The sequence below is a fragment of the Antennarius striatus genome, chromosome 18 (assembly GCF_040054535.1).
Source record: "Antennarius striatus isolate MH-2024 chromosome 18, ASM4005453v1, whole genome shotgun sequence".
NCBI lineage: Eukaryota > Metazoa > Chordata > Actinopteri > Lophiiformes > Antennariidae > Antennarius > Antennarius striatus.
Window position 1 is genome coordinate 11,855,976 of NC_090793.1, and position 72,089 is coordinate 11,928,064.

General features: G+C 39.5%; 2 protein-coding genes across 3 annotated transcripts; one reads left to right on the forward strand and one right to left on the reverse strand.

Moving 5' to 3' along the window:
• Positions 1-1,548: 1,548 nt before the first annotated feature.
• On the reverse strand, positions 1,549-13,062 carry wnt3a (wingless-type MMTV integration site family, member 3A). Its single transcript, XM_068340479.1, is given in 5 exon segments — positions 1,549-2,028; positions 2,124-2,389; positions 7,906-8,147; positions 12,623-12,699; positions 12,701-13,062. Coding segments are annotated over 5 exon segments (1,110 nt in total). The 5' UTR covers positions 12,746-13,062.
• Positions 13,063-24,006: 10,944 nt separating this feature from the next.
• wnt9a (wingless-type MMTV integration site family, member 9A) lies at positions 24,007-58,127 on the forward strand. 2 transcript variants are annotated; one of them, XR_011038825.1, is made up of 6 exons: positions 24,007-24,133; positions 35,638-35,897; positions 36,111-36,373; positions 38,817-39,257; positions 45,692-45,788; positions 57,983-58,099. XR_011038825.1 is itself a non-coding variant. In XM_068340552.1 (5 exons), the coding sequence occupies exons 1-5, from the start codon at positions 24,042-24,044 to the stop codon at positions 58,025-58,027; spliced, it is 1,101 nt and encodes a 366-aa protein (XP_068196653.1). In that variant the 5' UTR covers positions 24,007-24,041; the 3' UTR covers positions 58,028-58,127. The 2 variants fall into 2 exon arrangements, 1 of the variants encoding a protein (XP_068196653.1); XM_068340552.1 differs by lacking the exon at positions 45,692-45,788 and having other exon boundaries at positions 57,983-58,127.
• Positions 58,128-72,089: the final 13,962 nt, after the last annotated feature.

The window sequence follows — 72,089 nt, forward strand, 5'->3', positions numbered from 1 at the left end:
CACACACACACACACACACACACACACACACACACTTCACACACACTCACACATAAATTTAATTTTTTTAGCAGCATTAAAATAAGAGAAGAATTGATAATTTAAGTGATGCTGCTTGTTTAGTTTGGGGAACAAGAAGCCACAGCTGAGTTTTATCACATGTACAGGTTTTTGGTCATCTTTTTACAGCAACTGTACATTAGGCTGTATATACAGTACAGAGCTTATGTGATGGAGCTTAGTTTACGGTTTGGTTGTTATATTTGTTTTATCTAAGTGTACAAAACTTACCTTTGTCTAAAAAAAGAGTATTTTACGTGTGTCAATGAATGTGTGTAGGTATGTATGTACAGTATGTATGTATGTTAATGTATGTATGTATGTATGCATGCATGTATGTATGTATGTACATATGTACAGTATGTAAGTATATACATATATGTAGATATGTATGTACGTATGTGTTCACACACACACAGCCACACAAAGACACACACGCACGCAAGCACACACACATTTTGAATATCCCTTCTATACAAATAGGTTTCCCCACACCCAGTCAGAAGACATTTCTAATACTGATTAAAACAAGGAGAAGATGCTTCATGTTTCTAAATGGGACACAAGTACTGACCTTTGTTTGCAGCTCTCTAACCACTGCAAACTTAAAAAAAGGTCATGTTTAATTGTCTTTGGCCATAACACATGATGTTGTTAAAAGCATTATACTTAAAAGTTTCCAGCGTGTTCAGGTTTTTCAAGGAAATGTGCTGACCCTGTGTACTATTGTTGTACTGATATTAATTTAGTGTGGCTCATCTCTGCTCCCCCCAACAAGTTAGTAATTTAAAGCAGATATTAGCTCATTAGCTTAGAAATTTGATAGGATGTAAACTCATCGCAGCATAACTACTACATTCACTCAGGTGCAAGTGCATTCTTACCCAGACATCAGTAATATTTAACACTATAATAACAATTTCATTCATACAATGATAATTTTAGTTATCAGGTATTCATATACACACTCATTATATTGAGGGGGAAGAATGCATGCTCCTGAGTGTCTGTTACATTGCTCATCAGCCTTTTTGTGGTAAAAACAAAAGAAGAACACATGTGACTATTTCATTGTTTTGCCCATAGACTCAAAGGAATTAGCAGTGCTGTGCTATTCTCAAAAAATGTAACTACACAAAACACACAAACACAAAATATGTCACCAATATGGTGTTTATCATTTAGCTGATGTTTTTCATTTCCTATAACAGTACATGGAAAGTCTCACCATAGCTAGAGATATCAACATTGTTTTCATCATTGCCATGATAAGTTCATAGCAATGATGCTTTGTGATGCCAACATGTATGCAACATTTCAGGTGATTTAGCAACATAGTCCTCAACAGAAGGCTGTCCGCCTTTGAAGTCCATGGACAGGGTCAGATTGCACTTCAGTTTCTCAAGTCTTTTTTGACAATTCGCTAATATTGTTCCTCTACCTGTTAAGTCTTAAAATTTTGGTGACAAAGATAAGAGCCAGACAACATTATTTGCAGGTGTGCACATCGTAGACTCTCACACACTCTTGACAACTGACATAGCAGCACCAGTGGAAGATACAGTGGCACTTCTCCTTTCTCTTCTCAGTCCTAGTGTTGTGACCCCTGCCGCAGCAGAGCAGGTCACACCCATCTATTCCATGGGATGTCAGGTTGCAGGTGCGATCACGGGTACCAAATGAACCCGTCTCAGGATTGGGATCGCAGAAATTGGGTGAGCTCTCGTAATAAACGAGGTCACGCTCTGTTGGAAGCTTGAAGTAGTTGTATTTGGGTCTTAGGGTCTCCACCCATCCACGGGACTCCTTGTGCTTTTCCACCACCATCTCAGATGCGCTGTCGTACTTATCCTTCATATAGTCACCAATAACTCTAAAGTCAGGCTGCGACCACCAGCATGTCTTGACCTCGCAGCTGCCTGACAGGCCATGGCATTTACATTTCAGGAACATGTTGTCATTGAGGGACTAAGGATTAAAAAAATAATGAGTTAAAATAATACAATATAAACAAGGGATAAGAACTGTTGCAACACAATCATTAGAGCTTTGAAGAAACGCACCATTCTCCCTGCCTCGTTGTTATGGCGGTTCATGGCAGATCGGGCATCAGGGCGATTTTCCCTTGCATCTGCAAACTCCCGGGACACCATGCTTCCAAACTCAACATCCTCGCTGCAGCCACCCCACTTCCATCCCTCACCAGGGGGTCCTTTGTGACGTGTATCACACCCACAGATGGTTGCTGAACCTTCAGCACAGGCACGAGTCACTGCAAATGCTACTCCTGCTGAGGCGATAGCATGAACAAATGCTGACTCTCGAGTCGCTGGAAGAGAGAGTTAAGTTTAGATATTTGTAAGCATTGCAGCATCGGAAAAATACTTGTATATATACTGTGTGTGTGTGTTTGTATAGAGAGAGAGAGAGAGAGAGAGAGAGAGAGAGAGAGAGAGAGAGAGAGAGAGAGAGAGAGAGAGAGAGAGAGAGAGAGAGACAGAGAGAGAGAGAGAGAGAGAGAGAGAGAGAGAGAGAGAGAGAGAGAGAGAGAGAGAGACAGAGAGAGAGAGAGAGAGAGCAGGTCATCACCTATTGAAAAAAAATACTATTTCTCGTCTCATTTCACTACAACAGCAAACATTTTTTATTCCAACTATAGTACTTACTCAAGTATTTATCAGTACTGTTCACCACCAGTGTGAGAGATCTATTATTTAAACCATCACTCTGTTTAAGACAATCAAGGTCTATATGCCTTTGTTTATCACAGCTACCTGTTGAGTCAGACGGATGAAGACCTTCCATAAAGATGAGAGGAAGAAACTGGCCTGACAGGTCTATAATTAAGAGAGACAATTAAGCTCCCTGAGGGCAATGAAACTGCCACACACTGTGGGGACAGATGATAACATCAACATAGAGATGAGACTATAGTGTCTAACTAAACTATACTGGAACACTTAAACATTATAGAGGGAGACATTGCTTCAGCATTCCTGCACTGAATTCATTATGACAGGGATGTTGCCTTGAATATATGTACTTGTATGGTCTTGCACAGTCATGACAAAAGAAACAGAGAGAACAAGATAAATAAAGCGCCAACAGCGGGTGTAAATGAGACACATACAAAAGAGAGTAATGCTCAAAGGGTTGCAGATCATTTGTGACATTTTGGATTGTGTGTATTTGAGTGTTTGTAATTAATAAAAAGGCAACACATGCTTCTGTCTAAAGAACAAGAACAACAGAGAAAAAGAAATGAAAGACTATAAAGCTAAAGGTGTAGTAGGAGCTCCTCCCTTACAGCAGGTTTCAACCAGTTTGAGGACTAAAGGGCATTAGGAAAAAACTAGCACAAAAAAAGGTCTACTGGCATCCTCCACCACCTGCTGTACTATTGTGCATGAATGTTCACAATAGATCAGAAACTCTTCTCTCCTACCTCCATTCCCATTTAGTGCATCAACTACAAATCATACCATTATGACAGTGTGATAGTTTTGTTTAAAATTAAAAAAAAAGAGGGTTATAACATATAGATAATAGTATGAAGAAGGTGTCTACAAACAATAATTCCTACTTTTAATTTTGGAGCTATTAGTGAAACAACACGTACATCCAAGGTATTAGTCATATATTAAAGAAATGCAAATTGTGGAACATTTATTAGGAATTCTGTGACAACGTTTCTGTTGGATAAACAATCCCCCCTGCATACGCAACTCTTATGAACTATTTCAAGCAAGATTTAGCTATATGTTTATTCATGTGTATGTTCGTAATAAATGAGAGTATTATGAGCATGTAATTTAACACATCACAGAATGTTTATTTTGATTTTTGAAAAGTGATGATATAACAGTGCCTTGGGGAAGTCCCTTATGAATGTCACCTTATGACAAACTAATGCTGTAAAATTAAGGTGGAGGAACAGGTTACACGGAAAGGAGTAAAACAGAATTATATTGGAGGAAAAAGGACAAGATTCAAGGCAAATTAAAAAAGTCCCAGAAACTGTGTGTGAACATATGGGCTTAGAACTTAGATAAAGATTTTAGATAGGTATCTCAGGCTGCAGACATCTTGTAAAAGGATAATAATCATAAGGCTTATATGACTGTACATGACAAAGTCATATACAATGAGTATGATATGCAAGAATAAAGTAAATGCTAATCAAAATAGCAGAGATAGTGCCAGGTAATACATGGCTGAATACACCTGTATAAGCATTTACTTCACCCAGAAACACCTGATTTTACATTAATTAGTCTGCTTTCCCTGATTTTATGATCCTTTATGGTATTTCGTTGTCAATTCACTTTGACAATGCTTCTCCAACCAAACTTGGCCAGATCCCGGCAAGTCAAGTGGTCCCGACAACCTGCTGGGGGTTGAATCCCCTATTGTGCAGCCACTGCCACGCTGTGTTAGTCCCACAATAGCCCCATATATTTTATATGAAATTTGCCCAGGCCAGTGATTAGTGGGGAGCAAGTTAAGTCATAGCAACAGAGAACTATGCATTGGCTGGACCCCGTTTGTCTGCAGACGGGGAAATCCCTATTCAAATGGTTTAATAAAACAATCTAAAGGGCGTGTGAATGGGGAAAAGCACTTTTTCTCCTGCTTAATCTCATGGTTGCGAAGATATTGTGCTCTGAGCAGTGCCCAGCAGGGTGTGGGGCTAAGGTCCCCCCATCAACTCCATTTACCACACCCCTTCTTTCTTTCTTGCCCAGAGTTAATGATATACTGGTGCGCCAGTTTCCCTCCCCCAGCATGAAGAGACATACATCTCATGAAAAGAAGAGACCTCTTAGCTCATCCTAAATAGTTACACTTTCTCATCCTCAGGTCATAGGTCAAAACCCACATCCCTTGACCATTTTCCTGTTACTTTAGATGGGACATAATGATTCTGGTTTAATCATTTGGTTAATTTCCTGGTATAAAGGAGGGGTTACCGAGAGGCAATGAAGGTAGATTAATCAGTGCTGCCATGCTGCAAATCTTTGCTGTCCCACAAATGTGATTCACATATTACGCAACAGGAATTTCCAATTGGCCTTATTTGAATGGTTTAATGGTTTCAAGTAGAACAGTGATAATGCATGTCTATACCTGTGTTGGTGGGAACGCCTGTGAAAGTGTGACTGTCCACTCTGCACAGCAATGTTACTCTTACTAATTCTAACAACATGACTCATAAAACAGAACCAGATTATATATGAGTAGGTAACACCGCTCTGGCACTGTCTCTGCGGATTTAAGAACACCTGTGAAGCGTCCCCCCACCTTTCATCACAGGCAAATTCCAGCAGTGCATGTTTTGACACTTTAGTTAATGTAAATTAATGAGTGCTGACGTAGACATAGCCTAGAGGTAGGGCTTGTGATTTGGGGTGTGGAGTGAGACAGAAGCAGGGAGGGGTTAAGACCTTGCTGCATGTAGGGGAGAAAAAATATACACAAAGAGGAATAAAGTGTCCATTTAAGCAACTTTTAAAAACTCATTTTTTTCTGCATGAATGGCTAGAATCACAGATGACATGAATTTAGAATGAAAATGTTTTTTAATACAGTCAGTCAATGTGTGATCACTGAGCATAAGAGATGAATAAGTAAAGAAGTTGTGCAGGTGACTGAAGAATTTTTCACAAAAGGAGACTATATACTGTATATATATATATATATATATATATATATATATATATATATATATATACATATACATATATATATATATATATATATATATATATATACATATATATATATATTTATTTATTTTTAATTTTATCCTCCATTTTTGGAGCTGTACCTACAGATCAAACCTTTACTGACTTCTTTGAAGGTGATGAAAACATTGGAAGTGATGGGCTACCTGATAAGATCTAAGCTTCTGAAAACTACCTTTCTGTTCAGCTTTAGGCACCCAAAAGGCAGGAGGAAACAGACACACAACAGTCTGAATGAAAGACAAACAGACACCAGTCTCAACAATGGTCCTGTTGCACAGACAAACACCAGCATCAATCAAATCCAATGAAATGGAAGCCCTCCCCTACTCACTACTATCAAAGGCTTGTGAGCCCGAGTCACTCTCCTTGGTCTCTGACAAAGGCAGTTAATCCAGCCACTTTGACCTCTCACATTAGTAAGGGCCTCTGTGACCTTAATCCAATCAAAATGATTCACTAAAGCCCGGTAGCTGCCATCTCTGGCCACTCAGTACCCCTGCAATTTACACCTCAGAAGGCAGGGAATGGTAGTGATGTGGTTGCACTTTGCACTACAATGGAGATTGGACTGAGAACCCCTATCGTTAGCCACCTACTTGAGCTCACGCCCCTAGCATCAACTGGCGCAGAGGTTTATTAAAAGCAATTGAGCTGACTAAACTCCAACCCTCTGAATTTACATCTATCTTTTATAAACTGGGCAACAGGTTTACGTCCTTAACCCTCAACCACTATAATTTCCACTCATTTTCAGTCCTTAAACCTGTCGCTCAGTTTGGAATTAGCAAGAAACGCTGAACCCACAAAAATAAAGTGTCCTGGAATGATGTGCTGAAAGCAATAAGGAAATACTTAGACTCAAGAAATCCACTTATTTTACTTCTTTACCATATTAAGTGAGAAGATTGATAAAGCTGTCACCTAAAATGCGAAAGTTTTATCAATGTTCACATCATAAACTCAACAACTAAATTTACAAATGTCAAAGTACTACTGTAAAATAGATGATCATGTTACATCTACTAAGTGCAGTAACCTCTGAATTTTTAAAGATTTCCTTTCTTGATTTTGTCTTCTTTTCTTTTAGTCCAAGCCAAGAGAAAGATATTTGGAAAACTTATATAACTCAAACTACAATCTTGTGTAAGGTATTAGGTAAAATACTGTGGATTGTACAACAGAACAATCCCAGGGAATTCCCTTCTAAAGAAAACTCCAACAAGACTGAACTCACTGTTCTTAACCGTGTACTTTATTTCATGAAGAGGCTGCTCAGAGTTTGTTCATTCTCAAGTCTATTTAAACAAGGATTTGAATGAACATAATGAATGATGCACAAGAGGAGTGCAGCTTTTCTAATGCAAATATATAATAGAGGGAATATAGAATTGTTAACGGAAGAGTTAATCAGCATAAGTTTCAAATTGGTTCCTTTTTTCAGTCTTTTTGTGGTTGGTTTGAAAAACTAAGACTTTCCAAGAACTCACAAGGCTGAATTGTTCACAAACACAGAAATGCAGTTTGGGCTTGTTAGGATCATGGTAATGGCTGTGGATGGGGTGGCAGTAGCCGTCCCTCTCACCCTTGTAGGGTGGTATCTGTTTGCCATCCTCAAGCTCAGGTTCTCTACGAGAGGCCTGGGAGTCTGAGGGCTCTGTGCAGTATCTTAGCTCTTTCCAGGAGTGTGATCGTCTGGACTGAGGCTTCAGATGTTGTTCCAGGAATCTGCTGGAGCCACTCTTCCAGTTTGGGGGTCACTGCCCCAAGTGCTCCTACTACCGCTGGGACCATGTTAGCCTTGACCCTACACGTATATTCCAGCTATTCTTTCAATTCTACTTCTCAACAATTCTACTTCTCATCTTCTTCTACAACCATTTGTGGATCACAAGTGGGTAAAGTAAACTGCAGGGATGACACTGAATTAAAAGACAGGAAAACACTTGTGGAAATGTGAAACCAATAAATTATTGACTTGTACTTGAGTTACATTTACAGGTTCTGCATGAAAGAAAAGTAGCACAAGTCAACCATGTGCATTACTGCAGACCAACTGCAGGTCAAGTTCACATGAATATGTGTGCGTCTGTAACGTTACCTTTATCTAACACTGGCCCAAAAATTGCCAAATTGTCGTTGACTGTGGTGCAGTTCCAGCGTCGGCCTCTGAATTGGTGCTGGCACTCCTGGATGCCAATCTTCACCCCCTCCGCCACACTGGGCATGATTTCTACATAGTTCCTGCAGAAACGTAGCTGTTTCGGCACCAGGCCTGGGATACTGCCACAAAGGATGGGCTGAGTACCCAGTGATGAATACTGGTGGCCAACTGCTAGTGACCTTTGAGAAGAGGAGAGGTCAGCATTGTTAGTGTGCTTTAATTATTTAAAAAAAATATATATATATATATAAATAAATTATTTTTCTGTGTTTGATTAGGACCAGTAAATTGAAGGAATAATTTCCCTCCCTTTGCACTGTCATTTTACATCTGAGTAGGTTTGATTGTCTGTTGTTATTTGCTGTCTACTATCCTACCATTAGGTGTCCATCCTTTATCCCTTCAAGCACCCTCTCTCCAGACACCTGGCCTTTGTGTATATTTAAATTGCAGCTTTGCCAACACAGAATCAGACTGTGTTTCTTTCTAAGATGAAAGTCCACAATGCATCTAGAGATCTTAATAGAACGTAGATGACAACTCTGAAAACCACACCTTGTTATTAAGCATCCACATGCTTAACAGGCCTTTAGCTTAGGTTAATAAGAGTGCAAAGCCTACAATGAAACTTCAGAGAGTTTATTAAGTGTAACAGAGATCCAAATTCCCCGTTTTCCTTTGAGGAAGGTATTCTGGGACACAACAAGTGCAAACTTGGTATACAGATTTAATCACTCTGTCTCACTCTCTTTATTGCGTTATCTCTCTCTTTACCTCTATTTACCATGTTCATTATTATCACTGTTTTGACACTAGTAGTCATTTAAATTGCACATGTATTTTATCATTGTGTGGTAAGCATGAGTTGTTACTCCTAATGGAGGTGTGTTTTTGAACATGACACAGAAGTTACCTTTGTAGCATCATTTCTGGAGCTGACTCTAGAGTACAGTAGTGGTACAAAGAGGGAGAAAAGTCTAATTTGGATGATGGCCGGGAAAAGTTGTAGGGTCAAGCACATGACTTACCCAGGAGTTGTGTGATTCAATTTCTTAATTTAATCAGGCAAGAATCACAATATATAAGATACACTAACCATTTGTCATCAAGCTTTATTTTGAAAGTTGAACATGGTGAAGTACAATTCTTACTGCTTGCTTGACAGTAATGGATGACATGCTGATCTGAGCTGTTCAAGTTTGAAGTGTCGTGAAGATTAATATTTTGACTACTTGAAAATTTAATACAGTAGCAGAGTTCCTGTTATCCTTGGAAAATGCCCTGAAAACTAACTACATAGTATCTTGTTGGCAGTGGAGACAAGGACTCATTTTAACCTCAACTGTCCATTAAAAACCAAGTACTCTTGGTAGTAATCTCCTGATCCTCCCCTGAATGATACGGGCTTGATCACAGTCACTGTAGCTTTTGAAGAAATTTGAGAGAGAGCAGGTATGCAGTCATTTGTCTCTCGGTGAGATGACTATCTTTTGACCTGTTAACCATTGTTCAAGGACAAATTGCTGATCACGACAAGATTACCAAAACTCCTGACACTGGCCTCAGGCTGCTTTCTTTAAAAGCACACAGCAACAGAAAATATCCGCTCAGCAGAACAACCACTGATTGACCATTTGTGATAACAGCAAAACATGATGACCTTGAATATCTTGGTTTTTTGCACACAACCTAGACATTGTCTGCCAGGTATATGGAACCTACCAGATGATATTACTTATTTAAATGCCATGTGACATACTGATTTTAAATCAATGTCCTACCTTATAGGACATTGTAAATAAGACATACAGTAAGTTTCCAATGATAAGTTGAAAATTACTTCTGAGTAAATAGTAGATATCTGAATTTCTTTGTGCAATGTGTATCACAAAACAAAGGCCGTCCCATTAAAAACTGACCTCTCTTTGGCCCTTGTCAGTCCTCACACCCTGAAGCATGTCATTCCTTGCAGAAACCTGTGCTCACGTCCCAGAATGATGCATATTTTAGCTTTGTCTCTCTCATGCATGACAATCACAAGTCAAACATCCAGAAGTTCTTATGCAACAATTCATCATTCAGGTTGTACAGGATCACAACTTTCAGAACTAGTGGTCACCTGTCATTTTTGAAATTGCACTTCCTTTTCCCCAAAAGAGGAAGTGAAGTTTCCCTTGCAATTTTTTGTGAACTTCATTGTTATAATTGTTACAGAATGAAGGATCAAATGAGACGAAGCAAGGATAATTATTGAAAAACTCTTTGAGATCAAGGCTGCAAGCTTGAGGGTCTTTTTTTAACATGCAATTCATCCAGTGCATCTTCCTGAACCATGTCATGCAAATCAATGTGAGTCAATGTAGTAGTCGTTCCACTCATACGCGCCTCTGTGTCTGTCTCTGCGGGGATGAGTAATCCCTGCCAATCCATTCCTGTGTTAGCAAATGGCCTAAGAGAGGAGGCAGGGTACGTTAAACCAGAGATGAATTATGATTTTTTTTTTAAAATGAGCTATCGCATTAAATCTGTGCTTTCTGAATACCTGCTCTTACAATTATTTAGGCATAAATTTCAGACACCTTGTCACCTTGTTTATTAATTTTTTCTTTTTTTTTTAGAAATCCCTTAACCAAGGAAACTAATAATTGCAGTATAACACACACACACACACACACACACACACACACACACACACACACACACACACACACACACACACACACACACACACACACACACACACACACACACACACACACACACACACACACACGCAGAGATGATTGATGATGCTAAGATTTATATTGTGAAATAAACACTGAAGTGACAACTGGTTACAAATAAATGCTTAAGCAAAACACATATCACATTAATTTTTGTCTCAATTCCCCCTCATGTCTAAGTGTAGCCAACACAGGTTTAATGCATATTTCAGCAAGCCCAAGCAGGGTACTTTAGAATTACCACTTTACTTGTGGGCCCTGGGGCCTTGGAGTCGACTTTGACATCAAGAGAGTATGTTTGGGAAAAGGAATGTGCGGCAAGCTTTCACCTCCAGGTATTTATCTTCTAAGGTGGGGTGGACTAGGGAAGGGGGTGGCGGGGTGACGGGTGCAGCCAGGCTATGTCATGGCAGGTCGAGAACAGGCAGAGATGAACCTGTCTCGGTGCATATCCCTATCCAGAGCGAGACTACTGTGACATAGAGGTTTGAGCCAGGCAGGTCGCTTAAATCAGAGCTTGCTAGCAAAATATGGCATGTTGCTTCTCAAAAGAGAGGTTGCTCTAAGAAGGGAGACACTTTGTAGAAAGAGTCAGTCAAAAGTGAGCATAAGTGACTGCACCATTTAACACTGAAAAAGTTTTCAACTCTAGGTAGCAGTGCTGCATCTACAGTCATGGTAGACATGAAAAGCAATATTGCTCCGCGAGGCTTGAGCCATCCTCCCACACCAAGAAACAAGAAATTAGTTGCGTTTTGGTAATGACAGAATGGAAACCTCCCTGCATTTGGAGCTGGGAATAAACTGATTTGGATCAATTTTTTCTACCTCTTGATGCAAAGGGCCCACAGTTATAACAGGATTTCCTTCCAGCTGTGCATGTAATTAGTTTCTCATCAGTATTATCACCAGGGTACCCATTAAGGGCAGTAGATTAGGGGTCCAACTAATATCTAAGAAATAATAATTAAGGATTTGTTATAGAACCACACATCATTTCTTTCGTTAATTCTAAAAAGACATTTTTGATTGTGAGAGTGTGGTGTCAAGGATAAGAATTGAACATTCTCCTGGATGAGGAGACTTAATATGTCTTTTAAAAAAAATGCATATTAATATTGGTGCAGTAGAAAAATAAATATTACTCATAAATAGTAATGTAAAATGATTATTGTCAATTCTTAAAAAATTATAGGGAATGTAAAAGAAACCAGCAGTGGATTGAGCTATTCATATTCACAATACTGTATCTGTTACTACAAATCATGCAACTGCACATCAGTATGAGGTGAATTTGGTTATTTGTTTTTCATTTGTGTTAAAAGTGTCCCAAGGTTAACAGTAATAATATTTTTTTTTTAAAAATCAACACAACTTTCATTTTAAATTTTGCACTGGTTACAGTCCTAAATAACAGAAACACATTATTAGATGTCACTTTGACTGTCCGGTACACACACACACACACACACTCACACACACACGCACGCACGCATGCACTACATTGAACACAATCTCTGCACCTGCTGCATCTCAACAGAAAATTTCTCTTGGTGAAACGTTCATGCCGCAAATACCAAGATCCTTATAATTAACTGCATGACAAAAAAAAAAAATAAAAAAAATAAAGGTTTTAGCTGTAACTTTAAATTCAACCTTTAAAAATACTTGCTTTTGTTTTAGAATAAAAATATGATTTACTGACGTGCTTCTGCCTCTTAAAATGACCAAACCTGTTACCAAACCTGTTACCAGACCACCCTGCGCATCTGAACTCGTATGAAAACTCACAAAAAAACCAACTTTTTTTCCATCAGTGCATCCAAATGTCGCGCTGCTTCCTCTCCACCCGACACTTGTAAATATATATTTTTTTAAAAAACTATGTTTCTATTCGATGATGATGATGATGTGACGAAAATATAACTTACCACCATATGGGATAACCAGCCATGACGTACGTAAGCCCAGAGAGCAGCAGGAAACATCCAAGGTATATCATCCTTAAAAGTTTCGTAAAACTTCTCCGGTAGAAAGCCTGCATGCGCGCTCATACGCGCACAGAAATGTTACCACGAGAAAAAAAACAAAAAAAAACAAAAAAACAAAAAAACAAAAAAAAAAACAACAACCAAAAACCCGAATATACGTTGAATGAGTTTTATTTCTATCCTCCAGAGAACAGATTGAAACCCTATCCCTTTCGAGACTACCCGTGGCAGAAACTCGAGAGAAAAATATTAAAGTAAAAAAGCTGCTTGTTGTTTTAGGACCCAATCACTAGGTATTGCCGAAGGGGGAATTCAGATGATGTGCTGTCTTCTGCTGCCTAGTCAGGCAGTTTGAACTCAGACATCAGAATGAGCTAATTTTAAAGATGTGTTTTTAGTGCTCGTTGAGAATTGGATCGCATTAGCATGCAGTGTGTGTGTGATATATAATGTTGTTTAAAGGAGAGAGGGAGGGTCTGAGGGTTTTAAATAGACATCGGAACCCCTGTGGATTGCGTAGCTATAACAACCTGTCCGGATTTCACTCCCTGGCTTGAAGCTTCTAAAATGCAGAAATAAATATGTGTGAATTGCTTGAGACCATTACTAAGCCATCCACTCCTCTTTGTGGCCTTTTTTTTTTTTTTTTTTTCTTTCCACAAATGCCAAGCTAGAGGTCTTTTCCTTTCGGACGAATCCACAACGAGAATAAATTGCTGTTTCCAGAGAATTCACTCATATTTTCACTATTTTATTGCACATCTTTATAATTTAGCATGTTGAATTAAAAACTCAAGCAGTCCTGTCGTAAACGCTTCAAAATTGCTTATTTCTATTTGGCATTCATAAGACGTATCCCTGAGAAGCAAGTTTTGTTTTTTTTTTTTTTTTAATATTCTAGTTATGATTAAAAAAAATGATTTTCTCTTCAAATGGCAGCTGTGACTTGGATGTACCAAAAAAAAGGTGGTCTGTTTCAAGAGCCCACCTTTTTGATGAGCTGTCAGACTGTTTATTCCAGTGAAAGTATTCGATTAAAATGACTGCATCACTGAGTTTAAATGGCAAACTATCAAGTGGTTGTTGATAGGTAAATTTCTCTGCCTATGATAATAATAATAATAATAATAATAATAATAATAATAATAATAATAATAATAATAATAATAATAATATTATATATTATTATTACTATTGTTATTATTCGTAGTATAATGAAATAATTGATAAAATAGTAAAATGTTATATGAAACATTTGCTTACGTTTGTAATTAGAGATCTCTGAATAGACGATAAAACACGGTATATTTGTTTGGCAAATACCAGCAAAAAAACAAAAACAAACTTCTTAACTTATTAACATTAATGAAGCTGCCATACTCCTGTTGTCAATCTCTGCGCTAAACATTTTAATAATGACGCACTTAGCTCAGTGTTGGGCTATTTTAGGAACTGCATTATTTCGTGTTGCCAAATAAGAGAATTGAACTAATGCAACGTAACCTTTGATGCTTGTGCTTCTACAGCAATCCTGCTGTGTTTGAAGTGCTGCATCACCAGTCACTGATGTTTTTCAGTGACTGTCGTTAACGATAATGTCCCATAAACTGGAAATCATGTTGGTGATTTCCAGTTTATGTCATCCTAAACTTGAATGACTTGACCAACGCGACAGCCTCACGGCACACGAGACGCGACATGATATCGCCATCTAGTGCGAAGTTTTGTGTACTGCGGCCACGGCAAACTTGCCTCAGTCAGAAATGGTAGATCAGACTGAAGAGCGCCATCTACAGGCGAACCATCGCTGTTTTTTTAAATTTATTTATTTATTTTACTTCTAATAGTGGCAAGCAACCAGAAGAAGAAGTATACTTAATTAATCCCCGCAAGGGGGAAATTATATAGTCACTTAGGTATATATATTTTTGTGTTAGTTTAACAGTCAGTGTATACAGGCCCCTGAAACACAGCACACAAGGGGGCCTGTAAGCATGCAGTTAGTACACAACATCAAACTACACACATCGGGAGACAGAGTGACGGGCAGCGGCTTTCTGAGCGGTGGGCTAGGGCCTCCCACCGTCGGTTCACGCTCCGGTTTTTCTCTGAGCAGAAACCCTCTTTGGTTCTTTGCATCTTCAATGACGAGGTAAATTGTGGTATGAATAAAGTTTACTGAAAAAAGTCCAACAGTTGCAATGTTGGTGAGGACACAGCGCTGCACTCTTCAACTGGTGCAGCAACGGAACCCTGCAGAAGGGCCCTGAATGTTCCATGGCCGTGATATTTACACTGTATAGTGTTTGGGTTAGATTGTCCTTGATGAGCTGACCATCAGCCTGACTCAGCCTAATATGTATCAGTTATCTGTGTGGTGTGTGTGCTGTGTCCTTTTGTGTTTAGAACGTTATGTGGTAGACAAGGAACTATATGTTGTGCTATCTTGTGTAAGCAGATGCTGCTGTGGTCATTTCCATGGTTTAAATGGAAAATCCCAACATTAAGGAATGTATTACAATATTGTAGCCTACTGATTTTTACAGTATGCAATATATATTTGATAGATAGGTATGTCGGTCGGTTGGTCTTAAACACAGCCCTGTTCAACAACACCAGAATGATCCAGTGCATATCAATATAATAGGTGGGACAAAATAGGTGAAGAACACAGTGTAAGGTCAGAACATGCTAGCTAGAATTGCTTTTGATTAGTATTACTTCATTTCAAAAGAAATACTATCAAAATATATTTAATAATTTATAGACAAGGCGGCACGGTGACGCAGTGGTTAGCGCTGCTGCCTCACAACACGGCGGACCCGGGTTCGAGTCCCGCTCTGTGCGGAGTTCGCACGCTCTCCCCGTGTCTTCGTGGGTTCTCTCTGGGTTCTCCGGCTTCCTCCCACCTCCAAAAGCATGCGCTTCAGGTTGATTGGCCAGTCCAAATTGCCCGTATGAATGAGTGTGTGTGTGCATGGTTGTATGTTTGTGTATGGCTCCGTGGTGCACTGGCGTCGTGCCCGGAGTGTCCCCCGCCTCGTGCCCTAGGCCGCCGAGAGACTCCCCGTGACCCGCTGCGGCGGATATAGTGGTGTTAATCTGAAGATGACTGACTGACTGACTACTTAAAAAGGGTTTGTTCCCACTATGTGATGGATCTCACTGTGGGGTCTGAAACCAGCACTCTGAGTTTGGTGGGCTTGTGACAGGTTGTACAATTGAGCGTCCCCTATCAATAGGTCAGTAGCTGAAAACCCAGTCTGCAAGATATTTGACCCCAACTCCCTTCCATGGCAACTTTAGGAGTTGCTTACTGCTCCTCAGGGATGGGCCACTTGTAGAGAACAAATTCCCTTGAGGAAAGTGATAAATCATAAGAAAATCCTGTACCGAACACATTAGCTATTGCTTTTAGTACAAGTGCTTTGACTATTTTATGATTTGAATTTACTGTGTATAAATGTGACAGCACCACTAGATGTCAGCATTGTTGTGAAATTACAATATCTATTGTCTCTGGAAATCAAATTGTGCACGACTGTATGAAGATAAAAAATGGCAAAGCAAAAGAGTCGTTCAGAATTAAATAGGTCATAAGACAGTAAAATTTAAAAACTGAGATAAAATATAATAAAATTCAAACACATGGAGTTCTACAAATGTAAATTAAAAAACAAATTAAATAAGAAAACAACTAGAATTTCAAATGCCTAGTTCACTTCAAATCATTCCGGGTTTATTTTTCTATTTGTTCCAATGAAAGCTGTGTCTGTGATCATTATTCCAACATTATTCCAAATGCAACAAGAGTAAAATAATTTTAATATTCAGCAGGTTAGGAGTAGAAGACTTTGTGGATCCCAAAATCACAATAGAGACAATCGGTGGTGTATTATCTGGAATGAAATCAGTTGATCTTTCGCTAAAGAAAACTTTATAGAAGAAAGTAGTAAGTGTGGGAAATTTATATTTTTCAGAATTTACTATCCACTTCTATCTGATTTTCTTTTAAAATACTCGTTTCTGCATATAATGATCAAAACAAACACAAATGTTCAGTAAATCAGAGAAAGGGAGATAAAATGATCAGTATCTGCTGCGTTCACAGAGTTACACCTGGGAACAACTTGCCACTTTCCATTGTTCATTTCCGTAGGATGGGCATTACCAGCATTGATGTCCCTATCTTGACTTCTCACGTGTTGGTAATATAGGGTGTAAAAAAAGGATTCTGATAAGGAAACTTCAAGAGACAACTTCCAAATCTGTAAGCTGTGCTTGTAGTGTCTGAGGTCATTTGATCAGCTTTTCAGCCCTAGTTAAAGTCTGGATGTATTCTACTGATAGAGATAAGGAGGTGCAGTAATCAGAGAAGCAAACAGACAAAGACTTATCAATAGAAATCATGTGATGATTAAAATTAAACATGGTTCTAATATTTACGCAATTAATAAGACTGTGTAAGCACAAGAAATCTAAACATGGGAAATGTTTTTTGTGTTAATTTTAACTTTTGATAATTTTCTACCTGTCAGTGTGTGACTGGAATATTATGAGAAAATTCATATATTTATTTGTTTTCTTATTCTACTGTGTTGCGAGATGTAATTTTTGGAAAATTCTAGGCATGTCCATTTGAGTAGTAGTAATATGGCAATAAAAATATGCATGGTGTTAAGACATTGTCAATACTTAGCAAAGGGTGTAAGATAGTAGAACTACATCATAAAGAAGAGAAAGGGCCAGTTTTAAGTGTGTTGCCAAAAACTCTTTGAGGCCAACCGAGAGTCCTTCTCCATAGCCTCTTCTCCCAGACCTGGATTTTGGTCTCCATGACCGTTCGGTCTGCGGTATGCCTGGCCTGCCTGTACCTGTCAACTGATTACAAAGTTCAATGATTCAACAAGGCTTGATAAGACTCCTTCACCTTGACAGCATCCCTTACTTCCGGCGTCCATCACCAGGTTCAGGGGTTAACACTGCGACAGGCACCAGAGACCTTGAGACCACAACTCCAAGCAGCTGCTTTGACAATGGAGATGGAGATCATGGTCCACTCTGACACAATGCCTCCAGTCTCCTGCGGGATCTAGTAGACGTTCTCCTGGAAGTGGCAGTTGAAGGTCTCTCTTTCAGAGGGTTCTTCCAGACGTTCCAAACAGACTCAAACAGAAACACGTTTGGGCCTGCTGAGTCTGTCGGGGCTCTTGTCCTGCCAGCAGATCCAGCTCACCACCAGTTAGTGATCAGTTGACAGCTCTGCCCCTCTGCTCACCAGAGTGTCTAAGACACAGGGTCGGAGAGCTGAGGATACAACAAAAAAAGTCATGTTCACTCATGGGCATCCCTGTGCTCAAACAAGGTGTTTGTTATGAAGTTCAAGAACAGAGCACCACTCAGGGAGGCCGTTCATCCCACGCACAAATTTCAAGGTATCACTGTCATTGCCCACATGAGCGTTGATGTACCCAAGAGGAACAATGGAGTTCCCAGTCAGAGCACTACTCAGTACCCCTCCCAGGGACCAGGGACTCCCAGAAGGTCAGGTATTCTAAACTGCCATTTGGACAGTAGGCCAAAATTGCAATGAGGGACCTGTCTACGAACTGAAGGCCCAGGGAGGTGACCCTCTCATTCATCGGCGTAAACTCCAACATGTCATGGATGAGCTGTGGGGCTATAAGTCAGCCCAAACCAGCTCATCACCTCTTACCCTAGGCAACACCAGAAAAGTGGAGAGTCTAGCCCCTCTCAAGGGCTTGGGTTCCAGAGCCCAAGCTGTGGGTGGAGGTGAGCCAGACTATATCTAGTCCATACCTCTCAACTTATCACACAAGCTACGGCTCCTTTTCCCCCAGTGAGGTCACATTTCATGTCCCCAGAGCCAGTCTCTTTTTCCAGGGTTTGGGTCGCTGAGCCCACACTGCTGACTGCCACCCAATCCACATTGCACCCATCCCATACGGTTCTGTCGGAAGGTGGCTGTTATTCAGCAGCCTGTTATGTCTCATCTTGAGTTTAAAGTGGTGGCAGATTGTTGTGTTAGTGTGAGGTCACACATTAAGCTAATGGACCAAAAGTCCAGAGGCCAGAAAACAAGAAGACAGAATGCAGCTCTTCTATTTTCTTCTTCTCTGCTCTTATTTCCCCATAATGACACTTTTCTGTGGGTCAGTCTGAATCACAGTCAGTTGAGGGGAGGCCGCGCTGACTGCAGCTGCTCAGCTGGACTCTGTCTTGTTAAATTAACGCTAAGCAAAGCAGATCCTTCCATCAACACTACCTGCTGGTCAAGACCACGACCCATTCACTACACATATACAACATCGTCTGTCTTTGCACAGCAACCTGTACTTTCCTGGCTTGAAATCCACACATGTCACTACTTTTACTGTTGAGACTGTGTCATTGTAGATGCTTTCTCCAGTGAGATGAAGTGAACCTGGGTGAATGGCTCTGTTTGTTCAAGGGTAAATAACAAAATTATAATTCTATAAACAGCATTTGAGCAGTGTTTCAAGGGTTGCTCGGATACCAGGAGGGTTGTATAATACAGCTTTAGTAACAAATGACGTGGTAGATATTAATGTCAGATATAATTGTCATTGTTTGTAAGACAGGAAATATAATTAATGTTTAATTTGAAAAATGGTTTACCAATGGTGACAAACTAGAAAAGGTTTTTTTTTGTGATGATTTCATTAATGTCAAATCATGCTGGAGTCTTTTGTGGGTTTTGTTTGCACCTAACTGCATCTTTTTACATCATAGATATTCCTCCCTTAGTTAAACAACACCAGCAGTTTAGTTGTGCCTACTTAAACACTTTCAAGAAAGGACAAGCTGCCACATGCTCGCATACAATTTGGCTCAAGGGTGTCATAACACTTCACTAGAAAATGTGCATGATCCTTAGGTTACACGCCACAAATGAAGCACTGGGATTAAATTTGGGTGTTTTGTGAGAGTATGATGGTCCAACTTTGAACTGCACAAAGTAAAGGTAGTGAGCATTACTGAGCATTAATGACTCATTTCTGGTATATTTTTTAAATTTGATCATTTTTAATTTTAAAGTGGCAAATGTATGGTTGCTGCTTGCTCCCCTTTAACCTCTTTTAAAATGCATTAATTTGCAACATTTGATCTGCCTACCAACTGTGAAGCAATTAAAACAACAAAAGTGACAGACATCATTCTACCAAGGTTTTAAAAATAACAGCTACACCTCCAGCCTCTGAGAGTGGACTTCTCTTGAATCATGAGAACTGCTGCACATGTTGCACCCGGCGCCTGAGACAGCAGAGTGGCGCAGACGCACCGTCAGCCTCCAAACCTAAGCCACAAATTATGTCTGGAACATGGAAAAGATCATGTGGCCCTGCAACGGAGTAGGGGTGGTGAGAAAGAGGAGTTTGGTGGTAACTGGGTTGGGATTGGACGGATACGATTTACATTCCTCTCCAGGGATGTGATATCAAGACAAGGTCAGACCAAGGCTAATACATATGACTCTGAGGACAGGAAGGATGAATGTAATATTTGGTCTTAAATTATTACTTTCTAGGTAGAGTGCAATAGGATAATTTATATTAACTTTGAAGGAGAAAAAATTCATGTATTTTAGTGTGTTATTGTCATTTTTTTCTAAATAATTTATCATTGTTTTTTTTAAATGGACATGCAGTCAATATCTCACGCTCAATATTAGCTACTATATATTCTATAACTTGAAGTGTTTTCAATGCAGTTTAGGAGATTAATGCTTTCAAGGAAATACTCCAAACTCCATCAACATACCATAGCACATTCCATTTCATTTCAATACCCAGTCCATAGACTAACCTCAAAGCCCAAAGGAACCTCATTATAATTGCAAAGAAATGTAATACACCAGCCTAACACTCTAATCTGAACTCTGTGTTTTAGCTGCACTTGGAGCTGGAACATTGTTGATTTTCTACACTGTTATGTGCCTAGATATGTGAATTTGCTATTTTCAGAATGATGTACAATACAAACATATATAATGCATTTTTTTCATTTGAAGGTACGTGTCTGAATAATAATTAGAGAGACGGACTATAGTAAAGATGAGTTAAGTAGTAACACTGACAGCAGTGAAATTAGTGTCCATTACCGAACAAATTTCTGCAATCACCTACAACACTTATGGCAGCCCTGAGTTAAACTCTCACAGGAGCCTTGAAAAAAGTGCTTTTGTCCTCACTGCTATGTTCCCTTGACACCAGAATGAAACAAGCACTATTTTCTTGGTTGCCAGGTCTGAGAAGAGGGGCCGAGTGTGCTTTAAGAAGAGTGTGGGAATCAATTATCCCACTCAAGAGACATGTAGAACCAGTGGGCATTGCTCAGGATTAGTGTCCATTCTTGTCAAGTAGCGACAAACCCTCAGGCTGATCTCCTTAAAACCAGGTGTTATCAAGAAGCAGGGTCCTTAGTAGAGGCCTTTAGGCTTTTTAATAACTGCCCTTTAAGAATGACTGACAAGCAGATAATGCTAAAAAAAAAAAGTGCATTCCTGTGCTTTCATGCGCTTACCTTTGTGAATCCCTTAAACTGCATTGAATTTGAGTTTAAACACAGCAATACTCTAACCAATCCTGTTACACATGCATGTAGCTAACGTGTAGAAAAGAAGAGAATGTTTCAATAGTTTGTAAATGCTGGAATTAGGTATTCTAGCTCTGTCTGAGGTAACAAGCTACCAGCTACTTAAATGCCTTAGCCCACTAGCTAACATGTTATATCTAGTTTGTTTAAACCCTCTCGTTTGTTTTACTGTTGTAAAATAGCCTCACTGTGATGAAAAGCCAGATTACCTGTTTCCAGCTGTTTTCATTCTTCCAGCTAAACTAAGCAATCTATCTATCCAAGGTAGCCTTGACAGCAGATATATGACAGATATGTGGTTTCAATCTTCTTTTCATACCGTCTGCCAGAAAACAAATAACCATATTCCCCAGTATGTCAAACTTTGCTTTTAAACAGTGCTCCACAAAGCAGCAAATCATCCTGTCATGTTCACTTTTGTTCAAATAGCACAGAACAACTCTGATCTGATCTGATTGAGATCCAATATCATGCAAAACATGCTACCATAATTACAATACGAAGTTTTCTTTGTTGTTTACACACAGTACTTAGAAACTTGACTTTTTGAGGCCCATCTGTGACTGATCTGTGGTTAGCAAGCTGGTTGCTGTTTGACAATGGGAATGAATAGACTTGATCCCAAATCCTAGCAGCAGTGCTCCCCAGGATTTGGGATTAAAGAGAAAAAAAAAACAAATAAAAAAAAACTGGATCATTCCCAAGTTCAGATACCTCTCCTTCTGTACATGCCAGAAATCAAGGTGTGTGTGGAATACAAAAGCTGTCAGGTGACAGCTGAGCCACTGAAGGGTGTTTACACAGGGGTTGAAAAGGGTTGTCACTTGCTGAAGACATTCTCAGTTGGCAAGGAGTTTTCAAATATTATTTACAGATGAAGAGGTCAATGTAATCAACAGATCTCGAACAGTCCCCAGTATTACTGCTATACTTTAGAATGAACGTAGAAATTTTCTCCCATGTCACTAAAAAAGATTACTATCCTCTTAAAAATCAGATTATGCATACAACAAATTATATCACTTCGTGTTTTATCTATTATCTACTGAATGAAATAATATTGCTGCATTGTATGTTAATATATGCATTATAACACACATGTAACTTTCCACTATAGTTTGTATGTTCAAGAGCGGACAAGAACAAAACATTACACAACCAAGTGCACAAAAGAGTAAATATTTTTCAAGAGGCCTGCCAGAGGATCCGGATCACTTGTCAGATTGACTGTTTGTTTACTGATTGATTTACAGCACTTGATAGATTATTTTGTAAAGTGATAAAAGTTTTCGTCAGCTCCTGTGAAACCGACTACAGTGCGCTGCTGAACTCACCTCGGTGCTGTGATTTAGCAGAACTGACAGCTTTGTCTAGCAAATGGCATGAACAGACTGATATTTAACTTAAGCAGACAATTTTTAACCAAAATCCTACAAAATGGAACCTTTTCCCCACTGTGTGGTGTCTGTTTGACTGATAAAATCAACACAGATGTGATATTTGATACAGATATTTATAAAGCAAAGTTCAAGATAACATTTATGAGAATGTGAATAAACCCTTCCATAAAATGCCGCAGTAGTGGTGTATGTAAAAATGTGCAATGATTATGAAAAGTTAAAGCACTTGTTATGCAGCAAACTGGTCCCTGTGAATGAGCACGTTTTACTGTTGCAGCTGGTTCAGCTCTAATTTTAACTGTTAATGCAGATGGACTGTTTAATGGATAACATAATGTTCCATATTTTAGAAAGCACACATTTCCTGTGTGGGTGCAAAGTAACTCAAGTTGTCAGTAAGATAAAAGCACATCAGTCTCCAGCAGGACTTTTGTACAATAGTAATAAAAAGCACTGCATGAAATAATTTATGTTTATAAGAACTTCATTAAAACTTTATGGGAGTGTAATTAAACGTTGTTGTGGAGTAAAAATACATCAGTACATTAATCAACCACATAAATAATATTTTTGATGCAAATATATTTAAACCATGTTTTTCTTTTATAAATAATGATTTATGTCATATCAGTGAATTTTCAGTATTAGCAATATATTATGTTGTGTGCAAAAGATTTTTCTCTTCTCAAAGTGAACTCACTGACTGAAGGCATATAAATGTATGATTGGTGTACACAAACTTACCAAATAGAAATCTGTCATGCTCCCTTTCTGGTCAGGGTGAGATCAGAAAATGCATATATAACCCGTAAAAACTTTTATTAATACATTTATAATCACCTTTATAGTTCGTCTGCCTGCACATGTCAAAGATATAATAATAATAATAATAATAATAATAATAATAATAATAATAATAATAATAATAATAATAATAATAATAATGTAATTTCTTTTTTCTTTGTGATTTCCCAAACTTTTTCCTACAATTTTCTGAAGACCCCTGGTCCCTACTGGCAGTCTCCCTCTGACAACAACATGCCTCAAAAGCAGAAACTCACACAGTTGTCTTAAATGAAGACAACTGAGAAGGCTTCTCTGCATGAAATCTGTTACTTATGAATCACTCCAGCTATGTATTGCCCTAGAACTCTCTCCTGCCCCTTTCCCTCTCTCTCCCTCACGCTCCCTCGCTCTCTCATGATGGGAGGAGCGCAGTGCAGCTCCTCTCGGTAGGCTATAAGAAGTGTTGAACGTTCAACAAGGGATTTTACAGAGCTACTCAGGAGAAACGAAATGATCTGCCCTGGAGCCGCAGCAAAATGCTGGATGGACACCTACTCCTGGGATGGTTATCGTTCACAGTTATAGTGCATCTTCTCAACTTGCCTGGACCAACCGCTGCATATTTTGGGTAAGAAGCTGACAGACGCAAACGACCACCGTGATGCTCTTTCATTGACTTGATTGGTTCGTGACATACCTGTGACACAGGTAACATCTATTTTCATCTGTTTATAATCGCCAAAAGTTACTACAACAGAAGTTAGTTTTTTTTAAGTGAATCCAACTCACAATTATATAGTCTCGTTAATTCTGATGAGTTGTTTTACTTCTTTGATAACTGCGGGTCACTGAGGTGAGATTCGGCACTAGTCCAGCTGCGCTCAGCGGCCTCACAGCTGGAGTCAGCTGCAGGTTGTGTGCGCAGGATTTGGTCTCATGGAAACCATTGACAATTAAACTTTTTTTTTTTTGTCACAAGCAGGGTCAGCGAATATCTAATTCAACAAAAACCAGTTTCTATTACAGGGATGAATGTTCAGCCTCTGAATTAAAAGTTGACCGATGAGAGTTAACCTTATTCTTTCACAAACAATTAATTGATTAACCCTTGGTCCGTTTGAATGGCAGGTAGCGGTCGGGTGATTATTTTCTTGCTACTCTTGTAAAATCATGTCCTTTCTCGACTTTGAAAACCGCCGTCGAGAGAAAGGTGAGTGCATATGCCCCAGACTCAACAGCTGGTAACAATAAAGCAATATGACTGACTGAACTGGTGGCCGAAACGTGTGCTCAGCTTGCACAGAAAATTCCCCCATCCAGCAAAAACATCACACAGCCCTGGCAGGGAATTTTTTCAGCTGCTGCCTCCATCAGCTTTAAAAATCTATTTGAAAACGTTTACGTTTCACAAATCATTTTGTATACCCAATTTTGTTTAATTTAGGAAGCGTGTGTGTCTTTCAAGGCAAGCCATTCCTAGTGAATACCTTTGATTTTAGATGTAACTGCATGCACTAAACTCCGGTAACATGAATTTCACTTTTTTTATATGGAAGAAGAGCTCGACCATGCATGGAGGTCAAGGTCATTGAATGAAGTCATCATGTCAGATGGGAGAGCACTTGGAGCTAAAAAGTTTTTACTTGAGTGAGAATACAAAATTGAACGCCGGAGAAATGACAAATAACATTTGGGAATACTGTAGACAGAACAAAATGTAAAACGGTTGGACAGGATCTCATTCTCCCAAGATTTTGATTATTTAAAAAAAAAATTAATATTTGTTACTGTATTGATGAGAGTTGTTGGCTGAGATAAATGTCTCTGAATGGAGGGATGACACTTGAATCTTTCCCAGCAGAGTCAAATTTATGGTAGGTATGGGTGTTGTGCAGGATCCAAGAGTGTTAGGTGACTCAGGAACTGTTGTGAACCTGCAACAGAGTAAGGGATGTGTCCCCTAAGGTCCTGTTGTTGTATTAGGCGTGTTCAACCTGTTGAGGTGGGTTTTATCTTCTCCCAGTTGAATAGAGAGTTCCAGATAAGGTATGATGATTTGGAATTCTCAAGAAAAGAAAAGAAAAAAAAGACAGTGTGAAGCATCAAAAACACAGCAATTCTTCTAGATACCAAACTGGGCAAACATGATCTGACTGATTTTCAAGACAAATGTGTTCTCTTTTTGTTGCGCAAGCATTCAATGATCTAATCGATGTAGACACGAATGGTGATACCTTCAATTGCCTTTTATAATATACATTTCTCATATATAATGCATTTGCACATATCATGTACTAACTGTTACATTAACAGTATTTGTGTAACCCTGCTCTCTGTTTCAGCCTCCCTCAGTGTAGTAGCACTATCTTTAGCAGCTACTATCATTTAGGGCTGATGTCTTAGACTGCCATTCACATCAGTCTAAATGGCCCCAATTTATTTGTTTAATTAGGACTTGACTGTTATCCGTCTGAAGAGCACAGTGTCATAACATCCCAGACTTATGATTACATGACCCAATGGAATACGAATGAGTATCAGTGAATGATTTCACCCTACAGCTTTGAAACAAGAAGCATAGTGAAATAGTAAAATATCCTGCACAGGTGATACAGATACAAAAATGTGAGTGCCCCTTGGCTGGTGTCCCAGAAACTCTAAACTGGTGACAGTCCAGCACAGTCCTGCTGCATGATTTTGACTGTTCAAACAAATATTCCATGAGCGTGAGGAATCCTAGGGCCTCTTCAGGACTGATTTACTCAAAATAGAGGGTCAATGTTGCATACCCAATTTCCAGAGTGCGGTGGAGCGTAAGTGTAACATAAACACAATCTCTCCTGCCCATAGTCTGTGCAGCAGAGGGTGGGGTGGGATTCCTGGCGTAGCCAAGCACCCTCTTAAATTGTCATCCTTTGCCACAAAAATGTGAGCACTCATTTTCTTTCCCCGAGCCTCTTGTGGCAGGTGCTGCTTTTGCTAATTCCATTATCATTGTTGTACGGTGTTCCCTGGGCATTTGTTACCTGACTAAAAAGGTTATAGCACCTCGATGGGATGAGAGGAGGAAGTGATTTGTTTGTTGAGTTGACCCCATCCATGCTCTGAGCACTTGCTTTAGGCAACTGCTGTTTAAATGTGAGTTCTGGTCAAAGGCATGACATTCTGTGGTCTTGTAAACTGTGCAGAATGCAAGTCCTAACACTGAGTCAAGAGTTTGTCTTTATTTAGCTCATGTGCGACATATACAGGAAGACTAGCCACAGTCATGCAACTAGCTTTTACCAATCACAGAGGCACCACAGCATCCGGAAGAAGGAAATTTAGTGGTTGGTATTGCTTGCTATTTAATTACTGCAATATCCGTAAGGAATCTGTCATCAGGTTGCTCAAGCAGCAGAGATTATGCTCTCTCGGATGGTATTGTTTTCAGCGCTCCATTAGAGGAGGCAGCATGCCAAAAACAACAGGATAACAAATGGGATGTATGTACATTTACTGAAGATGACTTATTTTTCCATTTGTGGTGGTAAAAGCTTTTTTTTTTATCACACTGCTGAGTTAGTTCCTGGTGTCCATCACCAGCTTGGTGATTTAAAATTTAAAGAAGGCCCAATTCTCAGAGGAGAAACGTTACGTGTTGTTTTTTAAGCCACTCCATGTAAACATTTCCTTTGGTTCTCCCCAATCTCTCCCCTCCCGTCTTGCGGTTTTGCCCGCCTCATGTGCGTGCCGGCATCCCTGCAGCGGTTTGTGGGGAGCTGCTGGGTGATTACCACTCATTAGGAGAGCAGAGGCCATGTGGGCTCAGGTTGGCGTTGTCTGGCAGACAGTGGTGGCAGGCGTCTCATTACCAGGCCTTAAGGACTGATTAGCCCTGACGTACATAGGGTGGAGAGCCCCGTTGATAGAGGGATTTCCCAACTTCATAGGATATCCTGTGGATATAGCCACACCTCAAAGGGTATCACTTTACTGTGAGCCAAGAAGATAGGATTCTTTCAGCACTGTGACTGTGTAGCACAATGAGATCACGCAAACCTGGAGGTTTAGATAATAGACTGCTTGGCCTCCTTAAAGAAAGAGCTGTGTTTTCTTTATATTTCTCTTTGATACATCTGGATTTGAGCTAAGCTGCGCTTGGCTTTGACCTCTCTGCTGTGTCACATCCCTATGGAGAGCCCTGCTATGCCTGTGGATGACACAGGGTGGCGCAGAGCATGCTGATAGTGCAGGATGGCGCTCAGTCAACACTTGGTGACCTTTTTGTGTAACAGTAGGAGAGTGGGAAATGAGATGTGAAAACATCTAATGTAAAGACAGCCAAGTATGTGTAAAAATAATTTGGGAATGGAAAATATCTCAATACACTTAGCTGTGGTCAGCCTGCTTTTCAACATTAGATTACAGAGAACAAATGCACCTCTGCACAGGATATCATGTCCTCTCTAAACGAAGCAACGCATAGTATTACGGTTCATTTTACAGGTTGAATAATCAAAATTGCAGACGTATTTGATGAAGGTTCCATGGTCTGTCAGACATTGCTGTGCTCATAATGTATAATAACATGTTTTTCTGTGACTATTTTTGTAGATTACATGGTTTGCTCATGTTTTTAAACTTGCTCACATCACGAAGACATACTGATTTAGTAGCATGCCAAAAAGACCACAGCAAAGACCTATTTGATTTTCATAGTTCTCTACCACTAGTCAGCTGTGCACATTATTGGTGGACAGTCAGAAGATATGGGAAGGAAACTCCCATCGAGGGAAGTTCTTCTTGGTTAAACTGCATTCATGATGATCTTTGCAGATGAAGCTGCAGACATGAGCAATTTGCAAAAGAGAAAAACTAATATAGGCTCAAGATAGTTTTAGTGGTCAGACATTGATGGGATGACGCTAGTTAGTGTGACGGCTATATCCTGTGTTTTCCATCCTTGACCACAGGTGCTTTTCTCTTCCTGGTTTGTGGCAATGAAAGAGACGATGGTGCTTTGCACGTGCCAAGATTAGCAGATTGAGAAACCCTCATTTATTGCTTAAAATCACCAAGTTACTTTCTACAGTTCCTGACATAGGATTTCATTGTTGCACACACCTTACAAGGATTCATAATTTTATAAGCAATTAAAGAAAGTCAGCCTTGTCTATAGGATTAGACTTTTACCTATGTTTATCAGGTAGCCATCACGCATAAACTAACGTCTATAGAGGGCTGATCTAACATGTACTGTACATGTGTTTAAAAATAGGCTAATGTCTGCCCAAATAGCATCGTTTTTCTCAGAGCTTTAACTTTATTTTGAGGGTGGACCTATTCAGAAGTGCTGCACGCTGACATGGCAGATGATATTCACTGTGATTTCATTTTGATTCAGAGCAAAATCACCCCATTTACATGACACTGGATCGGTCGTTGTTGTTTTAATCACTAGTCAGATGTCAAGAGTCAAACTTTCTCACTCACACCAATGAGAAGCTCATGGGATAGGGATGTTTTTCAGGTGGGGCTATTACTTCTTCACGTGGAATTTACTGCTATAGAAAGTATTCGAGCTTTGGCATCTTGATGCAATGGCTGAATATTACATTTGTGTTCTGCAAGACATTCAGGAAGCAACTAATCTCTCAGGGGTGAGAGTAAAAAATGGTCAGTTCCCTCAGCAAATCCTAGTTACTGAGCTGTGAGAAATTCAAAATAGCTATACTGTTTTGTTTTGGATTTGGCTGTTTTAATTTGCGTGGTCGGTTTGTTCACAGAAATGATTTTGTCAGTTAATACAAACACACATACCTGAGTTTTCCTCAATCTTTAATTTTTTACTATAAATATGTTTTGTGAAAGTTTTGTAGTCCAGCAGTTTTTCCTCTCTCACCCATCTACTGTAGTCTGGGTCTTGTGTCAGCATGTGTGAACCAGTGAGAGCAGAGTAGGGTATGTGTTCCTGAATGTGTTTGGTGCTTCGGTGTGCTGGTACAGGGCTGCTCTGTGCCATGGTGTAGGCTAGAACAGGGGAGTCATGTGGACACTGCTGCACGCCCAATCTGTGCCAGTCACACAGTGACTATAACTGAGCTGCTGACCTTAGAAGCCTTTAGTTCTCACATAGCAGTTAAACCTCTTACCATGTCCCATACTCCCATTCCCAAACTTGCGTTTTGCAGTCCTTCACAGAAAATGAGACCGAGCAGTAGCTTTTCCCCTGAAAAAGTAATATCTTCCTCTAGCAGCTTTCTGGGTGGAGGAGAACTGAGGGAGAATGCATTAATGAAATGAATAAATAAGCCTAATACAACATGTCATTTATATTTAAAGTGTCAAGAGAGCATATGTTCAGGAAATTGACTCAATGGGGAGAATTAAAGGGAGTCGTCTGATGCAGCCTGTGTGGGTTACAAATGACCAGAAGGGACAGCAGATGATATAACATGAGGTCATATCCTGTTAAGTCATACATGATAGGGGATTTTCCTCCCTTATGCGCCGACATATGTCACATGAAATCCTTACTATGGGTCATTACACAATTAATAAAGACTTTATAAATCTTAAATCAATACTGCTTTGCTGTTACCATTTTATTCTATTGTCGACCGCAGCATGTTAGGAATGGACCCAACACGCACTAAGTTCAACCAGTTATTAATCTTATCTTAGTCTCATATAATAACCATTTACTCTTTCCACTATTTATGGTTTTAATGACATGGGAAATGAACAGTGTCACTCTGGCTGATCCCTTTACCAAAAAGTCCCTTTACCAAAAAGTCATTTGACACTGATTCACTTTTTAAAAAAAATTATTCACATCCAAGCTGTAGAGCACATTGTCAGCTTCAGCTGGAGCGGGCCAAAGGGACAACACCACACACATTCCTACAACCTCTGGCATGGCCCAGGCTGTGATATGCCAGATGGGACTTGGGTAGGGTGGTCTGAAGTTCATCCAACATTTCTGAGAAAAAAAACAATTTTTTTTCTCCCTGAAAGGATCATTATAAACACTGTGAGAAAAAAAATTGAGGAGAAAGAAATAGAGATGAGTGCTCATTCATTTAATTCCCCAAAAATTCTGCTAAAAGTTTTGAAATATGTACTGATGAATCTCAGGTGAGTTTACCAGAACTGTTACCTGACTCATGTTCATGTCCATCAGTCTTGTGGAGTTCACGTCGATAGACAGCAGTTATGTCTAAGGGGGTTTCTTTTGACCCAACAGCTGGCTGGAATGATTGGCATTCGTTTAGACTAATTCACCAGTGGGAATACGGAAGTTCGCAGAAGAGGGAAAAGAAGGAAAAGCTGGAGGGGGGGTTAGCTGTGATCCAGGAGACACCAGACCACACAACCTGCAAGTTCAGACTGATGGAGAAACTGTGGCTTTTGTGCTTTTTCTGCCCAGGCCTGTTCAGCCACGACTCACTATTTAGGTGTTGACTTAAGGTAGTAAGAGCCCATATGCACAGATGCAAGTGTGTGTGTGTGTGTGTGTGTGTGTGTGTGTGTGTGTGTGTGTGTGTGTGTGTGTGTGTGTGTGTGTGTGTGTGTGTGTGTGTGTGTACGCCAGCAACACACACCAGTGTAACCAGCACCTGTTAATCTTGTGCAATGGAGATGTTGAACAGACATTGGCTGAAAACCCTCAAAATACTCTGCTGTTTTGCTGCCTTCATTCATTTATTCACATTTGAAAAACAACACAGTATCTAAACTATGTTGGATTGGCTGTTTGTATGATTCAGAGGGTGTTTCTTTTGGAAAACACAGAGGCGATGATCACAGGATTGTGAGGCGAAAGATCACTGCAGGTGGTGTAGAAAGTTATTAAAAAACCCAATCTGAATAGGGCGATGATCATTTTGATAAAATAAATTAATGTTTTTTTAAGAAAATATGACCAGGGTTTGTACTGAGGACTGGATTTTATTGTTAAAAATGAATTCAGTTCTCTCTGTTGGATAAGCCACGTGGTGATGACATGATTTCTAAATGACCTCAGATATATCTCTGGCGTATCTGAAGTCCAACTTATCTGTGAGCGATAATAGTGACCAGATTTATATCATCCCATCAAAGGCTCCAGCTGGAACGGATTTTTTGTATTAATTAACCCGTACCTTATTTTTTAGATGAGGTTATGTCTAGGAAATGTCTCAAAATAAGAATAAACCTCCCAACCCTTCCACTTCCCGAGAACCGGAGGTGAAATCTTCAATCAGCGAAATTCTTTTCAAAGCTAGAGCTGGTAACTGATGTTTTTAGAGCAACCTGTGTCAAAATTGGATCTGATATCTGCAAAAAAAATTTGTTTTGTTGTATTTCAGCCCCTTAGGATTTATTATGCCACATGGAGTGAACAGCTAGTGTTTATATATGGCTGTGTGAGTGTACAAATAACACGAGCAGTTACAAAGCTGTTTTCTCTCTGCACCTTATACACAGGGCGGGAATTTCAATTAGGCCAAAAAAGTTAAAGTAACTTTTCCACGATCTAAGAGTTTAGGTATTATTACACTCCCTTAACTATTTACATACCAAACCAGTGAAGAACGAGCAGCATTACCAGATGAGGGTGACGTCGAGAACTGTAATGTAAAGCCAGAGAGGGGGTGATGATGGCAAAGTTCAGTGTTAGTCAATGATTTCCTCGAGGGATGAACGCCTAGGCTCTGCGGTGTGAAATGAACCATTTTCACTGAGCCTGCTGCATTTGGAAAATGTATATAAAGCAAATGCCACAAGATGGGAGGTGCTGACAGATAGAGAAAAAGGACTAAACAAACTGCAGGTTTCCTAAGTAAGAGACAGTGGAGGAGGCATGTCGTGGGAGCTAAGCAGTGATGTCTGCGAGGAGTGTGTAGAGGCGAGCGTGTGAATGGAAAAAGCAAAGCTGAGCAAACATCAGCAAGGATCCCACCTCACATAGAATAATAATGAGTTTTATATGTTGGTGTTGCATTACATGTGTAATTGGTGTTGCTGCGCCAACACCTCAAACAACACCTCAAACAAAAACAGGGACAGAAAATGGTCCCTGGTGTGAAATCACATCATTTAATTTCACAAGTAGCTGAAATCTAAAAATATGTGTCCGATCTTTAAAGTTATTTCTTGAAGTCAAGACAGTGAGCAGATTAATATACGGATGACAACAAACACTCAATCCTTTGTGTGAAATGACCAGTACAGTGTGCAGTAGCACTGTGATCAGTATGTCATCTTTGGCCTTGATCCAGCTAAGCTCAGACCATCTTTTTTGTCTCAGACATGCGGACGTCACACAGACAGTTGAGGACTGTCACTCTAATGGTCTCTTGTTTTGGCAGGCATGTGGGCTTATGGAAGATTTGATGCTGATATGTGTTACTGTGCATGTCTCACTGAGGAATGTACATGTCATGTCGGTGGTATTAAATAAATTAAAACCCCTGGTTGTTAGTTAACCGCTTTGCTAATCCATGTATTGTACGAAGTTCGACTGCAACCAAACACTGCCACTCGCTGCAGTGTGTATTTAAAAAGAATAATGGATTTAAATAATTTATAATTCCGCACCGTTGTTCTCTACTTAGGCAGGTACTCCACGTGGCGCCATCATTGAATTCCTGACTGCTTGCTTGCCATAGAAATGTTGTGGAACGTTTGTCAGTCACATGTAACCTACTCGATCGGCTGCAGTTGTTTGTTTTGGCACTTTGAATATGTTTCCTTGGCATTGTTAGAGCAGTGTATTTTAACAAAGCCTAAAAAATACAAGGGGAAAATATGGCCTGATCACAGAGGGACACAATTTATCCCATATTGTGTTTGCATTGCTGTGCACACCTCAAAACATACATATCTTTTACTCTCCAAATGTGTTGGGGAAGTAATCTTAATCAAGACACAGCTTGCCAGGTTTCCATTTGAAAATTCATAGCTGTCAGACATGTTAGGGAAAGGCAAACAGACTGTTTAACAAGGAAACCATTTGACCCAATCTGAAAGGTAATGCTGAAGCCTCCTTTTTTGATTTGACTGTCTGGATTTAAAGCTGTGCATGTATTGTAAAGGCAATATGGTTCAGCATGTGCAAACTATTATGTCCAGTGGTATGAGGATGAGGACTCCAGGGAAACATTTCAGTCAGTTATTGGACTTAATAAAACAAATCTCTTGTTGAAAAACTATTCTGACCTTCTTCAAGAGGGTGAAGTGAATGTGATAGGTGACAGAATCTTCTTTGTGAAATGGTAGTGAATTCAGAAACGTAAATATTGCAGATCAGCGATCAACGCCTATGGCTCATTAGCTAAACCTGTATAGACATACAGCAGGTTCTCTGCACCTTTATGAAAATACTGGGGAAGTATTTCTCCAACACTGAATCCAACCATGCAGCATGTTTCCCATCTGCTGTGGATTCTCTTCACAGTCTTACAGTTTGACTTTACTATGATTATTATAATATATTTGGCTTAATTTACACATTTTACAAGCAAACAGGGGAGGGACAAAATTTCACGTGTGTGGATCTGAAAGAATGTCCACTTTGGTGAAAATGAAACATTTTCAAATCCCCTGTAACAAAATAAAATATAGTAATACAAGACAGATGAAACATTAACATTTCACTCCACAGCAGCATTAATATTAACAGTATTAATCGTACAAATCCTACATTTGATTAGTGCACCACTAGGCAAGGTGACCCTTCACAAGCAAAACTGTCTTTAAATGTCCTGAGTCCAAAGATTTGTGCTTTTGTGCTATGTAAGTCCATTTATTCTTCAGTTTCTCTCTAAGGGTGTAAAGAAGGCCAGACATTCCACATAATGAACAACCACAGTGCCAATTCTGTCAGTCGATGTGACCAAAATGGTCATAGGCTGACATTCATGTCCCCTGCGTGTGTTTCTGAAAGCAATTCTCTGCTTTCTCCATCACAACCTCAGAACGTTGGTCCTTGGTTTTACCAGCTATGTGGCAGCCCCTGCTTTGAGTCGTCTATTTACACTTCCCTTAAATAAAGTGATGGAAAGAGAGAAAGCCTGCCACATGTTCTCCACACCATGTTTAGAACTGATTTGTTTGCATGTTGTATTTCCCAATGATTTTCAACCTTTTCACCTTTTGGGGCAGCATTAGCTCAGTCCACTGGGTGGGCAGTTGAAGACCTGTACAGACCAAAAGATCTGGAGTGTGAACTGGCAGTGGAGAGATGCCAGTTCACTTCATGAGCACTGCTGAGATGAGCAAGGCACCAACCCTTTACAAGTTGCTCATTGTGCACAACGTGAAGTGGCTGCCCGCTGCTCTACCTCTCACTATTTATCTGTATGCTTACAGACCCCTTGTTTGTGCATGTTCTACGACAAAGGCTGAGTGTAAAAAATATTTTTCCAAAGGGATAAATAAAGTACATTTCTTTTTCTTCTTTAAGCTTCTAAATATGTTTTCAAAACATTTAATTTTGAAAACATACTGCTGTAGGCAATGCCCTTGTCATAAAAAGTAAAAAAACAATTTCCTAATGGCGATCATTATAAAATAATAATAATAACAATAACAATTATTATTATTATTATTATTATTATTATTATTATTATTATTATTATTATTATTAATAATAATAATTATTATAATAATAATATTATTATTATTGTTGTGACATCAGATATAAATTAATACAATCATTTGTATTTGTGTTAAGTAATTCTGTTTTACTTAATAGAAATGATTGTGTTTCAGTATTGCAGGCAGTGAGCTGCTATTTCTGTGATTTGTTAGTGTGTGAGATCTAAAACAAAGATAAGGACTGACAAAACAAAACTTCCACCTCTATAGAAACTTCAATCACACACACCGTGCTGGAGGCTGATATCAATCACCAGTAAATGTTGAATTCCCCTGAACATTAACCACTGAACCACTGAATTTATTTTAACATTAACCAAACTTTTGAGCTTTATATGCTCCAGCAGTGCTTCCTCTCCTGTTTGTGTAGTATATCTACTCAACTCTCCTTGTTTATCCAGGAAGGTCGGCATCCTGCTTTTTATTGGAATCTTTATCAAGATATATTCACTCCCTCTCTATCTGCTGTTTTAAACTGACCTTAGTGTGTGCGATCATTCCTTCCAGGTTGACAGGTAATGAACCGTTATCCATCCTTCCACTGAACTCTCTACCGGAGGAGAACGTGGGCAGGGCCCACTACAAGCTGTGTGACCGGCTCAAACTGGAAAAGAAGCAGCGCAGGATGTGCAGACGTGACCCGGGCGTGGCGGAGACCCTCAGAGAGGCCATCACCATGAGCGCCCTAGAATGCCAGTATCAATTCCGCTTCGAGAGATGGAACTGCACCTTGGAGGGGCGTCACCGTGCTAACATACTAAAGAGAGGTACAGGCTTTCTACTTTGAATTCTATAGACCTGGTATCTCTCCAATATTGAACAATCTCAAAGAAAAAGTGAAACTTCTATGCATTTTACTCACATGCTCTTAAAGAAGAAAATAAAACATAAAATTAAAAGCACATTTTGAGGAACAATTTTATTCATCTTGTTTTCTTTCTCTGCCTCTCATTTGTTATACTCTGATGTGTTTTTTCCAGGATTTAAAGAGACAGCCTTCCTGTATGCAGTCTCATCTGCCGGCCTGACTCATGCTATGGCTAAAGCGTGCAGCGCAGGACGCATGGAGCGCTGTACATGTGACGAGGCTCCAGATCTTGAGAACCGCAAGGCATGGCAATGGGGAGGCTGTGGAGACAACCTCAAATATGCCAACAAGTTTGTCAAAGACTTCCTGGGCAAACGCTCCAACAAGGACCTACGAGCACGTGTTGATATGCACAACACAAATGTGGGCATGAAGGTTAGTGGAAGACGATTTTGTAATCACAAAACCAGAGAATTATCAGCAGACTGTGGTTCTCCTCAGCTCTATCTTATTTAGGTCTTATGGGCCACAAGTGTATTTTAAGTGAAAAAGCCACTGTATGCCACCTGCTATAGAGAAGCAATGATTGGCAAGTTAATTGTGATGTTTAAAAGCTAAATATAAGAAACTGAGCTAAAAGATAAGCAAATTTTGAATGCAATCATTGTGGACATAACGTAAAACGAAAACTAACTGTCCATTTTCGCTGGATGTATAAATACACACTCTCTAGTTAACTTTATAAGGTAAAAATGCTTCCAAATAAACTAATAAATGTTGCAATAACCTAAACATGGAGACTTTGTTACAAGTCGGTTTATGGAGCCTTAGCAAAGTGAGAGGTTTACATGAGAAAACAAAGAATTATGTAGGAAATGTAGAATCCAGTGTTTTAGACGCTTGATTGAAGCTACAAAAAAACTCAGAACAACCTATTATTTATTAGCTATTAATCCATATAAATGATTAAATTATGACTTCATCTATGAAGAGAATATTCATACAAATGCCGGTGATAGAACAGTTCAGGGAGTTCCTTCAAACGAAAAAAGAAAAAGAAAAAAGTACAATTACCTAAATGTCACATAAATAAATCTGTGATCTGGGTTAAAATTTCAACTTTTTAAAAACGGCAAACCGACTTTGAGTTTTAATACACACTGGGGGTCAACCAGGACATACTAATCAACAGTTTGAATGAGGTCAAAGTTTAGTGAAAGTCTAACACAAATGTCGGCTAATTGCTGACACGAATCAGTTAAATGGTGGGAAAGCTGTGATAATATAGCATGGTCTTACTTTCGTGCAATTATTTAAACAAACAGAAATGTGAAGTGCCAATTCATGTTGTGCCTTATCCAGATACAGTCTACAACCGTATCTATAGTTTTGTTTTTGTAATGCTGGAGTTTAAACATTACAGTCCTGGTAAATGATTGAGGTCTAAGATGAAACCGACTGGGCAAATATGTGGTTAGACTAAACAAAAAAGTGCTAATATGCATTATAGCATAGAGTTTATGGCATAGAGCTTCTCTGAAAAAAAGACCAAATTAATAAATAAAAGAAAAACTAAACTAAACTGATTAAAGTAAATGCCCCTGTAAATTTGGTGAAAGTGTTCATTAGTCAATATTTGGTTCTCTCTTCCAGGTTAGATAGGCAACCACTCTCAGTTGTGCTCTGGCTCATTCCAGTGATTGTTTGTGGTCAGCAAATAAGGGTTTTATCCTGGACGTGTTTTTAATAGTAAAATAAAAAGCCGAAATTGCTCTTAATCAGTCAAGCCAAAACAAACTGAGGCTCTGGAATCTGTTGCTTTTACTTAGCTTTTCTCATATTCTTTTCCTTGTAGTCTCAAAATCAGCTATAGTGGAGGAAAATCTTCCAAATGTTACTGAAAAACTCTCCCAAAAGACCAAAACAGACTCTTCCTTTTCTGCTTTGCTCTCCAAAACACAATTCCTCAAGAGATTTTGTTTGCGATAAAAGATTTACAACACTGTTTTTGTCCATTTTTGTGATTTGCAGTAAGGTGTACTGCATTTGTTCAGGATGAATTCCCAGGTGGAAGACAAAACTGGAATCTATTAGCCGTGTATCCCCGCGGCATTTGAGAGCTGACCTATCGAATGTTCATGACCTGCTGGTGTGATAAAATATGTACTTCTTCTTCCTTGATCTCTTTCACATTCTGAGAAACAATCTGTAGATGTTATCCAAACTGAAGACAACCTGTTATTGTCATTGGTTTTCACACACATATTGCTTTTGTGGTTGACACTGAAGTGAAAGCTGGCTGACTGCTGAGAGGTCAAGGAGTGTTGTGGTCAGTTTTGCTGACAACCTCTGTTTTACTTACAATTATGCATGATTTGATATAAAAGAAGACTTTTACTGTTCCCTTTTTCCTACTGTTTGCATGACATATTCTCTGTGTTATGATAGTATCCACAGTCTCCTCTTTCCCATAGGTGTTTGAATGGATTACCTATCTGAGAGTGTTTCTCCTAGCAAAACAACCCTTCACTTAACGTAATCCCAGCTATTGAACTTAATTACATACTGTATCATCTGTGGACATAAGTCAGTTGCCCTATCTACTAATATTCATTGGCTCTTTCATATGAAAGCTTAGATTAAGTTTTATATTATGCTGACGAAAGTTCCCATGCAGTAAATGAAGACTCTGTTTTATAATGATAACAATACAATAATTTGAAGCCCTTCATAAGACACTGAACTACCATAATCAACTGTGAGAATGCTCAGACAATTTTTTTTCTCTTTGAAGTGTTGCTTACAAAACACAGGGTCATTAAATTGCTTAGTTTCAGTGTTCCAATGCTGTAACAGTATTGCATTGTCTCTTGTTCAGGTAATCAAGGCCGGAGTGGAGACGACCTGCAAATGTCATGGTGTGTCCGGCTCCTGTACCGTCCAGACCTGCTGGAGGCAGCTCCTTCCCTTCCATGAGATTGGAAAGCAGCTGAAGCAGCGCTATGAGACTTCCATCAAGGTAGGAAGCTCCACCAACGAAGCCACGGGGGAGGCGGAGATCTCCACCGGCCGGAGTCAGCAGCAGCAACAGCAGCAGCAGCAACCGCAACAGCAGTCCCTGCATGGCTTGAATGATCAGATTCCTCGCACTATGGACTTGCTCCACATTGAGGACTCTCCCAGTTTCTGCCGGCCCAGCAAGTACTCATCAGGCACGGCAGCCCGCAAATGCTACAAGGACAAGAACTGTGATGCTATCTGCTGCGGGCGAGGCCATAACACTCAAAGCAGGGAGGTGACCCGACCCTGCCAGTGCCAGGTGCGTTGGTGCTGCTATGTTGAATGCAAGCAGTGCACACAGAGAGAAGAGGTCTATACTTGCAAGGCATAAATCAGTCAAGATCAGTGGAGCAAGTGAAAGATGAGTTGTTGAAGAAGAGAGGTGAATTTGTTCTTTAACAAGTGTTTACTTCCGCTGTTGGAACAGTGTTCAAACAAAAGAGGAGTGAGTTGATGGTGAAGCAAGAAGCACTTTGAGGGATTTCTATGGGTTTGGTTTCAGAGCACCTGTGGCCCCTGTGTTTGTGGTTTATGGATGACAAAAACTTAGACAACTGGGTCAACATCTCAAGCTTTTTCTTTCCATGGCTTTACCTGCCCTGAAGAGAGAAGTTTCTATTTTCACTCATTAAAAGAAAATTCAGCACATCTTTTTTTTTTTTTTTTTGTGAGAAAGATAAGCATCGAGTCAATGAAGGTCCGACACAAGCGCAGTTACGTCAACAGATTGGATTTTGGGGTATTGCCCAAGGAAGAATGATGCGTGTGTGTGTTTGTCAACGCTTTCTGTGAGTGTGTATTTCTATGTGAGGGGATTGTGAGCAGGGAGGAGGGGTCACGTGAGGACTTTTATGGCAATGAAATCCATATTCAGAGACTATTAAAAAAACAAAAAAGATAAAAAGACAGGGTGTAAGATTTATTCTACACGCACATATTTACACTCACACATATTGTGTGTTTGCATATGTATGTAAATAAATTCAGTTATGTTATAATGATATTATACAAGCCACTTATTTAGCAATGTTAAAACAAACCACTAACCACACAAATGTGTTGGTGTTTGTGTGCTCTCACTCGTTTTTCTTCTTGAAGTTGACAAGGCCCTTTGGAAAGCAGCACACTTATGTCTGATGTCTTGCGGAGGATAATTTATAGATCCTTTGGGACTACTCCTTCACAGGGAGAAAAAAAGTTTTTCTTTCCTTTTTTGTGCTAATTTAATATGAAGCTGTTAGTAAATGTATTAACAGGTAACAACGAAACCAGTCTGTTAAGGCTATTCTTGGCCTTGACCGTACCAGTGTTCAGGTAGTAACTTAAACCACTATGCCTATTTGGACAACTACCAGAGAAATTGTGCAAGTGCAAATGACATTTAAGATAGAGATGACAGTGGCCTTGTAATTACAGCCAACATCATTTCGACAGGTAATTGCTTGACCAGCAAAGAGTCCATGTGTGACTCAGATTAGACATTATAGAGATCTGCAGAATTTGACTCTTTAAATTGTTTGTTTCTTTAGTTGTTTCACTTTGAATACTTTGAAGTTGTAAAGAAAACTGTGGAGAACTGGAGGAATGTAGCCCCCTACCATTTCACATTCTTCTTTCCCCTTCAGCTGCCATGATCTGATTGAGCCATATTCAACACGAGTAGACATGCAGCATGTGCAGTGGGAGCCTGGTCAGTCAGTCCAAACAACATAGGGCAACTGGGACAATAATGAGACTTGACATGTCTGAGGAGTTAATTTGGTGAAGATGTATACAAAAGTCTCACCGCTAATATAAATGCATTTTAGAAGAGTAATATTTGTGTAATGTTTGGAAAATTGATGTCTAAATGCAAACATCCATTTCTAAGTTTTGCTGCCCTCAAGAGTTAGTAAAGTAAAAAATAAGTGAGTTAATTTGCTTGTCTATATTGTTGCTTGACAGAGTTAATACAGTGCGGCATAATGAACCTTGCTCTGCAACTACAACACTACAGGAAGGGTTATTCTGGACACATGTTAGCTCACTTACGGTAATTATCCAGAGTGGGATGCTCCTTTCATTTGTCCAGTTAATATAAGGCTACAGCTAAAGACAAGCTGGCTAAAAATAGTGAAAAGACTGGAAACAGGAGAAAACTAGTTAGCATGACTCTATCCAGCACTTCTAAGGTAGCATGTTATATCTTGTTGCCTTTACACTGCAGTGTGACTTACTCAAATAAGCTTGATTACAATGTGCTGGTTACTGAGCACTGGAGATTCTGTTAGGTGAGACTTGCTGTTTCCAGCTAATCCAAATTATGTGAAGGTAAGATAGTGACTGGTGGCTGTAGATTTCTGTATTAACTGGCCACATATGACAGCAGTTCAGATTACTTCATCTAAGATAATACCTTTCTATAAAATTAGTTCCAAGACATAACCATGAAGAATGGCAAATGTATATCTAGACATAACAACAATGCAGACAGTAATGTTGCATTGTTTTATCAACATTCTAAGAACATTACATCATATACTATAAGCCTTTGTAGATGGGTATGTGTAACTACTGAGTGAGGGACCCAGCTTTGTATTATAGCGCTATTCACGCACTGAAGCCGAAAAGCCCTTTAAAGTATTTTAAGATCTGTATTTATGGATACAGTGCAGTGCAGTTTTTCTAATAAAGAAAAAAATGTAAATAGAAAAGGTTTCTTCTTCTGTGGTATAGAGACTAAAGTGAGGCACATGCTCAGCTCTCGCAAGCAACTGAAACAGAAATTGGTGGCAATAAGAAAAGTTTAAATATGTGTGGTAATGTAACAGTGCTGCAACAAGATGGTTACAGATTGTAATCACAGAAACAGGACCATGTCAAACATATCTAACAATGGCTTTTAACATTCACAAATGGTTTAGTGTTTAGAGATAATGATGACAATACAGTACATTCAAAGTTCAAACACCATTCTCAAAAGCAAAGTCATGCTTTGGCATTAGCTCAATGTAGGATTGTTTTTTTATACCGAGATAAAGACAAAACATACACACATAACTTTGTATACTACATAAAAATCATGATAAAACTTATTCTGAGACTGGAAGAATAAATGCCTGCTTCCCACATCTTTTGGTGTGCATGCTTCTCCACACTTGTACGTGTTTCGGCCTGAACATACCAAGGTTCTCTACCATTGAACAGATTCTTAACAGCTACGACAACCATATGACAATGAATATAGTGTCTTTTTTTGTTTATAGATTGTAAATAGGCCTAAATATTTCTTAGGAGAAACAGGTGCATGATGCAGCAGCCTGTCAATTTCTAAACATAGCAGTCATCTATATTTTCAAATCCAGAACTCTGCACTGTAAGGTCATCAGTGGATAATGTACAAAATTCTGTTTTGTAGAGAAAAAAATAAATTATTTTTAAATGCATTATGGCATGTGTTTAATGTAAATAACATTAAAGTCTAAATTGATGTTATATCCTGTTTTTATTTTTTACCCTACTTTTCTTTTGGGTGTGTGTTCCTTTTTTGTGGTGGAGGCTTTGAGAAGCAGTATATTCCTTAACATGTTTCAGTTCATGTCTCATCATTTTCTGTCATACAAGCACAACCAAATCCTAACAAATTTAGAATCATCACACTTTTAGTTGCCTTCTTTCCATCAATACCATCATGATAACTTTATCAATAATGTTCAAACAAAATCACAATAATGTCATGTTTTTTTATAGGATTTTATCTTTTTGTATAATCAATTGACTTTTGTGAAAAGACTGTAATGTTGGTTGAGACCACACAGTGTAGTACATACTCACATTTGCTTTAGTGCGGACTGGTTTGTGCTTTCGTTTGGAGCACTTTACACACACACACCTGCTTGTTGTTAGGATTTGTACTGTGCTTGACACCAACCATGTTTTGTACTTTATGATAATGCTACACCAACAAAGCTTTGTCCATGTTCACTTATTCATGTCTTATGGGAACCCTAAATTATTTTCCTCTACCTCATGTGTATAGCTTGTAGGTATAAACAGATCACAAATGACTGGTAAGAATGTATTTAAGTTATTTAACATCTTTGTATAACAAAGGCGAAAAAAATCTGAAATAATAAATGAATTTTTAAATTATTTCTTTTTGGTTTCATTGGTACACAGAACATTTTAACGTAATTAGTCTACATATTTTGTCTTGGCATTGTTTTCCGTTGCGTAGGTTCAGGAACTTATACCATTTCTATAAAGTAAAACTTGACTGGCTTATTCCTGAACACATGTGGATATCTTTAATATCCATCTTTTGACAGCTGAACAAAGACACCCTCCTTCCATGTCATGACGTCATTGCTAGGATAAATATTTATGGGAATCTGATACGGGAAATCCTGAATTTTCAGTTTCATGCCAGATCATTCAGACCTTTCTGTGACAATATACTGTACATTATATACAGTAGCTATTTATCGTAAAGCTATTATCAAGGCCTCTGTCATACTTCACCATACCCTACTTTGGAATAATGTTTTTACTTCAGTGTCAAACAGGTAACATGAAACTCATCAGTGCAAGATACAAAATTTTAAGTTGTGGGTTTATGTACGTACATAGAGGAGAATTACCCTGTTGAACTACTATTTTCTCAACAAACAAGTGGAGATTTCAGTGAGTTTTCTCTCCCAACAACCTCCCATATATCTTGTGGCCTCACCATACAAGCCCATAGCTTCAAGAGCAGAAGGTTGTGTTGTCCCAAGCAGAGAATAGGAGCTTTACATCTGGTTGTAAAAATGAAACACAATTACAGGGTGCAGAGATCTAATACCTAAAACATCAGTGCAAAAGCTCATAATATCCCTGACACGTGTACCTATATTAGCGGTGCTGGAGCAGCACCTCGTTGGTGTTAGTCTTCCCATGGGTCAGAGTTGCTTCACTCTGAGACACTGAGAAGCTTTAATATACCACACCCACTAGACTTCTCCTACTTCCTGCCCTGTACCAAGTTCTAATATGAGTTGTAACTTTGCAGTGTGCTGTAATCCGACAATGTTTGGACAGCTGGTACCATAAAGGAAGTGCAACTAAAGCACATTCTGAAAAAAAAGTTAGAAAAAAATCAAGCAGGCTTTGCCCCCCACCTCCTCCTTACTACCTCTCATTTCCTCTGTCATTCTCCTGGTTTACTCATACAAGTCTATAAGGCTGTTGAGCAGACAGAGGATAGTGAAATAATTCTTGAACAGCTAAAAGTGCAAGGAGATTTGTTATTACAGTATCACTCCACTACACATGATGTTTATCTGCTGCCTTGTAAACGATTTGCTGACTATTGATCATGGTCTAGTTGATTGTATCTTGTGGGCGTGTCCCAATTTCAAAGCATTGTATACAAAGCCAAAGAAGCAGAGCTGGTACCATAGAAATAAGTGTTAAAAGCTGTGACTGTTAAAGCTATAGGTCAGTTTTGAAAAGGCTTGCCAAGATGGACATGACAGGATAAATGCATGTCTTGTTTGTGATCTCATAATTTCAAAATCTCATAAAGTAACCAATGCAAATAGTTATTTTAGTACAAAGGCAACACAAGTGACCTGGCAATCTTATGACAAGAAGTTATTGTCCTCGGTGGTCTTCCATGGTCTTCAGTGAGTCAGTAAAGAAAAATTAAAATGACAGAAATTACCTCAATTGCAAATGTCAAGTCATTTTTATTTGTATAATGCCAAATCACCACATTACTTATGTCAATGCACTTTCAAGAAAGAAGAAAGGGAGGTCTAGAACTACTCTGTGTTCTACAGAGACCCAACAATTTTCCTGGAACAAGCACTGAGCAACATTCTTAATTTCCCTTCGGGGATCAAACCAGTATATAAAATTAAATTAAAAATTAAAATTAAAATTCATAATGCAAAACTGACATTTAACACCAACAACAAGCAGATGATGGTGTTAAGACGGCAGGAGAGCAACAGAAAGATTTGGAGATGGATAGATACACAGACGAAAAAGATAGGTGAAGTGAGAAAACACAAAAACAAAATTCTTAGAGCCAATTTTTTTTTGTTTTAAGGCCCAATTGTTCACAACTACGTAGTCACAGACTGCAACATTCCGCGACACCCCTGAATTCAAAATTTTACCCTGACCTACTTGCATTGGTCAAAGATCAAAGCTTTGATCTATTGTCTTACTCACACTGGCTTTCTCCCTCATTTTTCTATCTTTATCCGGTTCCTGAGTGTACAAAAGTTTAAATTTGACCTTGATCTTGTCTTCTCAAGGTCAAGGTCATCATCTCATTTTCATCCCCTTTGCCGCCCAAGTAATATACTTTTTGGTTCACCTTTCTATCTGCAATGGTTGCGAAGATATTTGGTGGACTAACGGATGGACGAATGGACTAACGGATGAACACACAAAAGAAAAGAAAAAGAGGAATAGATCAAATGAATACAAGCTTAGAAGAGCATGCATTTATTTGATCCACTTTTCCCCTTTCACAAGTTTCATAGTCTGAAGTTTGATTTGGAGTTAAGAAAGTTTTCTACATAATTGTCAGGTTTTAAAGTAAATAATGAGAATCTGCTCTAACCCAGACTCATCAGGTGAAACATGTGCTGAGCACTATGAAAACACCTTAGCTCATGCTGTACGTGTAGTGAACTCATGGATTTATGATATTTTTTTCAGCACTATGGGAAAAATGGAGTTCCTCTCTGGAAAGTGTGATAGGGGTCTGAAGGGTATATGCCTTCCTCATCTCCTTCCTGTGCCCTGCCAAGCCAAGGTAGCTGTTTATAACTGTTTTTGATTGTTGTTAAGTACCTGTCAGAGCCTGGAAAAAACATGAGCTCAGCATCTCTCTAAACAGGAGCAAATGCAAAAAGCAGTGCATTAAGCAAAATACATTATGCATGTATATATATATATATATATATATATATATATATATATATATATATATTCATTCATTCATTCATCTTCTAAACTGCTTAATCCGCAAACGCAGGTCGCGGGGGAGCCGGCACCTATCCCGGCAGTCTCAGGGCGTGAGGCGGGGGACACTCCGGGCACGACGCCAGTGCACCGCGGAGCCACATAGAAACAAACAATCATTCACTCACACACTCCTACGGTCAATTTGGGACCGGCCAATCAACCTGAAGCGCATGCTTTTGGAGGTGGGAGGAAGCCGGAGAACCCGGAGAAAACCCACGCAGACACGGGGAGACACACACACACACACACACACATATATATATATATATATATATATATATATATATATATGTATATACAGTATATATACATGTATATATAAACCATGTGGCATACAGAAAAATAAGCAGTTAATTGGTTAAAACACACACACACACACACACACACACACTCACACACACACACACACACACACACACACACACACACACACACACACACACACACACACACTAGCAGGAACCTGTGGAAAGTCCACGATAAAACAATAACATCAGACTTCATACCAAACATGTGAAAACACATGTATTGGTATTATAAACCAGGTGCACCCATCACAGAGTTCTCCCACCAGCAGGCAGCGCATCCCGGTCTGACCCAGAACTGGCGTCAGCGTCTTTGGCGAGGAACGTGAATGAATGAATGAATGAATGAATGAATAAACAAATAAATATAGAAACTTTATAACTCATGAAGAAAGAAATAGAGAAACAAATATGCAAATGTCAAGCATGTTTATCAACGTGTTCGACGTACACACACACACACACACACACACACACACACACACACACACACACACACACACACACACACACACACACACACACACACACACACACACACACACACACACACACACATAAGAATTATGTTTAAATGTCAAAAAATTATTTATAGTGCTGTTTATGGAACAGAGACTCATTTCATTTATGTACTTCTAACAAAAACATTAACTCAATAATCCCTTCAGTTAAGATTACAAGACAGGCTGCTTAAATGATTAAACACAAGGAACATCATTTAAATGTGATAAATCTTGAATGTGCCTTGTGATAAGAGCGCTGCAAAATCTATCACTGATTTTTGATGCTGGAAGTAAATTTCTCCTTACTGGAGGTCTGTGCAGCTTTATCCACTTCACCCCCCCAGCACCCCAAACCTGGGGAGACAACTCATTGACCATGTCTGAGGCCTTCTCACAATGGGACGGATAATGATAATAACTGACTCAGGAGGTTTTCAGCACTTACTCACAATCATAAAAATGTCAGCTTCATATGACAAAGCTCATTTTTCACATTGCCCCCCCCTCTTTTGTAATATGCTACACTCCTACCCAAGTCCAAATGAAGAATTCAGTAGGTCCATAAATTATGCAAAAATGTGGACTTGAGTTGACATTTTCCTTCTGGAAAAATAGAATAATAAACAAACAAATTACTCTATAAATAATAAAGGAACATATGTTTCTTTCATTGACAAACATACTTGGAGAGAGGGGAAGCCCCAGAGACCCTATAGCGAGGTTCCTTGAGAGATGGGATAAACATAGATCTGTGTAGACGCCTGGCTTTTTTGGCAGGTCTTCTGCACTTGCAATAGCACCGGGAGAATTGGAGTGCTAGCCAGGAGAGGTGCAGGGTTAGAGACATTTTATTCTTGAGGAAATTCTTCCTATTACTCCATTATTCTTCTGAGCCTCTGAGGAGATAGATGCTCTAAATGCTCTAGCAGAAACTATTAGGAGTCTGATTCTGCTTTGGAGGGAAACACTTCACTATGATAAGTATGCTAGACAGGAGAATGTTCTGATGTATCACGAGTACGTTGTAAGTGATGCACACATATTTCTCAATACATTACTGTAATTTACATGAGCATAAAGTGCTGTGGAGATCACTGAATGGATATTCAATACCTTAACCATAGAGCTGAACATCAGCGCAGAACGGCCATTCAGAGTTGAGAGGGAAAAAGCTGCTTCAACCAGTTCACCACCTGTTTTGTGCATCAGGGATGTATGAAATATAAACTACTTGGACCAGTTGTGGGTTTTGTTTTCTCCCCAAATGTTGATGTTATATAAGCACGTAAGGGAAAACTGTGCAACTGTAAATGGAAGAGGACCTGGAAGTATCTATCAGCATTTGCAGTGACCTACGACCATGTCTGTGTGATAGTGATAGTGAAAAAAATTAGTTCTGTTGAGTGTGTGTGTGTGTGTGTGTGTGTGCGTGCGTGCGTGCGTGCGTGTGTGTGTGTGTGTGTGAATTGGTTGGATGAATCGGAGGAGCTGCAATGGCAGGCTGATGAAAGTGGGGTGGGAGGTGGGGTTACAGAGATGGGCCATGGAGCTGCTGTCCAGCTCATGCTTCAATTGTGCAGTAAAGATTCCCCAGCTGTCCTCAGGCTTATCCCTTGTGCTTATGTGATTAGGATACACGGCACCGTGGCTAGACCTGGCGCCTCTGTCCCACAGAATGTCAAATGAGATGAGATTAGAGGGAAAGGGATGAACAGGGTGATGCTACAATAACCCAGTGACAAACAGACTTCAACGGTTCAGCAACAACATGGGTTTGTCGTGTCCACAAGAGAGATATTAATCCAGTCACTTATTGCAGCCATCAAACACTCCTGAATGTTTTGTGACATTTGTGGCATTTAAATACAGATTTTGACTGTTATCAGCTATTCTTGTTCATCCCAGAAGGTAGATGCCTGTTCAGGATGAGTTTTCATACTTTACACCACTTTTATAATGTAATTTCCTAGTCATTTAACAAGATGTTTGGAAAAGTGGGAATTGGACACTAAATTGAGACAGCATTCAATTTTGAATTTATAAGCTCCAAATTAATTTATTGTATCGGATTTACGCAGTAATCTCAAACTCAGCGGAATTAAATTCTGAATTTACTCAGAGTAAAATTTCTCCTGATTGTAATCTAGGAAAAGACAGTCCCTTCCCCTTTCAGTTTTACTACCACTGAGGTAACCTTGCATGAGGCCCACAATGTGTGTGTGTGTGTGTGTGTGCGTGTGTTCAGAGCCTTCTTCAAAACCTGCAAACTTCTCCTTAATAAATGGGGAAACAACCTTTTTTTTTTTTTTGCAATCTCCAAAAGGATCCTCCATAATCCTTTTGGAGATTGTCTTCTGAAGCCACATGTTGTATTCATTGAATCCAGTGACTTTGGATATTTATTGCAGACAGACTTTTTTTATATGCAAACTGTCATGGACGGAAAATATTGGGACGTGTTCACACAGACCAGCATGGGAAAGCCTTAAAATTTGGGGAAATGCTGATACTAACACAGGAAGAGGCAGGACTTTTCCTCCAGCATCCTCCTGCTCTAGTGCGTCCATATTGGCCTGGGATAACGACTGACATGTAGAATGACAAACAGTGTGACTTGGTGTGTGAGCACCCCCCAGTCTTGCACAGCTGCATAATGCCTGCTGGACTGTACCAGACGCAATGGCACGGGTTCAACAGTAACGCTGAGCTCATGAGTCACAGCCCACTCTGCCTGTAAGCTGGAGGCAGTGAAACCACTGCTGTTGTTCCTAAATTAAGACAGTGTAACACACATGGCTCGACGTTGTGAGGCGTATGTGAAGGCAAGTCATTCATTCGCTCACGACTTCTATGTTACAGCATGTAATTTCGTGTGGGAATATGAGCCAAGGAGATAGTAATCCCATCTATAAAATGCAGGATAGTTTGGTTTAACTCAATTCCCACCCTTGCTGTTTTTGTGAAAAGTATTTGCCAACTAAATTGAATTGCAAAGGGTAGTGGGGTTTCGTTTAACAGAGAGGTACTTGAGGATCTGTCACCACAATCTCAACAAGTGTAGCTGTTTGCTTCAATGGTCGCCTCTCATAAGGACAGAAGAAAGGAGAGACCACATTGTTGATGGGGGTGGGTCTTCATTTTGTGTGAATTTGGTTATTTGTTGGCTGAGGTCAGCCCCATAAGATTAGTGGTAGTGGCAGTAGTGTGTGTGTGCTTATTTGTGTGTGTATGTGTGGTGGCACTGGACTAAATTGTTAATCCATTGATTAATCTGGAGTTAACATGCTGGCTTGAGTTCAGCAGAGACTTAAATCACAATTAGAATGGGGGGAAATATATTGAAAGGAGATGGTGGGAAAGCTGAAATGCTGCTTCTCCTCAACAGCGAAGGGAAGTTTGAAGAGGGAATTGAAGCAATAGCTTGGGTAGGTTTGTTGAATTGTCCTTTATTACTGTCAGCACAACGATTTGTGATTTATTTTGCTAATACAGTACATTAATTTAAGAATGTAAAACCTCCGAAATACAAACAGAACATGCACAAACTACTTCAATATTGGCCAAAAACATTTATTTAAACCTTTTTTCCTTATTCATTCATTGTGAATAAGAGAAACGTCAGTGTTCTGCAAAAACTGTGATTCCTTTATTTTAAGGATAATGGGGAATGGGGTGCATTGTCGAACAAGCTGAGAAATTCAGATTCTTGGAACATGTTCAAACAGGACAGTGAAAGAGTAACTGTTTGGAACAAAGAAGCATTCCTTGCGTCAGTGAAACTTGCTTTTTTTTCTCGTCCCTGTTTTCAGTAATGCTAGCAGGCCTGTTGAGAGAGACAAGCAGAGATTACCATGGAAAAAAACACTCATCATCCTAGACAACTATTTACGGAGCTGCTGTAGCCTCACATGAATGGTCGTTCACCTTGACTTATTGAATTATGGAGAAGTTGTTGACAGGTTGAGCAACTGTCTCCTCTGTTTTCCTTACATTCACTTAACTCAACATGGTGCTGCAGCTGTCAGTGCACTCCCATTCCCTGGCTGCTGCCAGCCAGGGTGGATGAGTGCACCTTACAGAATGAGATCACAGTGACCTCAGATTGTTATCATTCATCCTCTCCTCAAAACACTACTCGGATGACACAAGAAACTCACCCTGTAACATCAACTTTCATCCAAGTGGTCATTGGGACTGGATCCATGTTAGAAGATCGACTGGCCATCGCAATTGTCTTTTGACAACTTTATCAATCATGCAGTTACCTGGTGGAGCATTGTCAGTGTGACTGTGTGTATAATCAGGAGTTGTTAAGTCCTGGTGATAGGATTCACAAACACAATTTAATGAACTGATTGATGCTGGTCATGGGAAAAACACCAACAAATGTATTCTGCTGATGGTGCAACATTCTCATGTTAAACCGAATAATTCACTGCTGGACTCTTCCACTTCTTAAAGTGCTTGTTAAATTTTTAAGTTACTGTGTCACCTCTTGGTCCAGCCAAAATAATTACAAAACAGGTGTGTTTTCTGTAAAATGACCTCTGACATTTGAATTGAAAGACCAAACTGACCACTATAATTAGTGATGTTTTGAGTCTTATGAGAGAGACCACAGCTGTCCACTGACAGTTTTCTTTTTGTTGTTCCAGATTTTATGTTGTTGTTTTTGTTGATTTTTTTGTTGTAAAAAGCTGTACATTCAGTTACTGTGTTCCTGCAGGGCTTTGAAATGAAGTTCAAGCAAAAAATATGTACTTGTTATGTCACTATTTTTAAGATGGCGTATTCATTTCCATTTGAGTTAACAGAACATGTGGGTGGCTAATATGAAATATATGTGCAAAAGCAGGATACATGCTGAGTCTAGTGGTTTTTAAAAATTTGAGGCCATCAAAGCGTGATCATGTGGTGCAGTGTGAATAGTTTTAACTTGTAGCAAACTCTGAGCTGCAACTGTTGGGAATAATAATGTCACTGTGCAGTGGGTGAAGAGGGTGGCTGGCGAGGATCAAGCCCATGAACCACATCCAGAAACATTGTAACCTTCCTGTGTAGAAGGACTGAAGGTGTTCAATTTCATCCCAGCTGACGATGGCTCTGCTAAAAAGGCAAATTCATGTGAAGCGGGTCTGGCACCTTTCTGGCTTTCCCTGCCAACCCCCAAACCACACATTAGGTGACAGATATCATGTGCATGCCTCCACAGGACAGAACGAGAAGCATGGCCCCTTGCTGGGCCAACAGAGAAAGGTGCGGCAATCAGATGATGTCTTGTTAACTGGGAATATCCGGCAGCGAAGACCATTGCAGATTAATGTACAGCAGGTGTTAGGTGTCTAGAAAACCACCAGCTCAAGAACACTCGCTGAGTAATTGACAGTGCAGGTGCATCTTGGAGCACAGCCAGCATGTGGGGCTGCTGTAATGTTTGTAGCTGCATGACATTTTACTTTTAGGGTTTAAGCTATTACATAAAAGGCCCCCAAGCACTGATGAAAAGCTCGATGCCTGTGAAATTCCAGACTTGCATGTAACATATTGCTCAGTCATTATGGACTTTTGTTTCTCTTACGCTGACGGCTATTAATGTAATTTCATAAATTCAGTTTTTGGCTTGTTGAGCTAAAATAGAATGGCTTGGTAAGGAGTCTGTCTTTATCTACTTAATCATGAAAACCTGATTTAGGTTTCCTGTGTTGATGTTGAGCAGTCCAAGCCAAGAAATACAGAATAAAGTGGAAAAAGTCCATCACTGTGGGCAACACAGTTGGAATAATGCCACATGATGTTCATCCATATAGTGCAAAGGATTAGAAGTTACTGTCTCATAGTAATAATAACAGCATTACCAAAGCGATGCAATGAACAGGTCGGGACAAATTTACTCAGTTTTAATTACTAAAAACTATATCACAGATGATGTGTCCATAGATAGTAGCAAGATATGGGAAATTTTCAATGCACAGTTTCATTAAAAAAAACCAAAGATACAATTTGCATGAATTGGATATGGTCAAAAGAACAGCAAGTGACCAATCCCTGATCCAATCTGTGTTAAATTTACTGTTGCTGTAACTGTGATGCCTGTTTTATTCCTTGACCCGTGTGGCTGCTACTGGCTAGAGGCCCTTGCTGGCTATCAGTCTCCACAGCTAAGAGGATAATGTGTTAGTTGATATCTTAGCTCAGTGTGGTGCTGAAATGGGGAAAGGGGGACTTTGGAGGAGGTAACGATGGACCACTTTGGTTTCCCCTGAGAAATTGGAACTCAGGTCCAATCTCAGAGGGCCCTGACTAGAGCCTTTACAGAGAAGAAACCTGAATTGATTCATGCAGACTTGTATATACAATATATGTATATTTTTGTTTAGAGATTTCAGTTCAGAAATGTCCTCTTTTGTTTGTTGTCCTATCAAGAGGGTCAACTTCTGTAAAATTGTGTTGTAGGAAATCAAATGTCTCAGTCAGGGCTCAGATAAAATATATGGGAAGAAAGTCACACTGCTGATGTTTTAATGTCTAATATAAGCCCATGAAACATGACTTCGGCTCACTGCCTGTGCAGGGTGAAATGAGTGCGGACCTGATGCCAGGCAAGAGTCTTCTTTCTCTCCTCTCACTGAGCCTTTCCAGTCATGGATCACAGAGCTGGAGAAGCAGCTAATAGCTCTCTCTACCTGGGCCTGTGCTAAATACTCCCCCCACTAAAATTATTCCTCTGGGAATCAATGGGCCCATTCTTTTGTGAGCTGTAGTTTGCTTGATGGTCCCAACTTCAATGTGAAACATTAGACAGCAATGGGGAAAACATAAAACATAATACTTGTGTGACCAGTTTGTCATTGGCTCTTCAGTGGCTGTGTTAAGAATTTTGCCCAAGATTGTAGACTCAGTGACGTGGAAGCTAGTCAGGGTGAGACTCTCCATAGATTAAATTACAGTGCTGATGCGAAGAAGAGGAGAGCCTTTTAATTATTTTTTTTAAATTTTATATACTGATTATAATGGGTATCACTATAAATATTTGGATGCTTATTATTATTTGCAGACATATAAACTTGGAATAGTCAACTCAAATAAAACTTATACTTAACTGACATAACAATGTTTTAGACATTCAAATGAATTGACTGCCTTGTTGATGTCAATTGCTCCACTGTTTGTTGCAAAATGTCATGAAAATACTGGACAAATGCCACAATTGGCCATACAATTTGGTATATGCCTTGAATTGCAACACCATTTAGTACATCACTTCACAATGTCATCATCACTCAACCTTTGGTGTACAGTCATTTGAATCACTCCACAGCAAGAGGAATCTGGGTGAAAATTCAGACTCCTCCAGCCTCCTGTACAAATTTTCATGTTCGATCTGTATCTGCATGGAGTCACTTTGTTTTATTGCAGTCTAAAAAACAAACCATATTATCAAACTAGTGATTCAAAAAGTATAGTATAAAGTATAAAGTATAAATAAAAAGAAAAGAAAAAAAAAAGTCCAACAAATAACCAACCTCTTGTAAGTATCAGCTGGAATGGGCTGCCAATCTAAAAAAAATGACGGAACTAACACGGTTTATGATGTTTGCAAATAATTGCAAACACAATCCTAGTTTTATTTAAAATGCTATGACATGCAAACATTCTTCCTATATAATGTAGGCATGTTAGCACACTGACCATCTCACTGTATGACCATACATTTATGTCTAACAAATCATCTGGTACTTGGTATGAAACACATCTATTAAGGCTAATTGTATAACAGAATCAAATTCCCTTTCTTGCAATGCGGTCAAATGCAGCACCTTAAGAGCAAGGATCAAAAATGAACCACAGTCTTCTTGTCTGCATCCCGTGTTTTTGATTGAGTTCCACAAAAATGTCTAAAATATAAAACGAAGTGCAGCATTTGGTGGAAAAACAAACTTCTCTATTTCAGCCCTTCATAATGCTCATTGTCTATTTTTCCTGAAGCCCTTTTTAATCTTCCAGTATTTGTTTCTTTCACTCAACCACAAGTATCACTACCCTTCACCCAGAGCCTAGCCCTCGACCACAACATCTCTGCTGTCTCGCCACAATAACCTGTTTTGGATTTTTGCTCATAACCGCTGGATTTCTAGGGGTTGCTGGCTTCTCAGATAAATTATTGGAGATATGCTCAGACTTTCTCAGCTGATGACGGGAGCCTTCCTTGAAACCAGAGTCACCAAACCACCAAATCATGCTCTTAAAAAGCCTCACGGCATCAATGAATCAGAAAAGAAATGCAGAATGATGTAACTTCAAATCAGGCATTTGTTTTATCTCAGGAGAATGCTAAACTCGCGCAGAGTGGCACAGTACAAATTAAGCAGATTTAGACTCAAGTGTTCACAGCTGACCAGCAGAGTAAAGTATCTAAATCAGCTTAATGCAGCTAAGCCTAAATATTTAAAAAATCAGTTGTAATGGGCTTCTCCCCTGGCAGTACCATGCTGTCCAGAGTCACTGTGGATATAAGCTGGAAAATTCTGACTTTTGATGTGTGCTTTCCACAAGATGTGAATTTTCATGATAATGACCAAATTGATGCCATTATCCCACCATGTCTTCACAAACAGTAAACATGGAAACCTGCTAAAACTCTTTTTTTTAAAAAACTTTTACTGATACAACAGTTAGGATCTGGATCTCACCTTTATAATGCTCCTCTGTCACAGGCCTCTGGTCTGCTTGTCAATTTGGTTACAATTTCTGAGTCTTTGTTTTCTTTCAATGGATGCTGATATGAGTTGTAAAGAGGAGACACTTGCGACACGCAAGTCTCTGCAAAAGTCACACATGGTGGTTTAGCTCTTCTGGGATTTGCCCGGGATCAAGCCTTTTTACTTGATAGCATTATGAAACAAAAGGACCCTTGCTAGATGGTCAATAAGAGTCAAATTGACCTTCATGGATCTGCCTGAATGAGGAGTGCAAACACAGGCTGAATAGGAAGAGAAAGAAAAAGGATAAGTGGCTGGAACCTAACCTTGAGAAGGAGAGATGGTATAGATAGGTATAGCTTGGCGATATAACATAGAAGCACACCACTGCAAAAACAGGAGGAGCCTGTGAACAATCAGCTGAACAAAAACGTCTAGACTAAATTGGTATTAATGTCAGGAAAATAATTTTCAAATAGAAACAAATGAGCCTAACTTGGTTCTATTCCATTTGTGTGGAATTTAAGCAACACAAAAGACCCTGCCAATAGGTTGAATGTTATAAAGGCTGCTGGCATATTGGATTGCCTCCCATATTCGATTTTTTGGGCTAACTGTTCACGCTGTTTTTAGCAAGTGTCCAAATACGATCTGGCTCTGTTCAGACTGGGCCACATTATCTGCCGATCTGACAGGTTGCCGTAACAATGACGTCGGGGCTAGAAGTTTTGTTACCTTAACGTAATGGCGATGTCACTGTCTTGTAGAGAAAATCTCACACACACCAGACATCGTCAATTTCATCCATTTTTTACTGCTCCGTTACGCTCTTCCTTCTGGCGCCTTGCTCTCATGACATCACGGACCGCCATACCCGATTGGACTGTTTGGAGCTGTTTAGACTAAAACACATCTGTCCATAGCCGATATGAAACTACCTCAAAATTGTGGTTTCAATCCGTTCCACAAAAATCTGATATCATGTGGCATGGGACTGTTTAGACTACAAACGAGAAATCCGATATCAATTAGGATTGGATTAAAAATTGGATATAGATGACCAGTCTGAACAAGGCCAAAGGCACAGCTTAAACTGTTCATATAGTGGCTAGATAAACAGAGCTGACTGAGATTCTAGTGTTATAAGTCTTGAGTAACAATATGGACAAAACATTTTTTTGGAACACTTGTTTCAGTGTGATTGTAGTTCTTTATGTATTTACTTAAAAAATGGTAATGCAACCATCACTAATGTGGTTGTCAATTTTAAATTACCTTTTCAAGACCATGTGGGAATAATGTCATGAGAGGTATTGCTTGTGCAGTGCATGGGACAAATATGTACCTGATTTGCTACTCAAAAAAAAAAAAGATTTCTTGCTCCAAAGGACAGAACATGTGTCAATTGGTCCATTATATTTTTTAGGTGTGGCTGTGTGTGCTGACCCCACTTAGTTGGCTTTGTTCCTCAAGAAACGTCATCAAATGGAGATCTTATCACGGCTGTGGTATAGTCAGATGGCAACAAGCCAAACGCACATGCTTTTCCTTACGTTTCTCGCTGAATGGAATATAACTTATTTGTTGGTCACGTTGGATCTGAAAGTGACGAGAAGAACATGTGGAATGTTAAGTGCGGTGTATCAAAAAATATCAGGGAATGCAGCTAGCCACAGGGAGCTCGTAAAATTAACGATCCAGATTGGTTATTGCACAAAACAAAGAGAGGAGAGAATAGACTACTGTTTGAAAAAAGCTTCAAGTTTCTATGTGTTTTACAGTCTGATGAATCATAATGTTTAATACCAGGCAGGCTTTACATCCTGGACGATAAATCTGGACACCTGCCAAGAAAATACATGGAAACTGCTTTTATTTGATTGACTTAAGGAAGATAATTAAGGGACAGTGTATTTTATTCAATCTGCTCCTTTTTTGTGCTTACTTATGTTGAGACATACACTATGAGTCAAAAGATTGGATAAACCTTCTCATTTAATGGTCTTCTTTATTTTTATGATTGTTTCCAATGTAGATTCTCACTGAAGACATCAAATCTACGAATGAACACAAACAAAATTATGTGATTAAATAGTGAAATAACACAGTTGATGTAGAGATGTGTCTGCTACTAGAACTCAGTGTGGAATTTATCTGAGCTATAATCTGAGATACTGTTAACTTGCAATTTCTGAGGCTGGTGACTCGGATGAACTTGTCCTCAGAAACAGAGGTGACCCTTGGTCTTCCATTCCTGGGGCTGTCTTCATGTGAGACAAATTCCTTGCAGATACATGCAAAATTTTTGCAATTTCCTAGATTAGCTGACCTTCAGTTTTTCAAGTCATTATGTACTGTGTTCAGTTGATCCATTCTTGCCATAATATAGATTCTAATGGTTGCCAAATACAAGAAGAAGATTCATACTTTATTAAACCTGAAGGTGGGAAATTCTCTTTACACTCTCCAATACAGGTCTCCAATCAAGGGCGCCTTGGCAGTGGCTGGGAGGTGAGCTGACACATCCCACCGTCAGCTCACACTCCAGAGGATGTCTTGGCGGGAACGGCAATCAAATCGACGATAGCTGGGTGATGTCTGGTCTTCAAGACATCTGCTCTACCACTGAGCCACTGCCGGGCTGTTTGCTATGAGGAATTTAAAATAAAAACCATTTATAGTATTCTTTTACAATTTTTTGTTTGCTATATAATTCCAAATTTAAAATGTGTATATCTGTATATATGTTTACATTTTTTTATGTTTTTATCTTATTTATCCCTAACATCTGTAACGCTTTATTCTTAAATCTAAGGTCTGTCTTCTTATTCTGACTTTGTCTGTGGCGCGCTTTAGAGCAGAGCTCGCTGGAACAAGACTTAATTTCCCCATTGGAGGTCAAAAAAGTATTCCGATTCTGATATCTTGCTTCATATATTAAATGTATTCTTTGGTTTTTATCAATCATGTAGCAAGTTTTTAAAAAATAAAGACAAAACATTCAATGAGAGTCAAGAACAGCAAACCCCCCCCCAAAAAAACAACTGGATTAGCTTTAAGTTGATTGAAGATATTTCACCTCTCATTCAACCAACTTGAGGAAATCTACTTGATTCTTTTAATCTCTTCTTGATTTACCTCAACCTGGATGACTGAGACCCTACACACATTCAATGAGAAGCTGTGTCAAAATATTTGACTGGTAGTCTATGTTATTTCCTAAAATATTAGAATTTTAAATGGTTCAATGTTAATCACTAAGATTTAATGAAAGAATTACTAAAGATTTAATGAAGGAATTGGGTGTCACCATGTGACTCATTTGAGTATACTGAACAAAGCCTAAAGATGCTGAATAAAATTATTGCTAGACGAATCTAAATGAGTGTCTTATGTGCACAAAAGAGTGCTGTGCAGGGATACTTGTAAAAAATCTGTCTGAAAAGGCCTCAAATTAATATTACGACTTATCTTTCTTAAACTACAGTGTCTTAGGTGAAGAATGTAAAGCATTGCAGTTGTTGAAGTGATCTATTCAAGTTGTTTCATTCATTCATCTTTTATACCCGCTTCATCCGCTGTTGTGTGTCGCAGGGTGCTGGAGCCAATCCCAACTGACCAAGGTTGTGAGGCAGGGGACACTGTTGTGGCGACAGCAGTGCACCACGGAGCCACATGTATACACAGACAAAGAGACATGCACACACTTACACCTATGGATAAATTAGGACTAGCCAATCAACCTGACGCGCATGTTTTTGGAGATCGGAGGAAGCCGGAGAAACCAGAGAAAACCCATGCAGACACAGGGAGAACACGCAAACTCTGCACAGAGCCGGACTCCAACCTGGATTTGCCTTGCTGTGTGGCGACAGTGCTGCCCGTTGTGTCACTGTGCTCTTCAATCTGTTTGAGTTTATAAATTTCCCTGATAAATACAGTTGTTGGAGGAGATTTTTTCCATGGTCCCAGTGACTTGCAATGATTTGAAGGAAGTCATGACTGAAGTTAGTCTCTGCTGTAGTTGCACTGCAGTTTTTCACATTATTCCACTTTAGATCCTTTAGCTGGTTTGTGTATTCCTGGTGGTTAATGTGTCCATTTCTCTAAGAAGTAGAAATGAATTCTGCTGTTGAATAACCTTGATTAGTTGCTATGGAATGAATGTTGAGACCATTTAGAAATGCGCTGAGGCAATCTAAATCTGGAAAATATCCAAATCCATCTAGCTGGCCAGATGATTCTGTGGTGCCCCAGCACTGCTCTTGTCCATGGTAACAATCTCTGCCCACCAAGCAAGATAGAAAATCCAGAAAAGCTGCCTGGGGGAGCTGTACCGCCTCTGGCGCCTGCATGAGTGTGTGATAAATCCTGGCTGCTTTGAAAATAATTAGCACAGGGATCAAGTTAGGGCAGTCTCCCTGGTTTGGCGCTGAAGAGGAGACAGGTGCCATCAGAGGCCTAAGCCACTGAAGCTTCACCCAGTACAGAGTAGCCTGGATGAAAAAATGTCAACCTCGACTGACCAAAGAAAGACCTACTGATCAGGGAGGTCTTGCTCCTGTATTTCTGCACCTGCTACATGCTTTCAGGTCATGCTGGAGTCTAATGGGCATGGACTTGTATGTGATTTATAAGAGAAGGCAGCAACAGACAAGTTCAGATTGAGCAGTGGAATATATCCACCTCCAAGACAGAACTATTGAACCAACCTCATACCTCATATCATCATGATTCACTAAGTATATTCAGGTTAGCATGATGAAAACTATGCCAGATCATCTACCAATGTGTAGAAAAGCTATCAGACATTCATATAAAAAAGAAATTGAAACATTTATAATCGGTGATCGGTGAGGTGTGCACAAGTCGGGAAAATTTCCAACTTCACTTTTTTATTTAAAATTCTTAACATGCCTACATTTGAGTACAATGCTGTTAATGACAATAGAGGCTGTCCAAAAGTCTCTGTCCGCACATATGATTTCTTTTGATGACAAAGACACACAAAAGACATATGGTCCTTGGAGAGACCAGGAAGGTAGTGTTTTGTAGACCACTGGTACTTTAGTAATAGGTTCAGGACATCCCCTAATTCAAATTTTCTAATACAGCCATGATGGTCTGAGGAAGTCAGAACCTCAGAAGTGCGCAAAATTGACCGGTCTCCATATTTTGTTTCTTACTTGTAACAGAGCTTCCCATGCCTGCTTACCCTCATGGAAATTCCTCTCAGAGTTTTGAGCTTGCAGTGAGACTATCATTGTCCAGACACATGACACAGGACCATAAATTTCCACTTTCAGGAATCATAGGGATCCCTGTCTATGGTCACTCACAGGACAGGAGGGACAGGAAGAGAGGCAGTCCCCTGAACAAAGCAAATGGAAGTGGGGATCCCCTCTCTTTTCTGAATTGTGGTGTTCAGTGTTGGGAAAACCAGAGAGTTGAGATGTTCTCATGTCATATTTCCTATTGTCTTTTGCCCTTGGGTCAGGCCTTCTCTTTCCATCCCATGTTGGCAATAATATCACTTTTGTGGTTTGAAGGGAGGCAGCTGTCCCCTAACTGGAGAAAGCAGGTTCAAACCATGGTTTTTGGCAGCTATGCTCCACAGTCCATGACATTGCATTTTGAACTGGATGTGAAGAGGATGAAGAAAGACAGGAAAGCCCACTGAAATTCTGGTGTCTAATGATCTTGGATAATATTGACAGTAGTAGAAATTTCCTGTACTATGTACTTCTATTCTCCTTAAATTGTGGATTTGTGTTTTTTCTTCATATGCTGAAAAATATGTTTATAAACTATGATTTTTATAGAGTGAATCACCAGTGGTGTGTAAAGTACTTGATAAGTGCTCCACCATGACTAAAGCATGAGCTGCGAAACATTTAAATACAAGTTTAATACTTTAGTGATAATAATAAAATATAGAAATCCTCAAAAAATTTTGCTTTTACCTTTACATATTTTTACATTTGTGTGTTGCCTTACGTATAATTACTGCTTTTACATATCAATCAATCAACTTTCATTTGTCAAATGCTTAATCACATCATTTTGAATCACTTTTACAGAGAGAGAAACCCAACAGAACCCTCCAGAACAAGCATAAGCAACAGCTGTGGGGAAAGAAACTCCACGCAGGAGGCAGACTCTGAAGGGCAGGCATCCACTTTGACTGGTTGGGTGGAAAACAAATACAATGGAGATAGGGACAGGGCAAGGGAAAGTGAGACAGGGATAGACAGACAGAAAGAAAGACAGAGACAAAGACAGAGACAGAGAGATAGTGTGGCAGGTAGGCTGGATAGAGACGTTGTCTGGAGTTCAGACACAGCCGCTGAGGTGGGGATGTGGTGCCGTTCACTGATTCCTAGGTTGTTGTCTTCTTATTTGCTCTACACCTGTGAAAGAGCAGCATATTGACGGCTGTAGTATCTTGTAAACACATAAACACTGAAGGTTCACCGGTGTATGAGTAAGACGGTAATTATGAATGTGAAACAGAGACTAAGAAAGAAAGAGAAATAACAGAAGCTACTAAAGCAATTAATGTAAAACATTAATTAGCATTAAGAAGTTACAAAACATCCAAGCTTTACTGTCCCGGAGGAACATTGGTCTACCACTGCATAGACAGTAAATACAACAGAGTAGTACTAAATCTGTTGTAATACCCAGGTTGCCTTCTGTTGTCTGTCTCACTTCATGAGTACCGTAAGATACATTGACTGTGTAACAGGACCTAGGATGGCTTTATTTAGCCTGTAGAGGTGACATCAGCCTCAGGGATGTATTTCAGGCTTTCATTGCCAAAAGCCTCATATCCATATTTTCCCTGCATCCAGATTTGCAAAGCTGCCTGCAGGTAGCTTGGCATGCAGCATCTGTGTGAAGAGATGATCAGAAAAGAGTGGACTGGCGATGCTTGCTTCAAGCCTCACATATCAAAAACACCATATGCATGACAACAAGGTCAGTCCACCTTAAAACCTTGAAAAAATGCACTCACACTCACTTGCTAAGTGTCAAACAAAATAATGACTTACTTTATGCCAGGAAATCATCTATGCCAGACTATCTCAATAACAGAATAGCAACACCTAGCATATCATGTGCAAACACTTTTTTCAATAATTAGCTGTTGAGGGATGGTAGTACATTTTGTTTATTGAAGTAGTGAGTTTTGATTTATTATTTCCTCGTACAGAGGAAATGTGGACAGTTATTAAACACCTCATACTCAGAACATTTTTGCAACAACGGACGAAACCGGAAAGAGCTCTTAAGAGGGAAACCCAGAAAAGAATGGGGATAGTGAGTGTGCCAGTTTTTTAGGAAGTTTAATGGAGACAACACCCTGCATTTGTCAAAGACTTTACTTAAGGTCATGATGCGGAATTGATGAGGTGATGGTGTGGTAAAGCAGCGGGGCTGTCTTTCTCCCACACGGGTCAGCCATAGCAGCAACTTTGTTCAGTTGGGCAGAGCTGATACACGGAGAGACGACTGATGAAGCACATGTGCATGTCAAAAAAATATGATGAATTTATTCCAAACTGTGAATGGCGACATGCAATTCATTGTCTGCTGCAAGAGAATAGGTTCAGTCTCGCAAAGACATCAGCCTCTTAAATATTGTAATAATAAGCACTGAAAATGTAATCAGGTATATTTTAAGGGCACAACAATTTCCAGTTTTCAAAACAAACAAACAAACATTCTGAGAAATTTGCACAATGATTATTTGGTCAGTTTGTCAGGAACATTCATTTGACTGAGATACTGTATTTCCTTTCAAAGTTGGGTTTACGGAAACCACTGAAATACATAAATAAGCCCTTATTTTGAAATTAGAGGGCAAGCTCATGCCACAATGAAATACTCAGATGTTAAATTTTAAGCTTTCATGTTGTTTTATATTGTTGCAACTACATTTGTTTAATTTTTTTGGTTATTTAAAGTGCCCAAGGCTCTGCATAATTATTGATAATTGTATGTCATGGAAGTATTCTACATTTTTACAATGTGGGATATCTGCAGTAGCAGACTTTCACTGGTTTCTCCCAGTGAATATAAGCGTCGGAAAGAGGATGGCCATTAACTTTGTGTCTGCACTGACATCGGCCACTAACCAAGGCTGTCAAACAGACATGAAAACATGCACTTAGGCAAACTGCACACTCCCTTTTCCCACATCCCATCCCAGAGCCCTTCATGTTGTCCACACAATGGAAAGCCAAACACACAAGAAAGATTTTTCCATGCAAATGTGAAATCCATACATGAAAAAGAAAAACATGCAGTTTGAGATTCTCGGTGCACCCAAAGAAAACAACACTGTCTAAAGTGCTTGTGCAGCCAGCCAGTCAACCTTTCAATTATTCTGCCAACAGTATATCAACTTGACAAATACTAAGGGATGTGACCCCTTGATCTGAGCTGAACCCAGCCTTACCTCAAAACTGTGGACAGTCGGGGTTGACGAACAATAATCGAATCCTTAAAATAAAACAGTTAGGTCATTCAGTAGCGCCAATCAATTTGACAAAGGATAAACAACTCTGACTTCCCTTTTTTATTACTTGGCTAAGATCCGACACAAAGTCCGCTTTAGTAAATGGGATGTCAGGAAGGTCATCTGTAATTATATTCAATCACAGGGTGGGTCATTGTTTGGATTAGCTCCACTCATATCAGTTCCTAGATAATATGGTCTTGTGTGGCATCCAAACTTCGACAAACCCTAAACAATCACCAGACAATTAACAGATGACTTATGATGTTTTAAGTATGATGCAGCCACGCGCCTTTATTTCATGTAGTCAAAAACAGTCATCTTTCTCGATGGATTTCTTTTAACATTCTAAGTAAACACTTGGCAGTAGATAGCATCGACAGTCCCAGTGGGCAGGGGACAGGCTGTGGGAAAGTATATAAAAGAAGAACCAAAATGACGATCGCTCTTCAGATGTGAATCTAATTGTTGCTGTCTGAACACCTCCTCCCAGTCTTAGAGACACTGTCGTCTGAAACACACAGATGCTGTTAGCAATCGTCTGCTGATGGATAGTGCAGTCCCTCCGCTCCAGAAATTAGAAAGCTGTTTGGCTTTAGGATAGTGTAACCCTGATATGACACAGAACTTATAATCAGCCATGGAATGAAGAAACAGAAGTTTAAAATAAGATGTTTTGGCTTTACTGTATATTTCAAATTCAAGGCTAATATTCCTTGCTGAACTTGAAGTCAAAACAAAGGAATATGTGTTATTCAGTATTACAGTGGATCAGTTCAAAATTTTCTTCATACAATGTTCCACATTATTGTCTTCCACTCCACCCAATGTTATTACAAAGAAAACTACAGTAATGGATCCAAATTAAGAAGACTGTATCTTCTGGACTGCTTTGGCTCTATGCAGGAGTGAAGCCTGACTAAAATCAACGACTGATGCCATTAAAACATGCAAAAAACGAAGAAGAAAGAAAGACAAATGAGTGGAGTGATTGTTTCAGGTTGGCAAACAAACTGAGCACACCAACAGTGTAAAAGAGTCTGCAAGACACACAATACACTGTACTTTCATGAATAGTCGCATCCTCATACTAACTTGCTCTCAATGACAACAAGGCAATTATGAATGCAGTTAGCATGCCAAAATATGCTAATTAGTGCATTACAGGGTTTTTGATTAACTTGCAGGTGTTCAACCATGAACACCTGCCCACCATAAAACATTAGAAGACCTACAGGTCCTACAGGTCTTCTAACCTGTTGGCTTGAAGGTGCAGCTTCAATATAAAGGGACCTTGTCTGCACAAATTGTTGAAATTGCAGCGGCAAGGGGTTTTCTGGAGCAGGTCTATCACTTTAAGGTCCTAGTTGTATTTACTTAATGCCCAGGTTGTAGATGCTTTTCAACACTACCAAACCAGGAAAATAATATTGATAATGAATGCATTATTTTTGGCATGTAGATCCACTTCCTGCTTGGACAGACTTGAGTAAAGCAAATGGCACAATCCTCTTAGGAAAGATTTACATGTCATCAGATTTTAAGACCCTGTATATTTAAGACTTGACCCTTTTAAGTTAACAGAACTGTTCAGAGGTCTCTCCTGTAAATTTGATTGGCACTGCCATAAAACTAAAAGGACCTATTGGCAGGGGAACCGTTGGCAGAAAACAGACCAGCTGAGTTTGACTCTTCAAAATTGAGATGTAGCCTAACACTTTTTAAATGAGTCACAAAACTACGCCATGCATTTGCCAAATGCCTTGACATTCTCAGCAAACCTCCCAAATACAACACATGGTTACATGAGAGGCCTACATGTTGGTGTGAGACTGCGAATGATGAATGAGGGACTCAGAAATCATATCCTCAGTAACTTTAATATTAAATGAGATTGAGATGTTTGCTTTTTGCCACTTTGGTACAATTTTTATTGCCAACTCTGCAATTAAAATGGATTAAAACTGAGGCGTGTGATAATAAATGTAATATTGCTTTTCATTCAGTTATAATTGCTGTTTCTTCCTTCCACTTAAGTGACTTTTGAAACCAGCCTCCAGCAGTTTGAAAAACTTTGGTTTTACATGGTTACATTACAGCTTTTAGCCCAAGTGAAAGCTGCAGGGCTTAGTTTATGACAAACAAAATAATACAGTTCTTTACCATTTAGCTCTTGACTTTGGGCAAGAGTTTGAACTTAACTGGGCCAAACCTAATTTTTCCTTATGGGCATTCATTTACCAGCTTTTATACATTAACGAAAAACAAAATACTAACTTAACTCCAGATTTAATGTACCGTTCGTGAAAATGAAAATGTATATGGAAGAAAACGGACACTGCCAGAGTCTATAGCCAGGCACAAATTAAATATTCTGTGTAGGCTCTTGAATCCTTTATGACACACACTGGTAAGTTTTGCATTTATATAAAATTGGTATCCAAGGACATAAAATAGATCTAAGATGGACCAGGATTATACAGTGAAGCAAGCCATTTTCTAGATGGAGAAATGGGAGAGCCTTAGGAACGTGGCCTCAGACTTGGCACAAACATGGAAGACAGTCACGAAGCTGAATGTGGGCAATAAACATCAAGTCACGCAAATGTACTATTCACATGCAACACAGTTGGTGATTCACTTAACCGTCTGGTAGAAATCTTATTCCCTTTAGCTTTGGATACATATGGCATCATTTCTAGTTACAGCTGAGTGCAGACAAACACAAGGGCGGCCGAATGCAGGTTATCAATATAATATTCACAATTACACCATGCAGGGAGAATCCAAGTAAACCATTCTCACTGCCAACTTGATTTGAGACAATGGAAACCTTTTGGTCTCCCCTCCCTTTTGAGCAGTCAGAACACTGCTCCCTCTTTGCGTCAGCGCTGCTCCCCTATTAAAACAATATACAAAAAACTGTGCACTAATGACTAAAAGAATTAACAGTGAGCCCCGGCCATGTCTCAAAAGGATACCTCCAGTTCCATATACTGAATTCTGTGCTCTGCAACTGCGGTCTCCATGAACACCAGCACTGCCAGGACATAAACATCAACATTAGGACCATCTGCATTGGAGGTCTTTCATCAAAAAATTACAAGTTCACTCCTACGACTGGCTGAGAAGGGAAGGGCTTAGTAGAGATAACACAACATTACAATGGATGAAAGAGTGATGAACAGCAAAAGAGACAGAAATAGAGGTAAGAAGTCTCAAACGTGCCTTTCCTCAAACAAGTGATTTTTTAAAATAAAGTGACAAAAATTTGCAGCGTCCCTCTGGTCAACTGTGATGATTGCAGATTTCCTTTTCAGTGAACTCTTCTTCATACCGACTGAACATAGAGGATGCATTTATCTGTATCAGCTACCTTAAAGTCTCAATTAGATGTTGAAAAATGTTCTTTTGCACCCACCCAGACATAATTTAAAGCAACTGCAGTCTTAAAGTCTAACTGCACATGTTTTCTATCAGTGAAACAAAAAGGATTTTATTACTCAACAAAAAGGTCTATCATCCGCTCCTTAATGATGTCAGACAATGAGTAACTATATCAACCTCTGAGTGGAAAAAATAGTTTTAGCAGATGTAAGTTTGACCATTGGGGTTGCATTAAAACATCATAGCTGTTACAGCTTTGTTGTGACTGTCCCTTGAAGTGGTAAACTGTTTATACAACAGAATATCTAAGCATGCTAGTTGATGTAAGGTCAAATATGTAAGTTAGAAATGGGAAAATATTAACACATCATTGCAATAATTTTGAGACTATTTTCAGTAATTGTAGATGGTTTATAGGGTAGCATGTTGAAGACGTGATATAGAGGGTGACATCTTGGACTTTAAGAACAAGTGCCACGGCAACAAGGACTTCATCATCTAAATAATGACAAAGAGATTCTTCCTCATCATGAGGAACAGCTGGCAGTTTCTCAAGCTCTCCTCAATTAAATGTCTGACAACTGAGCATCTTTCTTTTTTCTGCAGCTGTCTCAAAAGATTGGCATAGTAACTGTTATAGTGTAAGATTTTTCAGGTATTCTACCAGCTCTGCTACCTTTTATATCCCAAACATGGAAGTCATCCTTTGGCTCATGGACCTCACTGATTCCTGTCTTAAAAATTCACTTCACCTCTTCCTGTTGCGGGAAGCTTTTCCATCATTTCCTGTTGTGTTTTTTTGACTGCGATGTCTTGGTTCGCTGTTGTTGCATAATGACTGTTAAATACCTCATGTAATTTTAGAACTTTAAAAGAAGGTAGTTGTTTTTTCCATCTTAAACTTGGTAGCGAAAGCTATCACGTATTTCGGCTAACCTCTGACAAGCTGTTAATTATTAGGGTAATCTTCCATAGTTTAGAGCTAGCCTAGCTGCAAATCATGGCTACGCTTCCTCCTTTCCACTCTCCACCCTATCCCTCTCTATGTTGCTCAGTCTGTCTTATGTTCAGCCCCCCCCCCCCCCCCCCCCCGCTTTTTTCAGCGACAAAGGCATCAGCACAAAGTGTAGTGCTTTTGCTCTGATGGAAGCAAGGCTTAGCCAATTGGAGGCTCTGGTCCGCTCCATGACCAAAAATAGAGCTGTGCCACCTAGCCAGGTTGCTTTAGCACACCCACCAGTTTAGCTTAGCCACTCCCCAGCCCAGGTTAGCCATCCTCCAGCAGTCAGGAAACCAGGAGCAGTGGGTGACTGTTCGACAGAAACATAGTGGCAGGCGAAAGCCTGAGGTAAACCACCAATAGCCGCTGTAACAATAGGATTTTGGTTCCTAATTGAGTTGTCCAGGGGACATTAGAGTGTAACTCTGCTGAGGACAGCTAGGCAGTGGAGAGCATGTGTTGTGAACTGTCTGTTCTAATAAAGATATAAGTAAGCATGGTTATTGCTTTAACTGTTTATTCTGTATAGTTTAGTGTTCAGAAAAAAGAAACTAAATGAAACAACCTCAACCACCTCATGTCTTAAACAGTTTTTCCCCACTCAGCGACACACCTGCTGAGAAAGAAACTCTGGTAATTGGTAGCTCTGCGGTGTGGAATGTTAAACTAATGATCGCAGCGACCATAGTGAAATGTATTCCAGGAGCCAGAGTGAGCGACATCGAATCATTTTTAAAACGGTTGGCTAAAAATAACCGTAAATATAGTGGGACTGTCATTCATGTCGGCGGTAATGACATCCGGTTACACTAATCGGAGGCCTTCAATTAACACTTCGGAAGGAGCTTCTCGTGCATCCCTGTGGAGGCTGGGGACATCAAACCTGAATGGTCGATGTGCAAAGCTTCCATTGCTGAAGCTGCAGCTGAGAGCTGTGGTCTCAAGGTCTTGGGTGCCTCAAGGGGCGGTAACCCTTGAACACCGTGGTGAATCCCGGTGGTGAGGCAAGCCGTCCGACTGAAGGAGGAGGCTTTCAGGGGCATGTTATCCCTGGGGATCATGAGGCAGTTGCAGGGTACCGACAGGCCAGAAGTACTGCACCCTCGTTTGTAAATGGAGGCATAAGAGGGGTATGGGAGGAGTTTACATCTAAATTCTGGTGAAACTGTGGTCATCTTGCTCAGCCCAAAAACCATTAGGGATGTAATGCCCAGTGACGTCATTGCCTTGGATGGTGTCACTTTTGAGGCCAAAACCACTGTGAAGAATCTAGGTGTCATCTTTGATCAGGATGTGTCGTTTAAATCACACATAAAACACGTTTCCAGAACGGCTTTTACTATCTCCAAAAAATCAATCAGATTTTAAAACGGAATGATGCAGGCAATTAATCCATGCTTTCATCGCTTTCAGTCTAGATTACTGTAACTCGCTTTTTTCAGGCTGCCCCAAAAAGACACTGAATTCAAAAATGTTTTCCAAAAATTTTACTACTAAGGCAGCTTAGGCTGCTAAGTTTTTTTTTTTCTTCTTATATACCTACACTGCTTGAGACTCAACATCAAGACCCACTGAGGTCCTCTCTCCTCCTTCTCTCTGTTACTCCTCCTCCTCTACGACCTCTGTCTCCTAGTCTCCATTCATACCTTACTAACTCAACTTCTTCCTTGGAGTTTCTGTGCTCTAGGTCCTCACAGGTTTTTCTCAGGTTCACCCCTCATTCGCCCATCTGCTGTGGACCTGCTCCTCTAATCCCACCAGTATCAACCTTCATCTATCCATCGACTGGGATCCGGCTTCCTTTCTTCCTTCGTGCCACCGTACAGTCATCCATGCAGCTGCAATTGTACTTTGAATTAACCAGCTACATGATGGGGAACATGTATTGAAGACAACACCCAAGGGGCCGGTGATTGCAGCCTGACTTTGCTGTCCCAACTTCACGCCTGCATCAAATCGCCTAACTATAACCATAGATTAAGACACTGTCTTTATGGTTATAGTTAGGGGATTTTTACAGAGAGGCCTATCTGCAATTCTCTCCCCGTCTCTCTCTTTCTCTTTATATGTCCTTATCTTCATTGTATTTATTTTTCACTATTTCTTTTTCAAGGCAGATGGCCACCCAAAAGAGTCTGGGTCCTGCAAAGAGTTTCTTCCTCAATGAGGGAGTTTTTCCCCACCGCTGGTGCTTATGCTTGCTCTATAGGCTTCTATTGGGTATTTCTGTCTGTTAAAGCGCTTTGAAATGTCTGTTGCCATAATTAAGCGCTTTTTTTCTTTTTCAAAACTTGATTGACCTTGACTAATTTGTCTTTCTCTGGGTGTTTTCTGTGTTTTGATTGTTCTTTCATTAGTTGGAAGTGGCTCACCCAGATCTCATTCCTGGCAACAAACTGCTGGAGAAACTTCTTGGGATCCACCTCAAAATTGTAAGATTCTCGCTTGATATGCTACAATAAGTCTGAATGGACATGTTGGACAGTTCAGAAAGAGATTAATATTTTCTTTGAATACTTTACTAACAACACAAATATCACAACTTGAACGTTGGTAAACTGATTACATCCCACTTCAGAGAGGTGATGTAATGTAATTGTCAGCGTTTGTGTGTTCGTCCGTTAGTCCATTAAATATCTTCGCAACCGTTGCAGATAGAAAGATGAAACAAAAAGTACATTACTCGGGCTGTAAAGGGGATGAAAATGAGATGATGACCTTGACCTTGAGAAAACTAGGTCAAGGTCAAATTGAAACTTTTGTACACTAAGGAAATGGATAAGATAGAAAGACGAGGGAGAAGGTCAGTGTGAGTAAGACCATAGATCGAAGCTACTGCTTTGATCTATGAAAGTAGGTCAGAGCACTAGCTTTGATCTTTAACCTATGTAAGTAGGTCAGGGTAAAATTTTGAATTCAGGGGTGTCATTGGTTGTTGCAGTCTCTGTCTGTATTGGTTCTTGTTTATTTATTTGTTTGGGTTTCTAATTATTTGATAACTTTGACATACAGATTTATTAACAATCTTAAGATTTTTACTACTCACATACGACAAGACCTGACTCACCAAAGCATTTAGACTTCCAGCCAAAAGCCAAATTTCACCCCTGTCAATCAAACCACTTCCCTAAAGTTGCAGATTACAGTTGCGAAAGATGAACAAGAACATCATATTGTTTTGAGACTTTTGACATTTAGGACCATACACTTGAATTGTTGGCATGTAAAGATGGAATTTGGGCCATATGTGAACATTTCCAGCTGTATTATCTCTCACAGATCATTAAGAAGAATCAAAAGGTTGCTTGAAGGGACTAGCATATACCACTCTTAATTTTTTATGGTTTTTAAATGTTATGTTTCTACACCGAATTATTGGGTTACAAGTGAAGTGATTTATGGTCTTATGGGTTACACTATCATCTTATAATATTACAAACTTGAGCATATTAGCTACAGAAATATTCCAACAGCATACCAGAATGGCTTGAAAGATTAATGTCATGTTTATGATGGAGTTAGTGTGTGTCTGGCCTTTTGGATCAAAGACCCAACCTGAAACAAAAATGGAGAGTGACCTGACCCAGCACCGCAGTGTGAAATCACTCCCAGGTCACATGTGTTTTTGTTCACCTCTTCACCTTGAGGTTTTAGAAGATGGAGCTGATAGC

What these genes read in the sequence shown, in the direction of transcription:
- wnt9a (XM_068340552.1), top strand. Translation starts at nt 24,042, where the DNA reads ATGCTGGATGGACACCTACTCCTGGGATGGTTATCGTTCACAGTTATA. An exon ending in CCAACCGCTGCATATTTTGG is followed by an intron (nt 24,134 to 35,637) that starts GTAAGAAGCTGA and finishes CATTCCTTCCAG; the next exon opens with GTTGACAGGTAATGAACCGT. An exon ending in ACACAAATGTGGGCATGAAG is followed by an intron (nt 36,374 to 38,816) that starts GTTAGTGGAAGA and finishes TCTCTTGTTCAG; the next exon opens with GTAATCAAGGCCGGAGTGGA.